Source organism: Lotus japonicus, chromosome 2 (assembly GCF_012489685.1).
Source record: "Lotus japonicus ecotype B-129 chromosome 2, LjGifu_v1.2".
Taxonomy (NCBI): Eukaryota; Viridiplantae; Streptophyta; class Magnoliopsida; order Fabales; family Fabaceae; genus Lotus; species Lotus japonicus.
The window spans coordinates 44,935,783-45,007,555 of record NC_080042.1 but is presented as its reverse complement, the minus strand read 5'-3'; the positions used below and the strand labels follow the sequence as shown (position 1 = coordinate 45,007,555).

At 36.7% G+C, this 71,773-nt stretch overlaps 5 protein-coding genes, 1 long non-coding RNA gene and 3 other non-coding genes across 9 annotated transcripts; 3 read left to right on the top strand and 6 right to left on the bottom strand.

Moving 5' to 3' along the window:
* Window positions 1-7,212: 7,212 nt before the first annotated feature.
* On the bottom strand, window positions 7,213-14,051 carry LOC130738091 (argininosuccinate synthase, chloroplastic-like). The gene is made up of 12 exons (XM_057589992.1): window positions 13,897-14,051; window positions 13,358-13,420; window positions 11,914-12,045; window positions 11,775-11,827; window positions 11,615-11,654; window positions 10,961-11,102; window positions 10,545-10,593; window positions 10,197-10,379; window positions 9,923-9,997; window positions 9,652-9,837; window positions 8,280-8,368; window positions 7,213-8,150 (listed from the first exon to the last, which is right to left on the bottom strand). Exons 3-12 carry the CDS (start codon window positions 11,978-11,980, stop codon window positions 7,598-7,600), a joined length of 1,437 nt encoding a protein of 478 aa, XP_057445975.1. The 5' UTR covers window positions 11,981-12,045; window positions 13,358-13,420; window positions 13,897-14,051; the 3' UTR covers window positions 7,213-7,597.
* An 8,557-nt stretch (window positions 14,052-22,608) lies between these two features.
* LOC130738090 (protein DETOXIFICATION 34-like) lies at window positions 22,609-24,127 on the bottom strand. Its single transcript, XM_057589991.1, has 2 exons — window positions 23,812-24,127; window positions 22,609-23,257 (listed from the first exon to the last, which is right to left on the bottom strand). The coding sequence occupies exon 2, from the start codon at window positions 23,249-23,251 to the stop codon at window positions 22,886-22,888; it is 366 nt and encodes a 121-aa protein (XP_057445974.1). The 5' UTR covers window positions 23,252-23,257; window positions 23,812-24,127; the 3' UTR covers window positions 22,609-22,885.
* A 1,711-nt stretch (window positions 24,128-25,838) lies between these two features.
* LOC130738089 (rRNA 2'-O-methyltransferase fibrillarin 2-like) lies at window positions 25,839-29,828 on the bottom strand. Its single transcript, XM_057589989.1, has 7 exons — window positions 29,671-29,828; window positions 29,147-29,439; window positions 28,551-28,646; window positions 28,372-28,449; window positions 28,120-28,296; window positions 26,468-26,536; window positions 25,839-26,222 (listed from the first exon to the last, which is right to left on the bottom strand). Exons 1-7 carry the CDS (start codon window positions 29,687-29,689, stop codon window positions 26,046-26,048), a joined length of 909 nt encoding a protein of 302 aa, XP_057445972.1. The 5' UTR covers window positions 29,690-29,828; the 3' UTR covers window positions 25,839-26,045.
* LOC130741648 (small nucleolar RNA snoR60) lies at window positions 26,915-26,985 on the bottom strand. The gene has a single exon (XR_009020534.1). It is a non-coding gene; the product is annotated as a small nucleolar RNA snoR60 (small nucleolar RNA).
* LOC130741647 (small nucleolar RNA snoR60) lies at window positions 27,207-27,277 on the bottom strand. Its single transcript, XR_009020533.1, has one exon. It is a non-coding gene; the product is annotated as a small nucleolar RNA snoR60 (small nucleolar RNA).
* LOC130741649 (small nucleolar RNA snoR60) lies at window positions 27,426-27,496 on the bottom strand. Its single transcript, XR_009020535.1, has one exon. It is a non-coding gene; the product is annotated as a small nucleolar RNA snoR60 (small nucleolar RNA).
* Window positions 29,829-35,509: 5,681 nt separating the features above from the next.
* Window positions 35,510-47,788, top strand: LOC130736488 (protein FAR1-RELATED SEQUENCE 6-like). Its single transcript, XM_057588315.1, has 8 exons — window positions 35,510-35,749; window positions 35,820-36,222; window positions 44,815-46,868; window positions 47,031-47,165; window positions 47,243-47,335; window positions 47,416-47,499; window positions 47,591-47,647; window positions 47,735-47,788. Exons 1-8 carry the CDS (start codon window positions 35,510-35,512, stop codon window positions 47,786-47,788), a joined length of 3,120 nt encoding a protein of 1,039 aa, XP_057444298.1.
* A 10,022-nt stretch (window positions 47,789-57,810) lies between these two features.
* LOC130738088 (protein SRC2) lies at window positions 57,811-59,302 on the top strand. Its single transcript, XM_057589988.1, has one exon. The coding sequence runs from the start codon at window positions 58,053-58,055 to the stop codon at window positions 58,965-58,967; it is 915 nt and encodes a 304-aa protein (XP_057445971.1). The 5' UTR covers window positions 57,811-58,052; the 3' UTR covers window positions 58,968-59,302.
* Window positions 59,303-68,142: 8,840 nt separating this feature from the next.
* LOC130735409 (uncharacterized) lies at window positions 68,143-71,667 on the top strand. The gene is made up of 3 exons (XR_009018438.1): window positions 68,143-68,639; window positions 69,302-69,420; window positions 70,895-71,667. It is a non-coding gene; the product is annotated as an uncharacterized LOC130735409 (long non-coding RNA).
* The last annotated feature ends 106 nt before the right edge of the window (window positions 71,668-71,773 follow it).

Below are 71,773 nucleotides of genomic sequence, written 5' to 3'. Positions count from 1 at the left end.
AGCACCTTTAAACTTGCAGTTTATTCACTTATTGGGTTTACCCTTGGCACGTGGGTGTCGAGATTTCTAAGTTTCACACACAACACTTTGGCAAGACGTTTTCCCAAAAGAACCCTTAATTCGCAAAATTCTGAATTTCTTAAACTTTTTCCAATCGAATTTGGAGAATGTTTGTTTACTAAATATCACTGTAAACAACAGGACAATAATGTTCTATGTGTTGTGTTTGGTAACTCCAAGTCAATAGAACAGAACCATGATTTTAATTACATATATAACCCTGCATGTTTAATATTTGATTGAGGAAAACAAACTGAACTCAATTGAACATTTTGCATAGAAACCGTTTGTTATTTCTTACTTCATGAAATAATCACTTATTTCTTTAAAATAATCACTTATATATTGTTTATGTTGTTTCAGTATGCTATTGAAAAAAGCAGAAACCTAATTATCTATTTAAGCTATTTTAAGTGCGTTTATTTAGATTAAAAATATTGATTTTTAACTATAATTTTTTAAGAGATTTTGAGAAAGGTATAAGTTGATTCGTGTTCGACTACTCTAATTAAAATCACTTTTTTTTATCTTCCCTCATCAATCATCATAGATTTTCATTATAAGCTAAAGTAACTGTTTCAAATAATTTATTTTCAGCTTCAGATGAAACAAACACAAAAAGTGATTTTTTCAAAATAAGTTGAATTAAAAGCATTTTAATTGGCTCGTTTATCATTGCTGACAAAAACTGATTTTACTTTTGAAAAAATAATTGATTTTATTTTAATTAAGTTGATTCGTGTTTGATTACTCTAATTAAAATCACTTTTTTTATCTCCTCTCATCTATCATCATAGGTTTTCATGATAAGCTAAAGAACTGTTTCAAATAATTTGTTTTCAGCTTCAGCTAAAACAAACACAAAAAGTGATTTTTTTGATTAAAAAGTGATTTTTCCAAAATAAGTTGAATCAAACGCACTCTAATTGGCTCGTTTTTCATTGCTTACAAAAAGTGATTTTACTTTGGAAAAAAATAATTGATTTTATTTTAAGTGATTTTTTTGAAAAAGTAGATTTTTATAATTCAATTTTATAAGTGATTTTAAACTGTTTAGATACATAAAATTTCAAATATAAATTAGAGGTATTTTTGAAGTTGCAAAAGTTTTAAGAGAGTGTTCTGTTCCGTTCCACCCTTTTCCAGGGAACCAAAGTGTCACGTTCCTGGAGCCTTTTGTCCCGTTCCGTTCCATTTTAAAAACACGACAAACACAGAACGGAACTCATGTGTCATGTTCCGTTCTCTTCCCACCTGTCTACCAAACGCTACCTTAGGCTTAAGGCAATGGGTGTGTGTGATCTTTATTATATATGCACTTGTGCACTTGTTAATCTTGGCAATGTGGGACTTCTTTGAGTCACCACTTTTTTATCTCTATTACCCCCCTCAATTGCGACTCCATTTTTTTTTTGCTTGTGCCTTGCACTCCAGCGGGAACATCAGTGGTCGTCGGACTTGTGCTCCTTCGTCTGAGTCTGCCTTTTGACTTTCTTTGTCTGGGCTAGTACTCTAGCGAGAACATCGGAGTTCCTTGTGTGCTCCTATACCATATTAGAACTTGGGAGGCCTATACTCAACCACAAAAGCTAGCTCAAGAGTTGATGTTTGCACTAGTCTTTATAAAGGCTATCTGTGCTCTATCTCTAGCCAATGTGAGACTTCTAACACACTCTCTCACGTCCAGGACTAAACAACCTGGAACGTGGGATCAACAACAACGGGTGCCCCAATTATGGAGGTCTCCACAACAAGCAACAAATGGATCTAGGATAGGCTCTGATACCATATTTGAAAAAAAAATTTCTCAGATTTTTTTTTTCTTTTTTTTTTGGAAAGCGGAAGTCATGGCTTGGATCAAACAAACTCTGATACCATGTTAGAAATCCTAAGTTAGAACCACACAACACCACAAAACCTTAGGCTTAAGACAATGAGTGTGTGTGTTCTTTATTATATATGCACTTGTGCACTTGCTAATCTTGACAATGTGGGACTTCTTTGAGTCACCACTTTATTATCTCTATTACTAGGGGAGATGATCAAGGTGAATTTTGATGCGTCATTTGTGGATGGTGGGACAGCGGGATACGAAATGGTGGTTAGAAATCATGTTGGGGAAGTCATGGCAGCCGCCTTTCTTTATCCAGTGGCTTTTCTTTCTCCATTGCTAGATGAGGCGGGATGCTTTCGGTGGGCTTTGCTTTTGGCGATAGACTTGGGATTTTGACGTGTGGTTTTTGAGACCTTCAGCTGTTCAATTGATGGAAGAAACGTTTGGAGGGCTTCTCTTTTTTAGCTACTGTTGTTAGGGATTGTCGTAGTTTAATTCTTGCTTTTGATGTTTTTGATTTGCCTTTTGTTAGACGTACTGGTAATGTTTTAGCTGACTCTCTGGCTAGGAACACGCTTCTACCTACCTGGATGCGGTGTGGGTAGAGGAGGTTCCAGATTTTGCTCTTCATTTGGTTGCCCAGGATGTTTTGGCTTCTAGGCCTCTTGTGACCCGATCTATTGAATTTTCACCTTTCAAACAAAAATATATATTTCGACCCACATTGTTTTCCGACCTGTGGAACTAATCAAGCCAAGTTTTAAAGAACTACCACATGATTTCCCTTTTAAAAACATAGAAGGGTACCATTTAGCACCAGTAAAGCAACCTTCGAGAAACACATGGTAAATTTCCTTTAGTACCATTAGTACTACTCAGCCATATTAATTTGGCATGTGAAATTTTGGTATTAACAGAGGCCCTCAAAATGTTGTTTCTGAAGAAAGTGAGAGGAATAACATTTTTTTATTGCAACACCAAAATTGAACAAACACTTCATGACCTTCAATGATCATTTAGCCATTTCTCATTTGAATATTTTTTGCTTCACTTTCATTGCTAACTGCAATTTTCCTTCTTGCTTCCTGACTTTGAGTCGAAGTAAGGGCCTAAATATCTCTTGAAGCTGTGTCGAAATATTGATCCAATATCTTTGCTGTTTGGAACTTCAAATATCAAACTTGAAAAATTTATATAATTCCAACTTTGATACTTTATGTCCTCAACTGACAAAACCTTGGTCGAAAATAGAAATTAGACAACCATGTAGAAATTGAATAGAGAGATGCCACACACACAAATGCCAAATCTGATTAATTGATCTTTTGGCATTTTTTGTGGTTTCAAAACCATATCTTTTTTGGTTTCAAAAACCATTAATTTCGGTCACAAAGACCAAAATTGAATTTAGGTGATCAAAATTGCTTCATCCAATTCCTTTTCGTGGAAGTGATACCGGATGTATCATGTATGGAATTATCAGACTTGTAATTCCAAAACTTGAAGCAGTATTATCCATAAAAACCAAAATTTTCCAACGCACAAGAATTGCATCAAACTTGAAAGGCCCTCCTTGTAGCGCCAATTTGTTTCCACCGATTTTTGGTAAAATCATAAGTAAATTCAAGAATCAATCTAGGAACTAGATTTGAATCCAATTTTATGGGTTCTTCAAGTTCGATGACTTATAAGCAATTTATGTGTGTTTTCAAGAAATTAAATGCAATGAGGTGCGAATTTAACAAAAAATAAAAACACAAAGGGACGAGTTTGGGTTGATCCAAAAGACAAATTGAATATTAATTTCAAATCTCATTAAAGAATAATAAATACTTTGCATTATTTTAAAAACTAATTTCTATTTTAAGAAAACTAATTTCATATCATATTAATGAATTATAAAAGGGTTAATCGCCTACTTGGTCCCTGTCTTTGTCTCGCTATCTGAAGTAAGCCCCTCCCCGGAAAATTTACAAATCCGAGTCCTCTTGTTTGCAATTTATTTGGAGTAGGTCCTCGCCGGAGCCCGGAGCTCCGGCGAGTGATGAAGTGGCACGCTGAGTGGATCAATAATGCCTACATGGATTTTAAAAAATAAAATAAACATTACACATCAGAAATTAAAATCAAATTAAGAAAATTAAATTAAATTAAAAACACAAATTACCCCAAATTAATTAATTAAAATTATACTTATTAATTAAAAATTAAAAATCACAAAAGAAAATTCTGAATAACAAATTTTCTACCATGTTCTACCCTGTTCATCATCATCATCATCTGGGTCTTCAACCATCTTCTTCCCCATCAACGCTTCTTCACCAAAATCACCATCAATACCCTCTGGCCTCTGGCATTCCAGACCCACCCCACTCCCACTCCCATTTCCTCTACTTTAACCCTTCAAATCATACAAGTGATAAGATGCAAAAATCCCCCTCCATCGCACGGTGCCCCCCCCCCCCCCATCGCACCACCCTCAACCACCAAAACCTTAGTGAACCTTCCTCCCCAGCCAAACCCCTCAAGTCATGTCCCGATTTTCTGAGGTGAAAGGAGATCTGGGTGCGGAGGCCACAATCAGAGCAGATCAATGGATTCAGAGCAGATTGATGGAGATTGATAGAGCAGATCGATGGATTCAGAGCCTTCTCGGCCTCCATCGCAAGCTTTTTTTCTCAGATTTTTCTTCTTGCCTGCAATGAAGATGGAGGAGTGGGAGAGGGGGGTTGGGTTTCTGTGGTCGGTTGCGGGTGAGGGTGGGGTGGGTTGCGACTGGGTGTGGGTTGCGATTGGGTGGGTTGCGACTGGGGGGGTTGCGGGTGTTGGCCACCACCGCCATTGACGACTTGGCCACCGCCTCTATTGCTGAATTTCTTCTTCCATGGTTTCTCTAATTGGGGTTGCTATGGTGGGGATTTGGGTTTTTTTTGGGTTTTTGGGTGGTGGAGGTTGATGAAGATGAACAGGGTTTGGTTTTGATGAAGATGATTTTGGGTTAATTTAGGGAAATTTGTTTTTGTTAATTAATTAGATTAGTGTTAGTAAGTTAATTAGAATTAGTTAGTTTTTAGGGTTAATTAAGGACTGTTAATTAAATAAAACTTTTTTTCTTGACACGTCAGCATCATTTATCCAGTCAGCATGTCTATTCATCACTCGTCGGTGCCCGGAGCTCCGGCGAGGACCTGCTCCAGACTTATTGTAAACGAGAGGACTTAGATTTGCAAATTTTCCGGGGAGAGACTTACTTCAGACGGCGAGACAAAGACAGGGACCAAGTAGACGATTAACCCATTATAAAAAAACATACACAATTATTCGTCGATTTGTACTAAATTTTGCATAACACAGGATTTTAATCTAACTATACAACCAAATGTATTTCTAACTATGAATATTTTACCATAAGTAAGCGGAAAATGTTTCTTTCACACCTCTACGAGAGGTGAAAATAGGTGAAATGAGGAGAGAGATAGAGAGAAAAGAAAATGTAAGAGAGAGAAAATATGATATGTGATAGATGATAAGAGAAGAGAGATAGAAACAAAAATAGGTGAAAATTGAGTGTTTAAAAATGAGGTGTGTATATAACATTACTGCTTTTTTAAAAAGCGATCCAGGTATTAAATATACAAACTCTTTATTATTATACGTTAGTCATGACATTAATCTCTTTGAGCCTTAGATTGTATTAAGTGAGTAGATTTCTCCCAGAAAATTTTTCTTATACACATGGCACATGGATTGAAGACCAGACTAACATGCTAGAGTCTAGGGGTGAACATGGGCCGGGTAAATGCAATGAACCCGCCCAACCCAATCCGATCCAATAGAAAAAATGCGGGTTGGATTGAGCAATCGGATTAGTCGGATGGATTTTACTACAACCCAACCAAGGTCGGATCGGATTTCGGATTCAGTTCAAATCCATCCAACCCAACCCAGAATCCATACATATAATAATATTTTTTATAATTTTACTCATACTTGGAGTGCTAGTGTCGGAGTGATGACTTTTTGAAACTTTGAGACTTAAGTATTTGTAGTTATTTGTCATATTTGAACTTAGAGTATTTGTTCGTAGTTATTTGTTACATGTTTATATATAGTTATTTGGCATGTTGGAGAAATCTAAGTTCTAAGTGTCATGGCATGACATTTAGTGTTGTTTTTCACTTTTTAGATACACTATTTATATTAGATTGTTTCATGTCTGTGTTTTCATGATATTTGGCTATATGTCATTTATGTGGTATTATTTCTATAACTTTTTGTGTCTTTTTCATGTTATTTAGTATTATAACATATTTAGTATTTTTTATAACTTTTTCTGAATTTATAATAATTTTTGCAAGATTTTTTAATATTTCAGATATATTATTATTTTAATATAGTGACCCAATAAATTCATCCAACCCAATCTAAACTTCGTCAGGTTTGTTCGAATTGGGATCGAAGAAGAAATTCGTGAAATCCAACCCAACCCAGATAATTTTGATCGGTTTGGATTTTATTTTGACCAAAATCCATCCAACTCAACCCATGTGCACCCCTATGCTAGACCTTGTTAGAAAAAATCAATCAATATTTGTGTAAACGGATGACGCAAAAACATTTAATCAATATCAAATTTTATTTTTCACATTTACTATATAATTGTATTTAAATATTAATGCATTATAAATTAATATTTTAATTTTAAATACTCTAAAATTAGTTTTCCTGTATTGATACTAGTTTATATAAAATCACCACCCCAAAGGCAGCATCTTCCGGATCTGTACATGGTAAAAGGTTTCCTTTTATGTGAACAACAAGCAAGGACTCCAAAGAGAAACCGGTTCGCATTACAAGGCAATCTCAATCATAATATAAATCTCACTCACAATCACAAACTACATGAGAAGATAGTAAGGAGTAAAGAGGTAACAATAATTCAAAGCCTTTGTTCCATTTGCATTAATTGTGTTTTTACATTTGTTTTGTAATTTGATCACATTTTGACATAATTGAAAGAGGATTTATTTGATTTATCATCTTCCAAGTTTCTTCCTCCAGTTGGTAAACATTCAATGAATTTTTCTTCTCCTTCAACATTAGTGAACTCATTTGCTCCATTTGCCCCCTGATTTTCTATTCTATGCCTCTTTTATTGATTATTCTCTTGCAATTTCAATTATTCATTATCCTTATTGATCTTGATGATCCATAAATTTTGGTCACGTTTAGGCCAAGAATAATCATGCAGGATGCTAGCAGGGAACATAAACAGAAGAGAGCAAAAGCTAACAATGAAAAAGACTACAAAGAAGATCTTATCAACCAATTACCAGATGGAATTCCTGGAGCAATTTTATCCAAATTGCCAATAAATGAAGCTGCAAAGACTAGCATCCTCTCAAGGAAATGGAGATACATGTGGACCTTTTATTCAGGAACCTTAAAATTTGATGGTTCACCAGTTATGAAAGACATGAAAAAAAACCATAAGAGGGTTAGAGGAAGGCACTTACAAATGGCAATGGAGACCATGTTTGATGCTGAGAGGCAGACATACATAAATTTTATTAAGGCGTAGCTGATCCACTAACAATCCAGGGTACTCTCTAGCTACACTCTACCTTTGTTCTAGACAAGCAAATTTGTGTAGTGCAACAAAGCAAGTCCTATTTTCCCAAATAGTTTGAAATGAAATCAACCTTAGATACCCTGTTCAAGCATTGCTCGAACCCTCATGGGAAGACCATAAAGCCGAATAAAGCCCGCAGCATCAGCTTGATCATATATCTCCCCGCTCTCGAATGATGAAATGTCTTGCCTATACAGGCTAAAGGGGCTCTGCCTACTGGTTACACCAACCGAACCTTTGAACAGTTTCAAAGTCACAGAACCTGTTGTGGTCGCTGTGATTTCCTCCATAAACGCATCCAAGGACTCGCGAAGCGGATCAAACCACCTGCCAGCATACACTAACTCTGCATAGGTAAGGGCTAGCGAATCTTTGACTTGCATTGCTTTTTGGTCAAGCGTCAGAAGCTCTAGCTCCCTTGCTGCAGCGAACAGGATGGTTCCGCCAGGAGTTTCGTAAACTCCGCGGCTCTTCATACCTACGAGCCGATTCTCAACCATGTCAATCCGGCCAATTCCATGCCTTCCGCCAATCTCATTGAGCTCTGCTAGTAATGACGCTGGCGAAAGCCTCTTCCCATTGACTGAAACAGGAAGCCCTGCCTCTATCCCAATTTCGACATATCTGCATAGCATCACGCATGCTTTCATAAATTTAAAATACAAAATCCAAAAATATGTAAAATACAACATTTTTAGCCGCAACTTGGACGTTATATATAAAGAAAAATCACAAGTTCTGAAGGAAGCTTACTCTGGTTTGTCTGGGGCATCCTCAGGATCTACAGACATCATGTACATATCCTTTTGGGGCTCATTAGCAGGGTCTTCCAAAATATCACCCTTCAGTATCATAGATTGCATATATATCAGAGAAAAAGCAATAGGTAATTTCCAAAATATAGTTTTTAGAGCACATAAAGCATTACCCTAGATCAAACTAAAGATTAGCAACTTCCAACATTACAGCAAAGAAGTGATCTTGTGCGTCCAATGAGGGTTGACACAGCCTAGAGACTAGTAACAAATTATAGGATTCACCACTCAATTCCACCTCTGCCGGAGACTGCGGAGAGAGATATAGGAATAGAAGAGAGAGAAGTGGCAGATATAATAGGTGACATGATAGGAAAAGAAGAAAGAGATGAAGAAAAACTCAGCAGAAATGAGATGGAAGAGAAACTGGGTGTGAATGAATCAAAACTGTTTTCAAGAATCTTTGTCATGCTTTTAAAAAAGAAATTGCAGTAAACCCCAATTTTTGTTCTTAAAAGATTCAAGTGTCATCATTTTAGTTCTTGGAAGATTTTACCAATTTAGTTGTACATAACAAATTTAAAATATCCCCATTTTGGTCCTTCTGTTACTTTAAAATAGAATTTAAGTTAGAAGGCCCTCCAATGACCACAAACATATGGCAAGTAGGTAACAGCCCATGTATGTCATCCAAACAAGCAGATAACGGGCTATGTCAGCATCCGTTAGACAACCTCAAACAGAGGATAATAAAAGGACCCAAACGATGACATTTCGAATTATTGAGGAACTAAATTGACAACTAATTGATAACAAGGCCGAAACCCCCGACCTGACATTCATTGGTTTAGAGAATCTTTCATGGACTAAAGTGATAGTCCTAGTATCTCTGAAGAATAAAAATGAGGGTTTTCTCATGAAAAAGGTACATAGAATAGGCAGACATGTATCAATGACAGTAATATCCAGCCTTGTGACGAATATGGCTGTGGGTTTGTGGGTGTTCTTATAGTAGTGAACCATGCACTGATAAATCATCTTAATCAAAAGGAATATAGGGTCTTAATTCCAGATGCTGACATGACACCCCTCAGTTATCAACATTTAGTAAATTGCTGAGTGTAAAAGTTGTATCATCGCATGTTACATGACTACCATGCCACGACAGGAGCTTTTAGCTCTATCACCCCTCTTGGTGGTATGTAACATAAGAGGATCCAAATTAATGACTTTCAAAAGATTATCAAACTTTTGACCTTAAATTCAATGTTGGCTAAAACCCCCACAAGAAAAGAAAAAGAGAAATCATTAGACATGGCTAACTTCAACAGTATAACTAGAGCTAGAGTGAGGATAACCACTCTGCGTACCTCATGGCTAAGGTGCCACAGGTTTCTATCCCTGCTATATATGGATTTCTTTGTCACTGGGACAGGAATATTATGCTTTTTAGCATACTCAATAGCATCTTCTCTCCCTGTAATATCCCACTCCCTCCATGGAGCCACGACATTTAGCTTGGGGTTTAGAGCAAAGAATGTCAGCTCAAATCGAACCTAAATGTTCATACATAAATAAATGTGTCAGAATAGAATAACCGACATGATTTTGTTTTGTGAGCATAATAATAGTAAGACATGCCTGATCATTTCCTTTCCCGGTGCACCCATGGGAGACAGCGTCAGCTCCGACTTCTTTGGCAACATCAACCATGGCCTATCCATCAGCAGGTATGAATCAAAACATGTTTATACAAGGGGTGAATATATAACTAAGTTCCATAATCATTGAATAATGATTTTTTACAATATATCAAGAGAAAAAGAAAAGTGAATACAGCCCTCAAAGAGCTAACAGAGTAATAGAAAAAATGGTTTTACCAAGTGAGATGACATAGAACACTTCAAGAAGTTACCTTTGCAATTACAGGGCGAGCCATCGCGGTCCCAAGCAAATACTTCCTCTCATAAGTGGCACCAGCACGCAGGCAAGGGAATATGTAATCTTTAACAAATTCCTCCTGCAGGTCCTTAACCACTAATTGAGAGGCTCCACTGGCTTTGGCTTTCTCCTCTAAACCTTCTAACTCTTTTAGTCCCTGTGCAATTTAGTTTTGTTGCCAAACATGCAGAACATAAACAAACTGAGTAGAGAAAATTCCCCGAACCAGAAGTTCACAATCTTAAAACACCTTTTCAAGTAACCAAGTTTACACAGCAATAACTTCGATCAAAGAAATTAAATTCTAAAAGGCATAACATACTTGGCCAACATCAGCAGTGAAGCAAACGACTTCACAACCGTAATTTTCTCTGCAATGCCAAAATCACTAAATAAGATATTATAATAAGGACACAATTATACAACAAAAGGTAACTCCACGGATATCTACTGCTGAATATCCCCTATCATAACCAGAAAAAAAATTCAGAATTGTCTATTTTTGCTGCCATGCTTCTCTACAAAATTTGGATTTTTCGGGTTTAAAACTCATCAAGTCATGTATAAAATCTCTAAATGGTTTGTAACCTCTATTTACACATTCTACATAAAAAATTTACATCTTTAACATTGAAATATTTGCCATAAAAAATATATATGGGATAGGAAAAATCTGATATATTGAACTTGTGATGGAAGTCTAGCAGAAAACCGAAAAGAACAAGACACCGTCTATACCTCAGCCATGGTACGATGACGGATGTGTCTAAGCCACCACTGTAAGCAAGAACAACCTTATTCAATTTGCCTCGTAGCCCACTACCTTTCTTGGTCTCAGAAATTTCTACATCTGTATCACTGCATAGCACTGCTTTTATAGCTGCATGTCATGCGAATTTCAATAGCATTACAGACCTTAAACTTAAAATCAAACAGCATCAAATCAATATAGCAAGCGGTGAACACAAGCACCTCTAAGAAACTCATTTGTTTCCAACATAAAACCATCCATGACCTAAGAAGCTACAAACAAAAACCCTTCTAAAATTTATTTGCCAATTGCAATCATGATATAATTGTGTTAAGGAATGTTCATTTTCAAAATGATAAGTCAATTCTGACAGATGAAAAACACAAAAAGAAACACTTAACGCCACATGTTAACAGCTAGTTAGTTTTTAATTAAAAGATTCAACTCTTTAAAGAGCAACTAAGAAACATCACATGTTAATGACTAATGTTGCTCTCATAATTTAAAGATGCACCATTTTTCAAAATGTGTTAACCCCAGGTGGAACGGGAAACAAAAAATTGATAATGCAACTGCATTGTGTAAATGTTTCTTAAATTCAAAAAAAAAAAAAAAGTAAGCCTGAGACAGCAAAATCTCACCTTGAAGTTTACCAGCACCAACACAAGCTCTTGGTCCAAACTACAAACAGCACAAAAGTCCCACATAAGACCAACATGTAACCACCAAAACAAACAAATAGGCTCAGACATGTGTTTGTGAACTTTAAGGAATAAAATTTTGATTTTTTTAAAAGATCACCTGTTTGAATGATGATGGCTTTGCCTTCCAAAACTGATGATGCAGAAGGTGAACTGCAAAAATTGAGAGAAGTTGAAAATGCCAATGAAAATCTCTAACAAAAAGTGAAAGGAAATGAAAATGGAAATGGAAATGGAACCTGTTGAATGCAGGGAAGGAGGAGTAGCAGAGGATGGATATGCAGGGAGTGCTTTCAACTGCGCCATTCGTGCGTCGAGTATGTGAAGTGGTAGCAGTTGATGGAAGAGGAAGATTGTGGAAGAAACGTGAACTGTGAAATAGGAATTAGGGGAAAAGGTTATATATAGAGGGTGAAATGACTGGTGGGTAGATTAGTGAGGTTAGGGGTTTTGTCCGTGGTACAAAGCCCGTGTATGACTCGTGATGCTGCACTAGTGAAATCGGTGCGTAGGGGTGTGCATGGTTTGGTTTTTAACCAAACCAAACTATAACCAATTAAATTTCACTTATATGGATTGGTTTTAAGAACTGGACCGTTTTTATTTCGTACAACCGGTTCAAAACCGGTTTATGTTTAACCCAGAATAAAAACCGGTTTTTTTGTTTAAAACCGGATAAAAATCGGTTTATTTTAAAACCGCATTTAAAACCGGTTCTAAAACCAAAACCACATTTAATCCAATTTAAAAACCGGTTTTTGAACCATATCCAATTAAAAATCCGGTTTTACATAAAATCCAGTTTTAAAACTGGTTTGAACTTGTTTTTTTCAGGAAAATCCACTTTAAACTTGTTTTCGTTTTTATCTAAAACAAGTTTAATTTCAAAACTGGTTTTAACTTCTAAATTATTGCATTGAGGAGACAACTAAAAATCTCATGTATTTCACATCAAGATAGATTCCCACCAAACAGAAACGTCCAGGAATCTTGACAAAGTCATTAGAGAATAGTAAAATAAGCAGAATTTTCTTATAGAGACTGAGACTAAAAGAACACAACTAGACAAGTATATATCTTCAGCTTATAAAAAATGCAAGCAAAGAGATAGATAAATATTCATACAGTACCAAAGTTTCCTCATACATTCAAAGTAAAAATGAAGGTAACAAATTAATTATGAGTAAAAAAGGTTAAAAATTCACCATCATCAAAGTTATTATAAAATGGCAATATTCACTTCATATATCATCATCAGGAGCATCGACAAAAATATGATTCAAAAAGACCTCACAATCACATGCTTATCACATCTAATAAGAAAATGAAAGGTCATGGCAAAACCTGCAATAATTACAACCAAACTGTAAACTGATTCGAGAGATTGCATCATTACTCTTTCAAAACAAAATAAAAGGGTTACCCAATCCATCTATAAGTTAAACACTGTAATGCAACCCAATAAGGTGATTGAGATTTTAAACTCTCTACCAAATTCATGTGGCCTTATCATGGATGGTTTCAAGTTTATACTTTCCATGTAAATGAATGTAGTCTAGTCTCAGATAACTAAAAGATAGTTTTTACACAAGCAATATGATATATTCCCAATTCATCAAGACTGTACTATCAACCTTCACATTCTCAGACAGTAATTCACTTCATAAGCAACAGACAAGATACCTCTTCCTGGTGTTCTCTTGACTGGCAACAGCACCACTTGGAAAGTCGGCTTCCGCGATCACACTGGAAAAATAAAGAAAAAAAAACTTTCAGGTGGATTCTGAAATAGCAATTGAAAAAACAAAGGCAAACATCCAATAGCAAGCAAAGTCGTATGCCCATGTATTAGGACTAGGGAGGCCTAACTCAACCCAAAAGCTAGCTCAAGAGTTGATGTTTGCACTACCCTTATAAAGGCTATCTATGCTTTATCTCTAGCCAATGTGGGACTTCTAACACCATGAAACTACTATTAACAAAACTATGAACACCTCTCAGCCATTTGTCTTAAATCAATCAAAATTCTTAACAAAATTATAACCACATTCCTCTCGGCCACTCTTTTCTCTCAAACATATTATTCATGATGCAATAATGGAAAAGAAAATAGCCATCAAAACATGTGGGTCTGAACTACATGGCTAACAGAAAATGCAAGGAAATTAGTGAAAAGTTGAATGGGATTTGCGTGATTGTTAGGGATACGAATGATTGATTACCAGAGAAGAAAGAGGATTGGTCTCTGTGACTCGCCGCCGTCACTAGGTCTCGCTCAGTCTCTTCTTCGTGGTCTCTGCGACTCTGCCAAAGTCTTTTCTTTTTGAAGGGAATATGCATTTTATATTTTATTTTATTTAAAAAACCGGTTTTTCAATGCATGGGTGTTTAATTCTTGTTTATTTTATTTTATTTTTAGGTTTAAATATGTTGGAGATCCCTGTAATATCCAAACCATAGCTTAAGGGTAGTCGAGTGTAATTTACTCTGAAAAAATGAAAAAATAAATTTCATCAATTAATTACTCTTTAAAATCATTCACTTATATAGAAAAATAATGTTTTAAAAAATATTATTCACTTTTTATTCCGAAGGCAATGTCATCGATCACTTTTTCATTATTTATACTATATCATATCATTATCTAGTTCACTTCAAACTCAAGATACAACAAAGGTCTATCCTCTTTTCAAAAAAAAAACAAAGGTCTATCCTTAAATACAGCTCTTTTAACCTATCATTTCTCATTATATTCTGAACCCAAATGAGCTGTATATAGAGATATACTCCATAACCCTCTAACTCTAATATCCAAAGTGAGTATGTGCATGACCAGAACCATGAAACAAAGTGCCAAATTAAAGGGGCATATATGTGAACATCTTCTGTAAAGGCTCATTTGTAGGCTACAGCTAAGAATTTCTATCTTCATCCTTGCAAAATGGTTTTTCACGTAACATTTTCTATGATATCCTTTTGGAGGGTGCTAGAGCTCCATATTCGCATGCGATGTTTGCTCCACCTGAAATCACATTCATCATAAAATAAAACAAAAATGAGGAAGGAAATGCTAACAAACAGTTAAACATTGTACGTAATTACTTGAGTGATTAGTGAGCACTAAACGGCAAAATTCTTTTTTTTTTTTCAGAAAAAAGTTATGCTCATCTCAAATTGGTGAAACATCATACACCGGCTGAAAGGGTGTAGGGTATCCGAAAGGTCCACAAACTTGATAGCATTTTGAATTACATGGAAACCAAACAACGTTTAATTCCCATCGCTTCATAAGTTACAAGTTGTACTTGTACTCAACTAATGATATTTTAGTATAAGTCACCATTTTGAAAGAGTTATTTGGAGTTTATCCATATCTTAAATGTTTATGTAAGAGGTTATATAAATAATTTAATTATGACTTATCAATAAGTTGCTTTGAATGTTTTATCAAAAAAAAATAAGTTGCTTTGAATGTATTTTCATAAACTAGAGTTGTTCAAATTAAGCCTTGTTTTGAAGAGCTTATTTGAGCTTATTTGATAGCATAAGCACTTGTATAAGTGTTTGGGAGAGCTTATGCTACCATAAGCTGTTTTGAGCTTTTTTCATAAGCAACCCATGATAGCTTATGAAAAATAGCTTATGCTTATATATAACTTATTTTCAATTTATTTCAATAAATTTTTTAAATTAGCTTATGAATAAACGCTTATGTCATAAGTGAATAAGCGCTTATGGTAGCTAATGACTATAAGCGCTTTATTAAACTGTTTTCCCAAGCGGGACCTTAGTTTATAAATAAGAGCTTATATGTTTACCTATAACATATTTCCAGCATATGTCAATAATTTCTCAAATTAACTTATAATTTATGAATAAACACCCACTTATCACATAAGTGTTTATTGCCGTAAGCGTTTAATTAAGTAGTTTAAGCAAACGCACCCTATATCCATATTGTGCTATAAATAGTCATGTATATCTTTTATGGTTTTCAGATTTTAGCAGGAGGTAGTGGTGGATTTGCTCTGTTTACCCTGTCTTGTTCTGGCAAAAATCACATGTTGCTTCATGATGCATTTTGAAAAGAAAATTAGTAGCTTAATAACATGATAGCTAGTACTGTTAGCACCAAATGATATATTGCAAGGATTGGCGTGCAAATTAATCATACTTGGACTAGCTAGGTTGACACAAAATAGTTACTTATTGAGTGAATAGTTTAATCATCTTTGAGAGTGTATGCATTCGGCAAGTTAGTCATAGAAGAATGAAATACTCACGTAATTTTTGAATGTGTAAATCATTAGTCAAGTTAGTCCATTATGGCCAGATAAATTTCTCATCACGTTAGTCTCCATCCTACAAAGACTAATTTACTGACATTTGACACAACTAGAGACTTTTGAATGTATTTTCTTCTTTTAGGGACTAATCTGGTGACACACAATCTTATAGGGATGAACTTTGTGATTCACTCATAGAATATCCTAGTAGGTTACCTCCTTGGTCCAGCTGGTCTTCCAAATGATAAGTAGGAGGACAAAAATCTGAAGAATACTACCGCACATTGTGCCACCCCAAAGACCCTATGCCACAAAATCATTTAGGACTAAACTTGTAAGAAAGGTAAATAATAATAGGTAAGTTACATAGATGAAGAAAATGACATTTCCCAGAGCATGAAGATTCTGACCTTGACCCCTAAATGCTCCTTGAAACCTAGAAAAATTCCAATAGGGAGTCCAACAATGTAATAGGCCAAGTTGATGTAACTAACCATAACTTGCCATCCACTTCCAATGGCCACACCTTAACAAGTATTCAAAAAACAAATGTCACTAAAATAGCAGTAGACTCTCATGAGATTGAAGCAAATAATTACCTGTTATCACCAGGGAAGCACTATTAAGAACCATGGTTAGTCCAAGAAGGTATGCTAAATCACCCACTACTGCGTGTATCATTTCCTCACTCTTGGTAAAGATGATGGCAAAGTCTTGTTTACTCAAGAATATAACGATCATGGAACAGAAACCAAGTAGGATAGACTGAAACATTGTCACCAAGAAAGAGTACTTGGCTGCTCTTGGTTGCGACATGCCAAGCAAGATAAACAAATGTATAAAATGGCTTAATTATTCATATTACAGATTGTGTTTATATACACACATAGTAGTACAATTCTGACCCTATAATTAAGCTAGGAGTAATTACAATAGACCTATATATGGAAGGAATTGGTGCTGATAGTTACACACAGCAGGGACCAAATTAGTGGCATAATATCAGTGACAGTTATTGACATAATATCAGACATTTTGGTCAACATCTAATTATTAGGATCATAACTTTCTCTAACTCCCCCTCTCAAACTGATGGTGACATAGTCACCCCAAGTTTGTCTCTCAAAATGTTGAACCTTGTGTGTGAGAGAGGTTTGGTTAGGCAATCTGCAATCTGATCTGCTGTGGGCACATAGGCTATTGTGACTTGATTTTGAAGCACTTGATCACGTATGTAGTGGACATCTATCTCAATATGTTTGGATCGAGCATGCATCACTGGATTGGATGCCAGTGCCTTGGCACTCAAGTTATCACACCACAAAACTGGCTTCCTGGGCATAGGGAGTTTCAGCTCACCTAGGAGTGATCTGATCCAAGTTACTTCTGCTGCTAGGTCAGCCAAAGCTCTGTATTCTGACTCAGTACTTGACCGTGACACCACTCTCTGTTTTCTTGAGGCCCACGAGATTAAAGTCTCCCCAAGGAACACACACTGCCCTGCCATGGATTTCCTGTCATCTATACTAGTGGCCCAATCTGCATCGGAGAATCCAGCAATATCAAGATCAGTTGAGGGTTTGATATGAAGGCATAAATCTTTTGTGCCATGGAGATATCTCAGTATTCTTTTTATTCCTTGCCAGTGATCTGTGGTTGGGGAACTCATATATTGGCTGAGTTTGTTGACAGAGAATGCTATGTCAGGCCGAGTGTTGGTTAGATATTGTAATGCACCAATAGCTTGTCTATATAGTGTAGGGTTAGCAATAGGTTCTCCTTCAGCTGTGAATTGTTTCCCTGTTACCATTGGTGTGGGGCAGGATGAAGCTTTTTCCATATTAAACTTCTTGAGCAGATCTCTAATGTACTTTGTTTGTTTCAAGTACATACCCCCAGTATCTATGTGTACTTCAATTCCCAGGAAGTAGTGTAGAAGGCCTAAGTCTTTAAGAGAGAAAGCAATGTTTAGTTGAGTGATGAAGGTCTCTAAAAACTTGTTGTTGCTCCCTGTTACTATTATGTCATCAACATATATGAGGAGAAGAGTGATATGATCAGTTCCTCTAAGGACAAACAGTGATGAATCACTCTTGGTGTTTTGAAACCCCCATTCTAGTAGAGTGTCCTTCAACCTGTCATACCAAGCCCTTGGGGCTTGCTTCAGGCCGTAGATTGCCTTGGTTAATTTGCATATGTGATCAGGCTTGCTTGAATCTATATATCCTTCTGGTTGATGCATAAACACAGTTTCTTTGAGGTAGCCATTCAAGAATGCATTGTTTATGTCTAATTGTCTAACTTCCCAATTTAAATGTACTGCAATGGATAGGACAATTCTTACAGTGCTGGATTTGATCACTGGGCTGAAGGTCTCATCATAGTCCAGACCTGCAGTTTGTTGAAAACCTTTGGCAACCAATCTTGCTTTTCTTCTCTCAATTGAGCCATCTGCCTTGTACTTGGTTTTAAAGACCCACTTTGAGTCTATGATATTATTCTGCCCTTGAAATGGTACCAATGTCCAAGTGTGATTTTTTGCTAGAGCTTTAAATTCGGCATCCATGGCTTCTTTCCATCTCGGGCTGGCTAGTGCTTCATTGACATTTTCCGGTTCCTTGTCCTCTTTGTGAGTCTCTGTCAACCCTATATAAGGCAGTTTTGGCTTGGAGATCCCTGCCTTGCTTCTGGTTCGCATCCAGTGCGTGTTGTCCTGCTGGACCTGTTGGTTGTTTTCTTCTGGTGTGGCAATCGGTGTGTCCTCTGTTGGGCCTTCTGCAATGGGTGCTTCATTTGCATATGAGGTCGCCTCATCTGCATTGATAGAGATATCACTGTGAGCTGGTTGATCTTCATTAGCAGCGAAGTCACCTTCGTGATGGTTCACCTCATTGTTAGTTGGTTCAATTGTGTGACTTGTGGTGGTACCTGCAGGACAAGAGGAAAGAACAATAGGTACAGTTTCAGTTAGAGTTTTTAATGGATTTCTTGTGTCAAGAAAGCCATCATGAAATGGAAAGTCGTTCTCATTGAAGACCACATGTCTTGAGACAAAAATTCTTCCATGAGAGTTGAGGCACTTATATCCCTTGTGAGAGTTGCTGTATCCCAAAAACACACACCGTGTAGTGTGGAATTGAAGTTTGTGTTGATTGTATGGTTTGAGGCAAGGATAACAGGCACAACCGAAAGGCTTTAAGGCATCATAGTCAGGGTCCTTTCCAAACAATAATGAATATGGACTTTCATTTGGATTAACTGATGAAGGCAATCTATTGATGAGATAAACAGAGGTGGAGAAAGCTTCCCACCAGTAGTGTAAAGGCATTTTGGCCTGTGCTAATAGTGTGAGCCCTAGTTCAGCCACATGTCTATGTTTTCTTTCTGCTCTACCATTCTGCTGAGAGGTATATGGACAAGACATTCTAAATTGGATTCCTGACTCGATGGCTATTTTCTGGATAGGTTTATACTCACCTCCCCCATCACATTGGAGGGCTTTTATTTTCTTGTTGAACTGGTTTTCAACCATGCTTTTGAATTGAGTGAAAACATGTACTGTTTCTGATTTTTGTTTTAAAGGGAAAATCCAAGTGAACCTGCTGAAATCATCAATAAAGTGAACGTAGTACTTAAAATTAGATGGAGACAAAATTGGGGCTGGACCCCATACATCACTGTGAATCAAGTCTAAAGGTTCCTTTGCATGAGAGGAAGAGGATTTAAATGGTAACAAGTGAAGTTTTCCAAATTGACAAGCTTCACAGAATGAAAATTGATCACTTGGTGAAGTCTTCACATTGCAATTCTTCAACACCTTTTCCAGAACTTTATTGTTGGGGTGTCCAAGCTTTCTATGCCAATTCTCCTTGACTGACATGTAGGTACATGGGTCTTTATTGACTTGAGGATTGACACTTGAAAGTTGGTATAATCCATCTCTAAGTTTCCCTTTTAGTAGTGCCTTCCCTGTCAGTTTGTCCTTCACATAACAACAGTTTGCATCAAATTCAACAAGAGCATTATTGTCTGCAGTTAGTTTAGATACACTCAACAGGTTTTTGGTTATTTCTGGAACATATAGGACATTATGCAGATTGAGGTCATTTAATTTAGTAGAGCCTGAGGCCAATATTCTCAATCTTTCACCATTGCCAACTAACAGAGAATTCTTACCATTGCTTTCACTGAGATCTTGGAGTTTCTCATTTTGATGAGTCACATGATTGCTAGCTCCACTATCAAAGTACCATTCATAGCCCTGGTCGTGGTAGGGGGAGGCTATGAAAGCACTGTGATTTTCTTGCTTGCTATTCTCAGCATAGTGATTTGAGCCTGTATATGACTTGTCATAGCGATAAAAACATTGCACTGCAGTGTGACCAATCTTGTTACATACCTGACATGTTGGTTTAGATCTACCTCTTCCTCTACCTCTGCCTCCTCTAAAGTTAGAGCCTCTCCAGTTGCCTTGTGTCCCAGGTTTGTTGCCTCTGAAATCAGCTTTGCTTGCAAGGTTTGCTGAAGCATTCATTGAGAGATTACTGAAATTGTTCAGTTGTTCTATTCTGCTTTCAAATGCCAACAGTTGGGCTTGTAGGTCAACCCAACTAAGGTTGATTTGATCAGATAATTTGACCACCATAGGATTGTAATCAGCATCCAGGCCATTCAGTGTTTGGATCATCAGATCTGAGTTGGAGATTGGTGATCCTGCCAGCTTTAATTTGTCAGCAAGGTTCTTCATTTTGAGAAGATACTGGTCCATCTTCATTTCTCCTTTGCGAGTGTTGTGAAATTCTGACTTAAGGTAGATTGTCCTTGATTTTGTGTGTGCACCTGCTAGGTTTTGGGCTTCATCCCAAAGTTCCTTAGAGGTTTCACAGTGCAGCAACTGTGTTGCAATGTCAATGGCCATTGAATTTCTTAGCCACCCTAGGAGAGCTTGGTCATGTGCAACCCACTCTTCATAGTCAGGATTGCTTTTCTTAGTTTTGTCACTTGTAGTGACAAACTGTTCTGGACATTCTTTTGTTCCTTGTATGTAGCAATCAAGTTTGCAACCTCTAATCAATGGAAGAACTAGTGACTTCCATAGGAGATAGTTATCTCTATCCAGCTTGACAGAGACAGTTGTAGGTAGGTCATTTTTCTGATTTGTGTTGGCTGCGGAAGACATGATTGGATCGAGAGCCTTCAAGCTTAAGTGCTCTGATACCAAGATAAACAAATGTATAAAATGGCTTAATTATTCATATTACAGATTGTGTTTATATACACACATAGTAGTACAATTCTGACCCTATAATTAAGCTAGGAGTAATTACAATAGACCTATATATGGAAGGAATTGGTGCTGATAGCTACACACAGCAGGGACCAAATTAGTGGCATAATATCATGTTAGAATATAATATAAAACCATTAAAGTGACCCTTACCCAACAGCTTAAGCTTTTGGGATTAAGTGGTTATTTTGACATGGTATCAGAGCCTCTATGGCCGAGAGGTCTAGAGTTCGATCCTTGCTCCCCTCACTTTCTAATTAAAAGTGAGATTTAATTAAGCACATGGTAGGCGGGCCTGTGCATTTATCCACTCTTCAAGCCCAAAGGGCTCTTGCGTGAGGGGGCGTGTTAGAATATAATATAAAACCATTAAAGTGACCCTTACCCAACAGCTTAAGCTTTTGGGATTAAGTGGTTATTTGACAAAGCAGGTTAGAGACACGAACACTTGGAGGGCATAAAATCAATAATCAGTGTAAGAAATGAAAAAGTACATAACAAATATAAAATGTCTGTTTTTTTTTTGCAGTTTTCAAAAGTGTTATCATTTTCAGTTTTTAAAACTAAAAAAACAAAACAACTAAAATATGTTTTCAGTTTTTGTTTTTAGATATCAATTTTCTAAATGTTAGAAAACATGTCATTCAAACTGTTTTCTTCTTCTGAAAACTGTTTTTAAAAATTATTTTTAAAAGTTATTTTAAAAACTGAAAACTAAACTGCAATTAAACAGGTCCATAGTCATTTAATCAACTTCTTAGATAATTTCTTATGTAACAAATAGTAGTTATATTTATATGCACATAATCTTGCACAATATTTCAATTAGATTTTATGCATGTTTGGGCACACGGTAAAAAATGACGGTAAATTTAAAACCACAATTTATAAAAGTCAATTTCCCCTTAAATTTTATAGGTGTCCACTGTGATTTAGTTTTGCTGTGATTTTTCATCGTGTAACTATATACACTTCATTTACTTAAACCAACTTATGTAATGTGTTAGTTTAGTGTCACTCACCTTATTGCAGTACTTATTCCTAGGAGCAGCATGGAGTACCAACTTAGAATATTGAAGCTAAAAATATAAAAGTAAATACATGAGAAAACTTGAGAGGTAAAGAGTTAGGGTTTATTAAGTGATTATATATGAAAATTCGATTGTCATTTCACATTCAATGAACATACACTTAAAATGCCATAAACATTAGTGATGATTAAAAACTGTCACTAAAATACGTATGGATTGAATGTCAATGATTACCGGATATCGATTGGAGTAACATTTTTGAAAAGTATCATTACACTATGAAAATAATAGAAAAAATGGGCATTCTAACCAATCTGAATAGCTGCAAAATGAGTGCAGGGTGGACCATCTTACCAAATAGAGTATGAACCAACAGCAATAACAGGATTCTCTAGTTGACCAGCAAAGAGCATAATACAAGTAACATACCATTGCCCTAAGCAAGCCATCACAGATGAGGCAAGACTTAGCTTAGTAAATGGCCATAACTCCCTAAATGCAATCCAAGACAACCCAGTCCACCCTTCCTTGCACCAACCAATGACATAGATAACCATAGCCACAGACATTCCTACCCCAGTGATATTATTTCCAATGGCTAAACCATTTATGCCCCAACCAAACACATAGGTGAAATGTAAAGCATCCCATTTTGTATGAGCAAAGTCACAAATGATATGCACACAATAACATTAACCTTGCTCTGGGCATGAAGAAATCTCACGGTGGGAAAACCAATAGCATAGGAAAACATGTAAGGAATGACTTTAATAGAGTATTTGCCTGCAAGGTCAGCTATTTCTTCTTCTTGGCCAAGAAGCTTTAGGATTGGAGTGGCAAACACATAAATAGGCAACAGGATTACACAAGTGGCAATTTGTATAATCCATGACCTTTGGAGATAAATGCCAGCATGTTGAAATTTCCCTGCTCCAAAAGCTTGACCACAAAGTGTCACCAATGCATTTGACATGCCAGACTGCAATTTTATTTATAACGGAAAATTAAAACAGAGAAAGAAAAAAAAAAAGCAAATATGGTACCATAAAGCTCCCGCAATGCATGAGGTTCAAGGGTTTAGAGAGGGTGTGTCGGACTCATTTTATGGATCTAATGTAGGCAATCTTACCTTGCGGGTTTTGCAAGAGGCTGATATTGGGGGTCGAACATGTGACCGCAAAGTGACATGACAGCAGCCTTAACTTGCATTCTTTCAAGAGGTTGATTCTCATCTTAAATCTATGACCACAAAGTCACATGGCATCAACCCTAACTTTACACTGTTACATAGGCTGATTCCACAACTCGAACATGTGACCGCAAAGTCATATAGTGGCAGTCTTGCATTTTTGCAATAGGCTAATTCCATGGCTCAAACTGTGACTGCAAAGTCACATGGAAGCAGCCTTAACTTGCATTTTTGCAAGACCTCAGAGTTACATGACACCAACCTTACCGTTGTTCCGAAACTCGCTCTAAAGAAAATTAGAACCAACAATTAAAAAAAAAAGTTCAGATGAGCCAGGTGCTAACCAGCAAGTCAAAATAGATGGAAGCTATGACACCATGGTAAACAGAGATGGAAGAAAGCTCAAGGTCTCCAAGATGGCCAGCATAGATGGAAATTATGGAGAGAGTGAGGTACTGGAATAGCGATGACAATGCAAGAGGGAATGCAATTCTCCATATCTTCACTGTCTCTGTGCAGAAAACAAATTTGGCATCCTTCAAGCTCTTCACCGGCAAGTAGTCTTGTTCTGAACTAGACTTTTTATCACTAATGGCGCTTCCATCCTTGCAGCTCCTAACACTCAGTTTCTCATGCTGAAATTTGTTAATAAAAACTTCCAATCATTCCTTCCAGTCACTGTCTTATTTTCTTTTACTCACTCCAAAAGTCCTCACAACTTTACCAAACGTGCCTTCCAGAGTTTTGGCAGATTCTAAGTGACAGAGCATGGAATAATGATTCATAGACATAGGAATAGTAGAAACACCCCAAACACCTCTTTTTCCTGTGGATTTGGCCAAATAATACACTGAACTAACCACCTAAATACACATGACTAACCATAAAGCACATAACCGTGTAAACTCAGTTGAAATTCCCAAATTCAATTTTACACGATTCTGTGCTTTATGGTTAGTCATGTGTATTTAGGTGGTTAGTTCAGTATATTATTTGGCCAAATCCCTAATTTAGGAATTTCAACTTTACACGGTTCTGTGCTTTATGGTTAGTCATGTGTATTTAGGTGGTTAGTTCAGTGTATTATTTGGTCAAATCCCTAATTTAGGAATTTCAACTTTACACGGTTATGTGCTTTATGGTTAGTCATGTGTATTTAGGTGGTTAGTTCAATGTATTATTTGGCCAAATCCGCAGGAAAAAGGGGTGTTTGGGGTGTTTCTACTATTCCTATGTCTATGAATCATTATTCCAGGACATGATAAATCATTATCTTTCTTTCTTTTCTTTGGTTTATTCAGCTTTTGGTCCCAGGTGTCAACCAGAATTGTTCCAACAGAACTGGTAATTAACTTGTATTTCGTCTTAATTAATGTGGAAACGTGAAATGCATTGGGGGCACTTGAAAATATCTAGCACGGAAGGGCAGAGAGCCAGAAATTAAGATAATGGTGGATAAAATAGCATATGATTACTATCTGTTGGGACCTACGATGCATATTGCCAATTTTTTTCCGGATAAAGGGTATGAGGATATCGAATCATCAGTTTTAAGATTATGGAAAATACTTGTTGGCACCTAAAAATTACAACGGCAACTTTGGATAGTCGAAGCGACAAGCTAATAGTAGATTATGAACTAGCCACCCCCTTCACTTTCTCCTCATCCTTCTTCCCTTCTACCAAGACAAAAAAATGTAGAATAAAAAAAACTCCTCCATAGCTTCTTCAAGACAAGCAAAATTCAAGAAACCCAGAATCTCAAAAGATCACAACACCAACCCAGAGAGGGGGTAAATGTACACAAAAAGCCCAACCATCCAAACCCAGCCAACTCAGAAACTCCATCAATCAACAAATCAAAAAAAGATACACATAAAAAAACTCACTTCCAGATGCACCCAAGCCTATGCAGATGACGAAACTCCAAAAAACAAGCCTCAACCAATCAAACCCATGACAGATGTGTGGACCCAAGATCTTGATCTCATGCTTCCAACGACAAAATCGAGCTTTATCCCATACAATTAAAAGACATATTTGTAAGAATCAAGCCTCTACAAATTAAATACATGACAATTTACAAACCCGAGGCTTCGATCTCCATCTAGTGACGAAATTTACCTTAGAATCAAAAGATGAGATGGCTATAATACACAACGAAAACAAAGGGCTATCTCACTAAGAAATCAAGCAGTGACTCCAACAAGAGTTGTGAGCAATGTTCTAAAAAAAAAGTTATTGGCACAGATTTGAGTTTCCTCCGTGGACTCTCCAAGTAGTGAAGCTTACCACTAGGCTAGCCTTAGTGGATTCGCACCCCTATGCCTAGGAATATGATTTTGTGAAAATACTGCAATACACCAAGCACTACCATTAAAATACCAATTACAATTTAAATATAAGATGTTAAAGATCCAAGACATTAACAATCCTCTACAGAAAATTGGAGTAAGTTCGATAATCCCAGCATTTTGAAGACAAAAAATTATCACGATGAAATCTCTGGTACTGAAAAAAACATCACAGCATGGTATATAGCTTGAAATACACGAATGCATGCCTTCTCTAAAGCAATCTACTCAGCATCTTTCTTCTTCTTGGACACTCTGTACCCACCAACCACACAAGCATGGTCCCGCTCAAACGGTTCAAGGGTGACTTGCTCAGCAGGCTTAAATTGATCTACCTTCAGCTTGTTGACTTCATTAACAAAAACAGTCTCCGCAGGCACTGTTGAATCTATGCAGTTTGCCTAAGATACAAACAAGTTGAGTGGATTTAGCAAATGAACAGCAGATAAATAGATTCAAGGCACGACCTTAACATACAAGAACCAAAAGATACATTTACACTGATAACAAAATTGACCTTTTTGCAATGTTCTTAATTAAAATTACTGAGTACAAGTTTCATATAAAAATTCATAATACTCGCAACTTCTTAGTGTGATAGAAGTCCCAAGATGCAAGTGAAAGTGAGATGGATGTCATAACAAACCTTGATTGAAATGACAAAATGGCCTCCAGTTTTGAGAAAATATGAAGCATTCAGCCCTAAAATTCTTGCCTGCAATGGTCACAAAAATAGCATTAAAAATCTAAGTTTTAGACTACCCGAAGTTTTAAAATGTTAGTTGACACTCGACAGTGAAAAAAACACTTTTTAGAGTTTCCCTTCAAGCAAAGATAAAACACTAAAAAACACAACCAACCAACAATAACAAAAGTCTTTTCCCATTAAAGAAAAGATATTAAAAACAAAAACTTAAAAGGACACAAATAGAACAGTGCATAGGGTAAAAAAGTAGGAATTTACTGAAACACAATATTTACTGAAAAAATAAATTAAAACAACTGATCAGGCAAATCATTATTTTGCACCAACACTTCCATCCATTGAAAAATAACATGACAAAACAATGCAGGAGAAAAAAAGAAATTGATGCGCATCAGAAACTCGGGTTGGCATCATTCATGATGTCTTGAAGGGGAATCCGAGTAACTCATCATATGCACAGATAACACACATGAACTGTGTATACAGAGAAATAAGAGAACATGATTGAAAAGAAATGTGTGAAACAGAGTAGTTTATAGATGACAGGACTGAAAATACAAACTGAGACAAAGTAGATAAAGAGGAGTAGAATTTGGACAACTGACAAGGAAACTCATAATTTCATCAATTTTAAGTAAGCACAACAAAATAATACAGGAAAAAACAAAAGCAATTAACGTGCATCAGAAACTCGGGTTAGCATCATCCAAGATGTCTTGAAGGGGAATCCGAGTAACTCATCATATGCACAGATATCAGACAAGAAATATTTGAAAATACAAATAGAGACAAAGTAGATAATGAGTAAAATTTAGAAAATTAATCAGGCAACTCATTATTTCATCAACTTTAAGTCAGCACAACAAAATAATACAGGAAAAAACAAAAGAAATTAACAGGCATCGGAAACTCGGGTCACCATCATCCATGATGTCTTGAAGGGGAACCCGAGTAACTCTTCATATGCACAATATCCCACATGGATGTCGTATATAGATAAAAAAAGGATTGAAAAATACAAATTCAGTGACACAGTAGTGTGTGTGTGTGTGTGCATGTGTGTATTAAGTAAAAGACAGTTGAAAAATAAAGATTTTGGAAGACAAGTGGGTAAAGAGCAGCAAAGTTTAGAAGATTGATTGATAGACAAATGCAAGAGTCCAGGAAGGGAAAAGAAAATAGAATAATCTGATAGTGGCATAGAAAGACCAACCCCAATATTGCAATAGCAGGATAGCAAGTGGGGGGTGGCAGCTTCTATGGATTGTAAGATATGTTAAAAAATATATGACACTACATATAACTGCCTCGGTACAAAATTACATAATTACATATTCATGGTTGATAATAAGAAGATACACTATACACAAGCTATAGCATAACAGATAGCTGGCCGGATATTGAATGCCAAAAAAACAGAAGGAGTGCATGATGATCAAGTGAACAATACCAGTGCAAATTAAAATTAGTATACAATTCCATTACAGAAAAATATCCCATATGGGCTTTAGGGACATGAGGCAGGTACCATCCTTGAGAGGTATCATGTAGAGTTAGTTCTTTTAAGGTATATCAGTCAGAAATTACCACACCTGATCAGGCTGAGCAACATCAGAAAATACCACATCTACCATTCCAACCAACATCCTGTACTTGGCTGGATGTCTAGCATCTTCAATAATGGGTATAACATTAGTACGCTTTTTTGCCATATTGACCAAGTCACGCCCGCTTCTATGAGAAAATTCTACTGCATAGACAACTCCTGTCTATATAGAAAGAACATGTTCAGATCAGCTATTAACAAATATGTAAAGATTATGCATCTCTGAATTAGTACTTACTGGACCAACAATGTCAGACACATGAGAAACAGTTGTTCCAGAAGCAGCTCCTAGGTAAAGAACTTTGGCTCCAGGTTTCTTTATTAAATCAAAGTAACAAACAAAAAAAAAGTCAAAAGACTGATAATTGTAGCACAATGCAAGTACAGGACATGTTATAAGGCAGAGAAGCTTCTTACAATCCATATGTTGTCAACCCCACCAAGAATGGCAGCAGCCAACTTGGAGCGAAAAGGGTTCCAAACCCTATACTCCTCTTTTGTACCGTCCTCTTTCTGCAGAATGTAACTACAGGTGTTAACAGATAAATATAGAATACAATACATACTATGTAAAAAAACTAAAATTTAAGGAATCAATTCTGAAAAAAAAAATCCCAGCTTCCCAGAGAATTTACCTGACATTACCATCAAAATAAATGGATATATTTAATTTCACAAACCAAAGAATAAACAGAAAAACCCTTAAGACACCTTGGGAGTGACATTATTGTCATAATAACCAAGTGTGAAGAATTGAAAATCCAGGCAATTAGCAAACAAACATATTTAAACAAAGGAGAAAACATTAAGGCATAGCCCAACATATAGTATACAACTCAAATGAGGAGGTACCAAACCCCACCAAAGAAGAAGCTTCACAAACATAAAGGTAACCAAAAACCTACTGAGGAATCAACAAAACCCTCCTAATGAAATGCTATTTACATGCATGTTAAAGTAAATATGATGTTAAATTATCTCATTATACACGGAATAAATGAGAAAGAAATAACCTGCACAGTAACCCTTTTCTCATTGTAAACAGCTTCACCCGGAACCAGATTCTTAGTAACAAGGGCATCTTCTTTACCACCCTTGGCAATGAAAATACCCTCATGCCTGTGAGGCTCAACCACAACCCTGCTCCCTCCTTTCATTCCTCCACCTCTGCCACCTCTACCTCCTCCGCGGCCTCCCCTGCCTCCTCCTCTACCACCACCTCGTGCCTTAAAAGGGGTACCTCTACCTCCTCCTCTTCCTCCATCACCTCTCCCTCTACCTCTGAACCAACCACTGCCACCGCGACCTACAAAAATTCAAACACCATTATTAAAAAAAAGGGCGCTAGGTCACACTACATTCTTCTACCAATAAGAGCAAAAAAAATTCCAAGCACTACAAAGCTAGTAAAAATCATTCCTTTGAGCATATCAGGGTTTACAAATTAGAAGAAATATTTCAGTAACCATTATGATGAAATAAAAAGGGTAGGGGGAATGGAGGAAAATCAGACAATTTTTCAGGTTAATTCTGATACCTCGAGGAGGAGGAACCATTGTTCTGAGCTTGCAAAGAGATGATTCGAACGAAATTGCAGAATTACAGACAAGGCAACGTCACATAGTAGGGTTCAGAAACGAGGGTTTTATAGCTCAAAGTTAGGGTTTAACATTAGGGTTTTGTGTTATGGGTCTGTCAACTTAGAAGCCCAAAGTAAAAGCCCAAGACACAGTCGAGAGCTCTTTAGCTGACCTAAGTAAGTAATACTAGTAAAAGTAAGTAATAGTATGTAGAGGCACTGTGGAAATGGCTGAAATTGTTAGGCCTTGTACTCTTGTTTTGGGCAAGGCCCACTTCATCTAATAAATTCACCTTCTTTGACAAAAAAAACCAACAAAAAAAAAGTAGTAATAGTATTAGTCAATTATATTATTGACTAATATTTGCATTATTATTGATGAATAATTAAGTAACAGTTGAATTGGCTTCCTTAGTTTGTTAGTGATCAAATTGATGCAATTGTGCGTCGGTTTGTTTTGGAAATGTCAATGACAATGTTATTCCTTTGGTGCCTTGAGAGACTATTACGAAGTCAAAGAGGCATGATGGGCTTGGTATTAGCAGTGCTCGTATGAATAATGTGGCTTTGTTGGGTAAGCATTTGTGGAGGTTTTGTTTCCCTCGATACAGACGACAGCTCTATAGGTAATTCAAGTCCCTCTAGGTTCGGTGGTGTTGTGTGCTCACGTCAAGGTACTTGGATTTTTTGTTTTGTTGGGTTTGCGGGTATTGGTGATAGCTTTCGTGCGGAGCTTTTGGCAATCCTTCGGGGCTTGAATCTGTGTTGGGAGCATGGATGTAGAAGCGTTGAGTTATTCACGGATTTTATGCTTGCTTTCGGGCTTTTGATTTATGATCATCCTTCGTTTCATCAGAATGCTTGTATAATTAGTAGCATTAAGAGTCTTATTCGTCAGAGTTGGGTAGTCCACTGTCACCACTTGCTTCGCGAAGGAAATGATGTTGCTAATTACTTGGCCAAGCTTGGAGAGTCTAATACAAGCTCGACTTGTTTTTGGGATTCTCCTTTTGCTGGTGTCACAACTCTACTGCACACTGATACCCTTGGTGTTGCCTTCTTGAGGCAGTAGTTTCTTCTTCTGTTTTGTTTTTTCTTTTGCTTCTTTTATGAAAAAAAAAACAAAATAGCTTCTTGAAAATATAGTTAATTATATTAGTTTTAAAGCTCCTAAAATGTGTACTTTATCTATTAATAACTCAATTTTTGAATTTTAAGTAAACGGTGAGCCAAACAGATTTTATGAATTTTTGTAAAAAGTCGCGGCTTATTATTGTTATTGTCTCGCCCAATATCCCTACTTAGAGTTTCCTCAATCATGCCCTAAACAGGTAGACGCTGCTCTTTTGCTCGTCTCTCCCAAATTTATTTTTCTTTCCCCTCCTCCTTCCTGCTTTCATGATCGTTTGTTTTTTCTTTCCTTTTTCACCTTCCTGCTTCCATGTCCCATTTTGCTTCATCTATTTTTTTTTAAAACGAAATATTTATTAAGATTGATAAAAGCTTGAGACCATCCCTCTCAAGTAGGAAATAGAACCTGCTATGTAGCAAAACAAAAACTACAAGAGGCTCCAAATCGGTTGGGATCTACCACAACCCTCCGTCGCTAGATGATCCGCTAGGTCATTAGCTTCCCTATAAACATGACATATACCCAAGCAATCGATCTCATTACACAAAATGTCAATCCTCTTTAGATCAGGGAGCATTTTTATAGGTCTATTTGATTTTCAGCTCACCCAACCTACCGCGAGCAGTGAATCACTCCCAATAATAACAGGCTGGAGAGAGAACTGTTTACAGAAATTCAAAGCCATGAGGATAGCTCTGACCTCAGCTTCATAGGCCCAAGCATGACCAATGTCCAAGGAGAAAATTCCCACGAACTCCTTGTCATGGTTTCGGGCAATCCCGCCGACACCACTACAACCTGGGGTTCCCTTTTGATGATCCATCAATGTTGAATTTGAGGATACCCGCTGGCGGTCGTACCCATTCGCAGACTCTCACCTTTTGCAGTCTAGGTTTTATACAAATATCCCCAAAGTGTTGCTCCAAATCATAGGCCGAGAAAGGACATTCCTTCCACCAGCCTTTCACCCACCCTGTAATTCTGGAAAGATGAAGATCCCACACTGATTCAGCCACGAAAGTTTCGTTTTTGAAGATGACATCGTTACGAGCCTTCCACAGGGACAAGTATGACTGCAAATTATTTTTCGTTGAGAACTGGGATGAGTTTCATCAAAACGTAAAAGCAAAGAGTAATCATGAAATGGAGGACCAACACATTCATAATTACTTTCACCGTTCACCGTGCTTTGTTCTGTTTTAAGGGGGAAATGGATTTTTCACCAAAAATTTTCATGTGAAGACTACGTGTGAATTGGAAGGGTAGTTGAATGAATTTTCATTCTCTATTACCAAACTTTAGATTATATTTATCTCTGCTCTGACTTCCACACAACTTATGGCTCCCATAACAACTTCAGTAGATTTTAACACTTTATTGTGCTTTTTGATTTCTTCAAGCTTTCCTCACTTTACTGGTTGCATATTCTAATATATTGTGCCAGAAGTTTCGTAACATCCCCTTATTAAACCAGCCTTATGTACTAGCAGATTCAGCCTTGTTTTTAACTATTTGAATTTGGTCATAATCTTGTTGAGCTCTAGGTTTTTTAGCTTTTACACTTTGTTAAAAAACTGATTCGAGTTCTTGCAACACTTTCATTTCATATAGTAAATCATTTAGAATAAATAAACCTGATGTACCCGTTGCAAAATAATTTTTGAATTTTGAAAAATTTTAAAAATATATAATTTTCTATCATCATTAAAGTAATTTAATCTATGTCATATTTATTTTAAAATACTTCTTTTAAATAAAACTAGTAAGTAGCCTGTGCAATGCACAAATTATTTTTAAATAAAAATAATTTTTATTTATTTTAAATATTATATTTTTTGGAGAAACCAAATATTATATAAATAAGGATGGCAAAAGCCAGAGTACAGTAGAGAAAAAACAAAGAAGTAGCAAGTAAGTAAATAACATAAGAACAAAGCAAATAAACAAAAGCCAAAGAGGGTGAGCACGACCAGGGAGCAGCTGCAACAACGGAACCGAAGACGCAGCCGCCGCAACACAACGCGAGGAACAGGACAAGCAACTGCAAGGAGAAGAACAGGTACAGAGGTCTTGAACAGCAGCAACAAAGTTTCAAAACTGGAACGCACCAGAGCAGCACAGAGAACAGGCACCATCATCCAAAATAAAGAGTGATTTTAACAAAATAAAATAAATAGTTGAAATATAACATAATATTTAGGCATATGGAATATATAATGACATATCGAAGTAAACTATAAGTCTATAAACCAATGTTAGCAGAACCAGACCGGTCGAGGCATCAGTTCAAGGTTCATTGGTTGGACCGAGGTCAAACCAATGATAATTAAATAATATTTTTTAAATATATAACATATATTTAATAATACATAAAATGAAAAATACAAACAATATAAACATTTTCAACCTTCAAATTACACAAATTCCCACAAATAGGTTTTTCTGAAGTGCATTATCAAATCATAAAACAACACATACCTCAAAAAAAATATTCATAACTAAGTAGAAAGTACGTTACCAATTATGTCCAACAAAGCAAAATATATAGGTTCGTACTGTTTACATTGTCATATAAAAAATCACAAAACATAACAAACCATTATTTATCAATAAGTATAATTAGTACTAAAGACAACATCATTCCCAAGTCCTAACTAATCATCATAAGTGTCAAAGTCATTAAGGTTGAATTTCAATCCTCCAAATGACGATGTGCTAGGATTTGCACCACTTCCACCAACAATATCATTCCCAAGACCAAGATCATTTGAATCCAAGATAGGTGAAACGTTAATTTCTTCATCACCTAATTAAATAGCATGAAAGGGAAAAGTAAAATTTCAACTCTAGAGTGATACTTTAAAATTTGAAACTAAATCAATAAGAAAAATATTAACCCACAACATTACTTGATTCACCTACTATCGGGATTGCATTTTCTTCTTAAATAGAATTCTCGTTGTCAAGTTCATTAGCATCAAACTTAGGAGGTTCTTCTTCCCTAACTACCCAAAAATCAACCTTATCAATGCTTTCATAATCAATGGGATCATATGGTCTCTACTTCAAGTCCCTTCTAAAATAAAACGTTAAAAAGAAAATATCAAGTTAGCACGATAGCTAAGCTAAAAAAACAAGTGAAGAATAATATTTTGACATAAATAAACCTATATACCTTTTCTTCAAATGCAAGTTACAAGTAATATAAACATGATCACTTAGCCTTTAATGTTCAAGTCTATTTCTTTTCTTAGTATGGATGCGCTCAAAGAAACTCCAATTTCTTTCACACCCTGAAGATGATGAAGTTTGGCTAAGAAGACTGAGGGTTATCTTTTGCAATATTGAAGCATTATTCCCATAATACATCCACCATTGATCTACAAAACATATAAATATTTATCAATCTCTTCCATAAACAAAAAGATCCAAATATTTACAGCAAAATAAGTTTAAACTTTAAATTCAAATTTACCCGGACGTATTTGTGTGATCGCTTTCAAAGAACTTTCTCGAGCAAAAGAACGAGCCCGAGCACGATACATTTGCATCTCTTCAAGGGCTTTGGGCAAGTCAAGACAAATACCTTTTATGTCAAACAAATCAAGAAGTCCTTGAACAACACTCCCCTTTTCACGAAAATTAGCACCATAAAAGAATGATGGATTCTAAAAATAAGGAACTGCTTGAAGAGTACGCTTCAAGTGTTTATTCGATCGAGCCTTATTAAAATTTGTGTAGGGCTTATACAAATGGCTCTTATTATTGAACATCACCCTTATTGCACTCTTTGCCCTTTGCATGTCATCATAAACATATCCCATAGAAGGTTTTTCATCCCCATCTACAGTTCTTAATAATTGAATAATGGGAGCTACAATTTTTGACACAATAAAACAATCATTCCATAATTTTTGATCTAAAATTATACTTTTAACAGTTTTTCCAGCTACAGTCTTTGCTAATGCTAGATTAACAAAGTGTTTATCCACAACTAGAGCTTCCAAATGGTTCTGCTGATCATGAATATTTTTTCAGTGTAATAAAAGTGGTTGCTTAACCTAGTCACTCCCGGGCCATCAATTTCTCTCCAACCATCTCTTTTCCTAAGCCAAGACAAGAACACCATATGATTGTAGACAAATTTAATTACCTTTGAAGCTTTTGAGGCAACATCTACAATATGAGGTAGGCTACCAATTTTCTTCAAAAGGAGATTCAAGCACTGAGCATCACATGAAGAGTAGAAGATGGTGCTATACTTTCATAAAGTAATCTACCATAAACTACATAATTGGCAGCATCATCTGTCACTATATGAACCAAGTTCCCAGGCCCAACCCATTCAATAACTTAGAAAATAGGTTGCACAACGTCGGAGCATCTTTCACAACATCAGATGCATCAAAATATTTCACAAATGATATACTTGCACCACAATAAACAAGTAATTTATGAAATGAGAAATAATACTAGAGACTAATGAATCTAAACACAACATCAAAGCACCAAAAAAATTGATCAAAGTTCTTAGCCTTTGATCACTCCACCCATCAACCATGATTCGACAACCAGTCCGAGCCCAATTAGCTTGTTGACTTTCGTAGAGTAATTGCCATTCTTTTTTGCAATCCTTCAACAAGTTAATTCTTAATTCTTGATAACATGGGCCCCTTGAAATCAGAACCAATGGCAGCACTAAATGTCAAAGTAGGAGAGGAGGCAAATGATGAACATTGGTTTTCGTTACCAGAAATGGGAGTTGTTGCTGCTACAACCTTTCAGCTGATCTTGATCACGCTTTCGGTTGATGGTTCATCTACATTTGTACCCATTGCTGGAGCACCACCCACTGAACCGCTTTGCATAGTACTTGGACATGTTGACAAGATCCACTGGGTGCAGGTATTATTGTATATTGCTCTAATCTCTAGTTTGTTTTGATGTTATATTGCTTCTAACCTTTTCTATTTAGGTGAAATTGGCAGAAGGTCACCTATTCCCAAAAATTGTTCCCCTATGGGATAGGAACTGTGAGTCAGAAGCAAGTGAGTGGAAAGAGTTTTTGAAGGACCGAATGCCAATTGTAAACCCACCGGCTGCAGAACCATCAATGGTACATCTTAAGGACACCCCCATTAACGATCTCAGTTCAGTGGCGGAGATAGAAGTAGACAACTGGAAAGAGGGTACAGCGGACCAAATGCCAATTGCAAATTCAACGGTTGCAGAACCACCACTGGTAGATCTTAATGACACCTCCATTAAGGATCTCAGTTCAGTGTTCGCGGAGATAGAAACAGACAACTGGAAAGAGGGTACAGCGGACCAAATGCCAATTGCAAATTGCAAATTCAACGGTTGCAGAACCACCAGTGGTAGATCTTAATGACACCTCCATTAAGGATCTCAGTTCGTATAACAGGTTGAAAATATGACGATTGTATAACATTAAATGGAATGCAAGCATCAAAGCACCATCTTGCAATAGTCATATTAGCTTTTTGTACGGCTTCCTTGCTAGATATGACACTTCTTAGAGTTGGTTGGGACCCAAGAGTTGTTGTTGGAGTAAAAATACTACAAACTTCGACATTAGCTTTCCTTTTTCCTCCAATTAGAGTATATGTTGGTGTTTTAGTTGGGATATCGTTAGTTTGTTTGCCTTCATCAAGAATCTTATCACCAAATGCTTCATCAAGGTCTCCATTATTTTTCTAATCTTTGATACTTTTCAGTGCCTCTTTCATTTGATGGAAAACATATGGAGGAACTTTCTTACAAGAGCTTATTTTGCTCATATGTACGCAAGATGATGCTTCATCCTATTTATGCCCCCTCCTTTACAAGGCCAATGTATACATTAGTTCTTCCTTCTTCCTTCTTTTAGAAATGCAAAATTCTCCCAAGTTGGATTCATTTTCCCACGAGAGTTAACAAAAGCTCCAACGATTTCTTGTGCATTATTATTAGCATCTGGAGAAAGATTAACTTAGGGATTATTGCTTCATGGTTCCTACAATTAAATTAAAACAAGCTCACATAACTCATTAGGACAACAACATAAACTTACAACAGTAGGGGAAATCAAATACGGAAAAAGGAAAATATGGATAGTATCATAAATTCATTAAACATCAACCATAACAAATAAGTCAAATTCAAACATCAACCATTGAACTTAGTAAGGAAAATATGGTCACAACTCACAAACAAATAAGTCACTGCAAAATTTTACCTCTGAACCATTCTATTAGAAAAGACAAGGATGCATTTTTTCAGAAACAAAATTGAGAAATTCATGGCTCTTGACAAGTTGAATGGTCACCAAGTGTGAGAAGTGGTTCGTGAATTTCCCAAGAGCACTGAAGTGATAGAGTGCAATGTTCCAGGCCACGGAGTTTCCCATAATTGGGTCAAAAGAAGTTTATTATGGGATTTGTCATGTTAGAGACACAACCGTTTGAGGCATAACCTAGATCTTATGCATATAAAAAAAATGTATTTGAGAATGTATTTCACATAGTTATGAACAATAGGAGAATACTAAAGACAAAGAAAATGCAAGATGAATCAGATGTAAATATCGTGGCATTTTCTGAATCTAGGACTGTGATTCAGATGAATCTAGGACTGTTCTTTTTTACTTGAGTTTATAAATATCGTGGCATTTTCTGAATTAGACATTTATATCTTCACTTTCGGGATAATTGCATAAATGCTTGCAGCAACTCAGTTAAGACTAATATTGAAGACATGACTTTATTTTAGCTGTCCATTTTCTGATGAATCAGTTATATAGTGGCAGATTGTCATTGCTTTGTTGGCATTATCTTACTATTTCAACGACCTCCTTAATTTTGTTGTTCTAAACCTCTTCAGATATCTATGAAGTCAATTAAAAAGGGGAAACAAAAGAAGTGTGCACGAATTACAACATGCACTTCTAATAAGTCACAAATACACATACCATTGATAATTCCATAAGATAACCCTCAGATTTAGGCTTAATTGCACATTTAGTCCCTCACTTATACCTTTTCACGATTCTGGTCCCCAATAAAAATCAATTGCATTACACATCCCCAACGAATAAGACCGTTTGCAAAATTGGTTTTCCGTCCAAATTTTAACTGTTTCTGGATAAAATAAATAAAACCCCAAAAAATCATCATCTTTATTTTTTTCTTTCATCATTCATGATGTTCATCTTCCCATTTCAGAAAAATCCCAGAAAAACCCAAGTTGAACAAACCATGCCCAAAAAATAATCACATAAAAATCGCCCAACAAATCTCAATTCTCCTTCGTTTAAATCTCAGAACCGTTCCCAAAATAGAAAAAAATGAATCTAAGCATTAAATTGACACTTGTTGTCATGTATCCAAGAAAAATAATCGAACAATGAATAAGGACTGCATTTATGTTATTCACCCTTAAACAAACAACGAAGAACACTGCCACATAGTTTTCCAAGAATCCAAGCTTTCATGTCAACATGGCATCTCATGTAATTGAAATAGGTATCCACACTCACTGGGTGTCCAAACCAGATCCATGTGCCCATCTTCAACCCGAGCCGCAAAAATGAGAAAAAAGAAGAAACCTTTAGGGTTCGATTGGTGAAAATGATGAAATCACGGTGGACCTTTGTCAACCATGGAACCCAGAAACCTCTCTTCTTCAACCCAACATCCTTCTTCTATCCCTGAGTTGCTAAATCGAAGCCCTCATCATATCAACTCACTGAGAAGCAAGCCCAACAAATCTGGTGTATTGTCTAAACGAGGATCAGAGGGAGACAGGTTTGTGTGTTTAGGGTTGATTACAAATTGGATCTGATGCTTGATATTGAGAGGAATTATAATGGTGGTATTTGGGTGTTCATGGCAAAGAAGAAAATAAATGGTAGAATGGAGATGAAATTCGTCAATTTGAGGGAATGAGGAATAGGTTTTGAAGGTTCAGTGATGTGGGGTTTGAGTGTTTACAAAAGGCTCTTTCTAGCTATTGAGAAAGACGAGAGGGAATGGAGATGAGCTACCTAGAGACAAGGACGTGAATGTTAAAATTATTTGAGAGGTTGGACATTGATTAAAACTTTGCTCATATGTGCTTTGATTGTTAGGTCTGAGGAGGATATTGAAATTTTTATTTTCTGTATTTTTTTATGGAGAAGATGAACATTCATATGATTCTAATTTTTTGTTTATTTATTTATTTATTTACCCAGAAACTATTAAAATTTGGACGAAATTGGACGGAAAACCAATTCTGCAAACGGTGGTATTCGTCGGGGACGTGTGATGCAATTGATTTTTGTTAGAGACCAGAATCGTGAAAAGGGTATAAGTGGGTGATCAAATGTGCAATTAAGCCTCAAATTTGCCACCAACCCACTCTACCTCAACCTAGTCTCCCTCAATATATTATACCTTAGTCTCACCATCAAAACGCTCTTCCTCAACCTAATCACCCTCAAACCACTCCTCCTCAACCTAGGAAACCTAAATATACTCTACCTCATTCTCACCCACAAACCACTCTTCCTCAACCTAGGAAACCTCAATATACTCTATCTCAATCTCACCCTAAAACCACTCTTCCTCAACCTAGTCAACATTAATCCACTCTTTCTTAACCTAGGAAACCTCAATATACTCAACCTCAATCGAACGTAACCCTCCAACCACTCCTTCTCAACCTAGTCAACCTCAACCAATTCGAGCTCAATCTCACCCTCAAGTAACTTTACCTCAACCTCAAGCGTCATCTACTTCTTCTAGTCATGTTAGTGGAGGAAATGATGATAGGAGAATTGTGATACTCCAAGAAGATGATGGGTGAGTTATTTGATTGTCTCAAGTCTTAAAACTTGTTATACGTTTTTAATGTTATGATTTTTTTACTGTTTCATTTATTGTTTTGTTGTACATAGGTTTGATAGGTACTAGTTGGTAGTTGGGGCTTTAACTTCAATTATACGTAGTAAGTTTGAAGAAGCTCAGCCATCATGGAAGAAGCTACAACCGATCGAGATATGTTGTTTGATTTATTTAAGGTAATCAGATCTCAAGATTTGATAAAAAAGTATAAATAATATTTTATGTTGTTTTGGAAATAAATCTAATGGAGTCACACTTTTTCCTTTCTTTTCAAATTCATTGCAGGCAATGTTTACATGGCCTCCTCAGTATGAAGACTTGGTGTGATGTAATTTTGAGAAACGAGGTGCAGCCAAATGTCACAAATAATGCAGGAAGTTCAACAAAAGTTAGATAGGAAACCAGATTGGATTGGGAAGCAAGTATGGGCAGAATAGAAGGCACATTGAGAATCTCCTCATTTCATAGTAAAGTCTAAAATAAGTAAAAGAAATTGTAGGTCAATGGCAGGTGCATCTATTCACAACGGTGGATCAATAACTCATCGGTTGCATTAGAAGAGAATGGTATTGTTAATGCCCCACTATTTTTATAATTTACTTAACAATATTAGTAATACAAAATATCATTTATCAATTATAGAGGGAAGAAAGTGGAGCAGATCCACCCTTGACTAATTTTTATTTTTGCACTCATCGAAGAAAGGATCAAAGGTTGGTGGGTCCTCATGCAAAATTTGCTTTTGTAAGTATCATCTAAAATCTTTCTTCTTTTTAATGGTTTAGTTGTGTATGCTTTACAAGTAGTTCTTATAGTACTAGTTTAGCATGTAAATTTTTTTCCAGAGACTCATCATTTCTCTTTCCATATTCTGATCTAGTTTGAGGGTTGAGGTTCTTCAACTTTGGTAGGGGTAGGAGAGTTCAAGGTTTGTCTTGTTTTTATTTGAGTAGAAAAATCTAGTGCAAACTGGTCATGGCTTCAAGATGAAAGGTTTTGAGTTTCTGTTGCACTAGAATATTGTGTTGGCATGAACTGATCATGAATTCTAGAAGAAGGGTGTTGGGGTTTCGGTTCAGCTGGTAACTCTGGTACATAAAATTTCTAGTAAAGTTCTGGTCATAAATATTTGTAAAACTTATTACACAACATTGTATTGTTTGTTTAATTAGAGATAGCTATGGTATTCCTATTTTATTATTGCAGTATAGTGTCCAACACTATTTTGCTTCCTTTATCATATATGTCTTCTTTCAAACTGCTCTATTTCTCAAATTTATTAAAACTTATGCAGGAAAAGTTTGAAAAGAAAAAGTTAGAGATATCTACACAAAACACATCATCAATGGACTTTGAAAATGAAGAGAGTAGTCAACAATCAATTATGCCATCAGATGTAGATATATGGATAGATTCATTTGGAAAGAAGTAAGGGAGGATATTTGGATTTGGTGGATCTTTAAGCATCTTCAAGTTTCACGACAAATCGTTATACTACTACAGAGGATGTTGATGTAATTAGAAATCAAGTTCAAGCCTTAAATGAATCATTACTACAAGAGCAAAGTTAGAGATGAGAAAGGAGAATGTGAAAATGAGATCGAGAAAAGTTAAATGAGACTAAAAAGCATCTAGTCTCATTAATGAAGCACTTAGGATATGATGCGTCTTGATGACCCGGGATTTAAGGCTATTTTTCCTAGTTTATTTGCATGCATTTTACTATAATATTTAAGATATTTTAGTCATTTTAGGACACTTTAGGCTTATTTCATGCATTTTAATATTTTTATTTAGTTTTAGTATTTTTCTACATTTTATATTATTTTTCTAGATTTTATTAGGATTTAAATTAGCTTTATATTCTATTTAATTATTATTAGGATTTATTTACTTTAATTTAGGATTAGATAAGTTAATTTTAAGATGTTATCTTATTTTTATCTCTTATCTATTTTTATTTGCTTTATTTTAGGAGAAGATTTGGAGAAAAAAATAAGAAATTATTGAAAATTCGGAATTAAAAAAGAATTCTGGAGGCTGGAATCATGCGCAGCACAAGTGCACAAGCTTATCATGCACCTGCGCCTTGATCGTGACACGTGGAGAACTCTGGAAATGAAAGCCCAGGATCGCGCGAGTGCACAGCTATACAATGGGCGCGTCCGCACTGAATCATTTTCTGCGCCAGAAAAGACAAAATAGGCACAGAACACGAAAAAGCACTATAAAATCAGTTTTAAACCTATTTTTTTGGGATCTTTTTCATCTTTCTTTTCTCCTAAACCAAATAAAAAAACCTTTGGGAGACTTGGAAGCAATTTTTTGGTGGAGAGGAAGGCTAGGCCCTTGAGGGCCGGTGTCAGGGCCATGGAGGAGGTGACAGCTTCTCCGGATGTCCATGGCTCCGTTCTATTTTGGGTTTTGCTTTTCTTTTTACCTATTTTATTGTTTTGACTCTCTTTTAGTATTTGGGATGACTTTATTTGATTTTCTTTCTTGTTCAATATACTTTTATGCAATTATAAGTATGTGTTTCCATTATTTGGCGTTTCTCTCTATGCTTAGTGCTTCTATTGGTCGATTGATAATTTTAAGGGTTTATATTAATTCGTAAATAAATTGAGAAATTGATATGAGTTAATGTAGCTTAGTTCATAAGAAGAGGAAAAACACCTATGTCTTAGGTTTAATAATTCTCTTTGCGCGTTCATTTATCTTTTACCAATTTGATGCTTTTTAGGATTTACATGACAATTGAGAAGTTGGTGTAAATTTAGTTTATGAGAGGAACCACCCTTGCATCAGTCATCTTAAGAAAGACATGTCTTAGGTAGGGTTAAGGTTTTCTAGGTGACAATAGGAGACATTAACTCTTAGGTATGAATATCATGAGTTGGAAAAGAGATCTATACCGAGTGACTAGTCGGGATACTCACCTCTCTAGGATATGATTATCTAGTATCCCGACTAGTCACTCGGTATAGATCTCTTTTCCAACTCATGATATTCATACCTAAGAGTTAATGTCTCCTATTGTCACCTAGAAAACCTTAACCCTACCTAAGACATGTCTTTCTTAAGATGACTGATGCAAGGGTGGTTCCTCTCATAAACTAAAATTACACCAACTTCTCAATTGTCATCCAAATCCTAAACAACATCAAATTGGTAAAAGATACATGAACGCGCAAAGAGAATTATTAAACCTAAGACATAGGTGTTTTTCCTCTTCTTATGAACTAAGCTACATTAACTCATATCAATTTCTCAATTTATTTACGAATTAATATAAACCCTTAAAATTATCAATCGACCAATAGAAGCACTAAGCATAGAGAGAAACGCCAAATAATGGAAACACATACTTATAATTGCATAAAAGTATATTGAACAAGAAAGAAAATCAAATAAAGTCATCCCAAATACTAAAAGAGAGTCAAAACAATAAAATAGGTAAAAAGAAAAGCAAAACCCAAAATAGAACGGAGCCATGGACATCCGGAGAAGCTGTCACCTCCTCCATGGCCCTGACACCGGCCCTCAAGGGCCTAGCCTTCCTCTCCACCAAGAAATTGCTTCCAAGTCTCCCAAAGGTTTTTTTATTTGGTTTAGGAGAAAAGAAAGATGAAAAAGATCCCAAAAAAATAGGTTTAAAACTGATTTTATAGTGCTTTTTCGTGTTCTGTGCCTATTTTGTCTTTTCTGGCGCAGAAAATGATTCAGTGCGGACGCGCCCATTGTATAGCTGTGCACTCGCGCGATCCTGGGCTTTCATTTGCAGAGTTCTCCACGTGTCACGATCAAGGCGCAGGTGCATGATAAGCTTGTGCACTTGTGCTCCGCATGATTCCAGCCTCCAGAATTCTTTTTTAATTCCGAATTTTCAATGATTTCTTATTTTTTTCTCCAAATCTTCTCCTAAAATAAAGCAAATAAAAATAGATAAGAGATAAAAATAAGATAACATCTTAAAATTAACTTATCTAATCCTAAATTAAAGTAAATAAATCCTAATAATAATTAAATCGAATATAAAGCTAATTTAAATCCTAATAAAATCTAGAAAAATAATATAAAATGTAGAAAAATACTAAAACTAAATAAAAATATTAAAATGCATGAAATAAGCCTAAAGTGTCCTAAAATGACTAAAATATCTTAAATATTATAGTAAAATGCATGCAAATAAACTAGGAAAAATAGCCTTAAATCCTGGGTCATCACACCACTATACCCAACGACAGCTTGTCCTCAAGCGTAAACTTAAGGTTGCTTGTCCTCAAGCTCAAGAAAATAGTTCAAAGTAAGATGCTAATATACATATTTTCACAAAAGATACATGGGACGAGTTCCTCAAAATAGTTCATGCAAAGAATAAAGCTTTAAAAACCGAGTAACCTTTAGTAAGTGCAAACAAGTATTATAGAAAATACCAAGATGTGGGGTTTCACATTTTATTCCTAATTCCCCAACCCCATATTGAGAATCCACTAATGATGGCCAACAGTCTTATTTTAGTATGAGCACACACATGTTCTTTCCTTTTCAACTTAGCTTTGTCTCAACCCTTCACATGATAGAAGACACGAGACCTGGAGCACGAGCGTGTACGACCACGTCAGCCCATGTTTTATAATTTTTTTATTTAAAAAGTGAAAAATTACAAACTCCACAGTCCACACTCAAAGTAAACCCTCCAAAATTTCTGATTTAGAAACTGTAGTGTTGGCGCCAAATCTTCTATTTCCGCCCAAATCCAAATCTTCTGTTTTCGCCCAAATTCATCTGTTCCAGAAGAGTTGATGAGAAGAGTTGTGCCGTCGTGGCGTTGAAGAGAGCTGCTTCACTGTCTTGTTCTTGCGCCCAAAACCTTGTGCTTTAGAATTTGTTGTCGCCGTCATCCCGTGGGAAGAGTTCATCCCTCCACCTTGTTGACTCTGCACTTGGTGGCTTCTTCATTTTTTCCGCTTCACAATATAAGTATGATTTTGTGTTCATATATCTTAACAATTGATAGTTGTCTAATGTCTAGTTTGTTTGTTTGATTAATTCACTAGTTTTTTTGAAAAATTCTTGCAACAGTGGAAGACAATGTTTCCTCACGTGAAGAAGCAGAAATGACTACTGAAGTTAATGAAAAAGATCATGATGATCATGATGAATTAGAAGCATCTCATGAGGATGAAGAACCTAAAGTTGGGATGACATTTAACTCTGAAGATGAAGCTAACAGGTATTACAAGAATTATGCTCGACTTATGGGTTTTGGAGTTTGTAAAATAAATTCTAAAAATGGAGATGATGGGAAAAAATATATTACTATAGGATGTAGTAGAGCAAGGAAGTATAAGAATAATTCGAAGAATCTTTTGAAGCCAAATCCTACTACAAAAACAGAATGTAAGGCTAGATTGAGTGCATGTGTTAGTTCTGATGGAACAGTTGTGGTTTCAAGAGTTAATCTTGGGCATAATCATGATCTAAGCCCAACAAAAGCACGATTTCTTAGGTGTAACAAGAATTTGGAGCCTCGTATAAAAAGGAGATTGGAACTTAATGATCAAGTTGGGATTAATGTGAGTAGGAACTTTAGAGCCTTTGTTGTTGAAGCAAATGGGTATGACAATCTTACATTTGGAGAAAAAGATTGTAGAAACTATATTGACAAGGTAAGACGCTTGCGGCTTGGGACAGGAGATGCCCAAGCAATTCAAAACTATTTTGTTAGAAAACAGAAACAAAATAGTCAATTTTATTATGTCATGGATGTGGATGATGACAGCCATTTACGAAATGTATTTTGGGCAGATGCGAGATCTAGGATTGCGTATGAATATTTTGGTGAAGTTATCACATTTGATACCACTTATTTGACAAATAAGTATGACATGCCCTTCGCTCCTTTTGTTGGAGTAAATCATCATGGCCATTCTATGTTGCTTGGTTGTGCTCTGCTATCAAATGAGGATACTCAAACTTTTACTTGGTTGTTCTCAAGATGGTTAGAATGTATGCATGGACGTGCTCCCAATGCTATAATTACTGATCAAGATAGAGCAATGAAAAATGCAATTGAGGCTGTTTTTCCAAAGGCTCGTCATCGGTGGTGCTTGTGGCATATAATGAAAAAGGTTCCAGAGAAGTTGGGCAGACACTCTAATTATGAGTCCATCAAGAAGCTTCTGCATGGTGCTGTATACGATTCTTTTAGCAGGTCTGATTTCATGGAAAGATGGGAGAAAATGATTAAGGATTATGAGCTGCATGATAATGATTGGTTGAAAGGGTTGTTTGATGAGAGAGATCGTTGGGTTCCTGTGTTCTTGAGAGACACGTTTTGGGCTGGAATGTCAACAACACAGCGGAGTGAAAGTATGAACTCATTTTTTGATGGGTATGTAAACTCGAAGACCACACTGAAGCAGTTTGTTGAACAATATGACAATGCATTGAGAGATAAAATCGAGAAGGAAAGCTTGGCTGATTTTGGTTCATTTAATACAGAAATAGCTTGTGTGAGTATTTTTGGCTTTGAGTCTCAAATCCAAAAAGCATTTACCAATGCAAAATTCAAAGAATTTCAAGTAGAGATTGCTTCTATGATGTATTGCAATACTTGCTTTGAGAAAATGGATGGCTTGCAGTCAATATATTCTGTTACAGAAACCAAGAAAGTATTTGACAAAATGAAAGATATAGTGTTCAAGATATCTTTCAATGAGGAAGATTGTCAATTTCAATGCACGTGCCTCTTATTTGAGTTTAGAGGAATTTTATGCAGGCATATCCTTTCTGTGCTTAAGCTTACAGGCATAACAGATTCAGTTCCATCTTGTTATGTTTTGTCACGTTGGAGAAAGGATATAAAAAGGAAGCACACACTTGTCAAATGTGGTTTTGATAATTTAGCTGGAAATACTGAATTGCAACGACTTAACAAAGCATGTGACGCCTTTTATGAAGCTGCTTCTGTGGGGATAAATACTGATGATGATTTAGTAACAGTAATGAATTGGATCAATAGCTTAAAGAATGAGTTAAGCTGCAAAGAAACACCTCCCGAAATGAATACAACACCAATTACAGATCAAGACAACTCAATTCAGGAAGAAGGTACTAAGATTCTTGACCCTAAGGTAACTCGAGGTAAAGGGTGTCCTCGTTCAAAAGGGAAGGCTTCTAACAGCTTAAAGAATGAGTTAAGCTGCAAAGAAACACCTCCCGGAATGAATACAGCACCAATTACAGACCAAGACAACTCAATTCAGGAAGAAGGTACTAAGATTCTTGAACCTAAGGTAACTCGAGGTAGAGGGCGTCCTCCTTCAAAAAGGAAGGCTTCTAAAGTTGATCAAATTGTAAACAAGAAGATTGCAACAAAGAAAACGCAGGAAGGCAACCAAAAAAGCAAAAATGTTCAAAGTCAAAACAAGGTAATCTATTTTTTTTTAAATTCTGATTCTCTACTGAAATGTAAAAAGTATGTCTAATTGTAGCTATTTGATGACAGGGCTCAAGTACATCTAGTGTTCATGTAAATAAGAATGATGGATTTATAAGATCTCAAATTATCAATGAGATTGGAACACAAGAGAGCATTCAAGTAAATGAATTTTATTACTGTCATTCTCAGTTCTTGTTTAATTTATAAGAAATGACTGATTTGTACCTATATATTAATAGGATGGGCAAAGTTGCTTTTTGAGTGGCAATGGTATTATAAATCATTTAGCTCCCTTCAATCCAAATCAAAATCACATTGGTCAAGTAAATCAGGTGCAAACATTGAGTACTCTATATTTTTTATTTTCAATATTTATTCTTTGAAAGTAGCTGAAGTGATATATTCATTTTGCAGGTTCCATATTATGCTCAAATAGTAAACCGTGGTATTGGCTATTATGAACTTGTACAGGTATTGTTCTTTATTTTGTGTCAATATGATTCTTGAATACAAATTTATCAATTCATCAATTCCTTTGTCTGTTTGTGTTTTTGGTAGGCACAACATCATATAAATAATCAGCCATCATCATCAAGACATGATCAGCCATAATCATCAAGACATGAAGCATAAAAACATGAGATGAATGATTGACCATGACTTCTTTGGGACATGAAGCCAATGTTATTAGCTACTTTCAATTAGATATGTTGGTGTTATTGAAAGAATAACTTGCTTTTGCCACTGTTTTCTTTATTGGTATGACCTTAATATTTTTATTCTTACTGATTTTGTTCACTGATCTAATCAGATGATTAATTTATTGTCTACATTGAAATCTGTTTAGAATTGCTATACAGGTTCTGTTTTGGTTTCTTTTAGTACAATTTTGGTTATCAACTTAACTAAGTAGTGGTGGTGCTGCTTCTACATAGAAAAATAAAGCTCAGGTTATGCTTCATTAAGTGGTTGCTTCTATATAGGAAAAAATATGACAAGCACAGCTCAAATTATGCTTGATTAAGTAACTGGTACCAAGATAAGAACCATATGGCAGATATGCTGATTCTTTATTTAAAATTCATATCTGAACTGGAACTGGTTGACAAAATAATTGAGTCTAAAACTGGTACCATTTTACAGTTTACTCCATTAGCTTTCTTACAAAAAAAAAACAGCACTCAAATATGCCAAGCACATCTCAAGTTAGAAGAACAGCCCAACAAAATTAAAATATCTGTTGTGGAATGTGAATGATCAATCCAAATAATGTAGTCGTAAATGACATCCTTAATAATTTACAAGAAACAAAATTTTTAGCTGTCTCTAAAAGAAACTATGCCTCAACATCAAGGAACTTTAATAAGTGTCAAGTAGGCAGGTTTGCTAAGCCTCTTCTGCAAGTTTGCAGGTTTGCTCAATTTCTCATCCTCTTCTGTTTTAGTCTAAACATGGCACCTCTTTGTAGCATTCTTTTTATTCTTCAATTTCTTGAGAACACAACCATGGATGAAAATCCCTTTAATTCATCTTTCACTTCTTCAACATTGCTTTCACTTTATGTGCTTTGATCCCTCCAGGGGTGCTATGCCCAAAAACAAGGAGGAAGAAAAGCAAATGTAACAAATACAATATCAAGGACAAGAGAAAAAATAAGGCACTAGTTCCCTGCCCAAGCAATAGCAACTGCTGCCTAACCAACTACTTCCAATATAACCGATTTCTTATGTCAAACACCACCAGCTCAAATCCAACTAATTGAGTAACCGTATGGATATAATGATAGCAGCACCACTAAGTTCCACACCAGCAGACAGTAACATAAAAGCTTGTACCCGTTGCAAACCACCCAGCAGACCAGAATTAGATCAACAACATACTGAAGATGGCCCCGATATAAGCTTGAGTAGTGCAATTCTAGCCCCACAACTTAACTGCAGCAACAAGGCAAAATTATGCAGATACCCAATCAGCAGAACGACCACGATTTTAATACCACCTCGACGAAACCAAATAAAAGCCAACAACCAACAGTCCAAATCATGACAGCAAATGGAGTTCTAGATCCTGATGTTTCCAATTCCAATTCCAACAACAGATTCAGGAGACGACAAGGCAGGAACAACCCAGGTCGATGTCTTTGATGCGGCGGCGAAATTCTTCAAGTGGGTTCGATCTATTGGAATTATTCAGGAGAAGAGGAGGAGGGAGGGTTTCAGTGTCATGTATCATTTCCCCACATCGAATAGAATAGATTTCAGGAAGAAGAGGAAACAGGAAATTAAAAAAGGAAGGAGCCACGTCACTCGTGCCTCATCGTGCCTCTCTCTCTCGTACCCGGTGCTAAAAAAGAAAAGCAAAACCCAAAATAGAACGGAGCCATGGACATCCGGAGAAGCTGTCACCTCCTCCATGGCCCTGACACCGGCCCTCAAGGGCCTAGCCTTCCTCTCCACCAAGAAATTGCTTCCAAGTCTCCCAAAGGTTTTTTTATTTGGTTTAGGAGAAAAGAAAGATGAAAAAGATCCCAAAAAAATAGGTTTAAAACTGATTTTATAGTGCTTTTTCGTGTTCTGTGCCTATTTTGTCTTTTCTGGCGCAGAAAATGATTCAGTGCGGACGCGCCCATTGTATAGCTGTGCACTCGCGCGATCCTGGGCTTTCATTTCCAGAGTTCTCCACGTGTCACGATCAAGGCGCAGGTGCATGATAAGCTTGTGCACTTGTGCTCCGCATGATTCCAGCCTCCAGAATTCTTTTTTAATTCCGAATTTTCAATGATTTCTTATTTTTTTCTCCAAATCTTCTCCTAAAATAAAGCAAATAAAAATAGATAAGAGATAAAAATAAGATAACATCTTAAAATTAACTTATCTAATCCTAAATTAAAGTAAATAAATCATAATAATAATTAAATAGAATATAAAGCTAATTTAAATCCTAATAAAATCTAGAAAAATAATATAAAATGTAGAAAAATACTAAAACTAAATAAAAATATTAAAATGCATGAAATAAGCCTAAAGTGTCCTAAAATGACTAAAATATCTTAAATATTATAGTAAAATGCATGCAAATAAACTAGGAAAAATAGCCTTAAATCCCGGGTCATCACACCACTATACCCAACGACAGCTTGTCCTCAAGCGTAAACTTAAGGTTGCTTGTCCTCAAGCTCAAGAAAATAGTTCAAAGTAAGATGCTAATATACATATTTTCACAAAAGATACATGGGACGAGTTCATCAAAATAGTTCATGCAAAGAATAAAGCTTTAAAAACCGAGTAACCTTTAGTAAGTGCAAACAAGTATTATAGAAAATACCAAGATGTGGGGTTTCACATTTTATTCCTAATTCCCCAACCCCATATTGAGAATCCACTAATGATGGCCAACAGTCTTATTTTAGTATGAGCACACACATGTTCTTTCCTTTTCAACTTAGCTTTGTCTCAACCCTTCACAGTTATTACCAACTCAGGGCGAAATTATTTTCTTTTATTTAACAATGTCAGAATATGATTGGGGGTATGCTCAGTGGTGCAAATACTTCTCATTCCCTTACTCACATTCTTTCACTATTTTTTTCATTTTTAGCACTTTAGCTTTACTCTCACATGTGTGCCCCTTTTTTAACCTTACAGCCAAAAAGAGTGTAGACTCAATATAAAGATTAAAAGGAAAACTACATATTTTATGCATTATTCCCACTAACTTGGAATCTTAATAATCTTACTGCACTTTCCCAAAACTCACTCAAGTCTCTATCACTTAACTCTCCCCATGTTCCACAAGTTTCACTCACACCCATGCATCAAACACTTTTTAGTATAACAACTTGCATCAAACTCAGAACATATATTAAAAATAACAACAAGCATTATTCAAGCACAAAAGTGTGAATACCAAGAATCCAAGGCATGTGCATACTAGTGTGTGCAATCTAAATAACTAATGCTAAATGCATGATCATGAAATTAAATGAGAAATGAGTGGTTCAGAAAAACTCCCTGTACTCAAATTGGGTGCAAACTTGAAAGCACCAGGACATGGTCAGTTGGGCCCTCTAACTCAGATTAATTCCTGTAAAATCACTTAGTCCTTGCAAAAACGAGTACACAAATTAAAACACCACAACATAACTCAAATAATTTAATGAGAGACTATGACTCAAAATCATATGCATCAAATCATAAATTCATGACTAATGAACTTAATTCTCATTAAATCCACTAGCTAATTCATTCTAAGTCAGGTTCACAGAATTCCAAACCTCATATCATGTTATAGTTGATCAGGCCACAACAAGCATTCAGCACAAGAACAAATCAATTGAATTGACATATAAGAAGCATAACATAAAAAAATGCATACTATGATAATGTTCTAAACAACACCCGACTAGCTTAACTAATAGAAGCGGAAGCACAATCCCCGGCAACGGCGCCATTTTGATGAAAGGATATTTAATGAAGAGGTTTTCCTCCACTTACTACTATCAAATCCCTTTCAAGACTCAATCGTAGTATAGTATCGGGTTTTGTCGTCTCCACAGGGATTGTGTTGCTACGTATTAATTTCACTAGCTAAACATTGTTTGAACAGTTTAAACATAATATGTGTTTTATTTAAATTGAGGAAAAACTATAATTAAAGCGATAAAAGAAGTTTCACGGAGGCAAACAAAGAAGAAAATGTATTTGGAAAATGAGTTCACTTGATTTACTACTTATTATCAACCAATATACTCTTATAAGATGAAATTAACATTTAAGATGCCGATAAGAGTTATTCACCTACTAATTTCTTAGCTAAGTGAATCTACCAATTAAGAACCTAGCCTTAATTCCTTAAGTCCTAGTGATCATAAAGGAGCATTATTGCACATACATACTCGATAAGACATTCCCAAGCTCTGTTCCTAACCTAAGAAGTTCATGTCCTAGTGGATAGAATCTCTGACTGTCACTCAAGAAATCCTAATAGTTCATACTAGATAATCATATCCTAGAGAGGTGAGTATCCCGACTAGTCACTCGGTATAGATCTCTTTTCCAACTCATGATATTCATACCTAAGAGTTAATGTCTCCTATTGTCACCTAGAAAACCTTAACCCTACCTAAGACATGTCTTTCTTAAGATGACTGATGCAAGGGTGGTTCCTCTCATAAACTAAATTTACACCAACTTCTCAATTGTCATCCAAATCCTAAACAACATCAAATTGGTAAAAGATAAATGAACGCGCAAAGAGAATTATTAAACCTAAGACATAGGTGTTTTTCCTCTTCTTATGAACTAAGCTACATTAACTCATATCAATTTCTCAATTTATTTACGAATTAATATAAACCCTTAAAATTATCAATCGACCAATAGAAGCACTAAGCATAGAGAGAAACGCCAAATAATGGAAACACATACTTATAATTGCATAAAAGTATATTGAACAAGAAAGAAAATCAAATAAAGTCATCCCAAATACTAAAAGAGAGTAAAACAATGAAATAGGTAAAAAGAAAAGCAAAACCCAAAATAGAACGGAGCCATGGACATCCGGAGAAGCTGTCACCTCCTCCATGGCCCTGACACCGGCCCTCAAGGGCCTAGCCTTCCTCTCCACCAAGAAATTGCTTCCAAGTCTCCCAAAGCTTTTTTTATTTGGTTTAGGAGAAAAGAAAGATGAAAAAGATCCCAAAAAAATAGGTTTAAAACTGATTTTATAGTGCTTTTTCGTGTTCTGTGCCTATTTTGTCTTTTCTGGCGCAGAAAATGATTCAGTGCGGACGCGCCCATTGTATAGCTGTGCACTTGCGCGATCCTGGGCTTTCATTTCCAGAGTTCTCCACGTGTCACGATCAGAGGCGCAGGTGCATGATAAGCTTGTGCACTTGTGCTCCGCATGATTCCAGCCTCCAGAATTCTTTTTTAATTCCGAATTTTCAATGATTTCTTATTTTTTTCTCCAAATCTTCTCCTAAAATAAAGCAAATAAAAATAGATAAGAGATAAAAATAAGATAACATCTTAAAATTAACTTATCTAATCCTAAATTAAAGTAAATAAATCATAATAATAATTAAATAGAATATAAAGCTAATTTAAATCTAATAAAATCTAGAAAAATAATATAAAATGTAGAAAAATACTAAAACTAAATAAAAATATTAAAATGCATGAAATAAGCCTAAAGTGTCCTAAAATGACTAAAATATCTTAAATATTATAGTAAAATGCATGCAAATAAACTAGGAAAAATAGCCTTAAATCCCGGGTCATCACGTCTTCTTCTCACTAAGCATCATGCCCTTGTTTTTCCTCTCCTTCTTCAAAATTCCAGTCCGTGTTTTGCAAATCTACAGTTAAATTTACAACGGTTGATTTGTAGCTTTGGTGAGGCAGGGCAGTTTCGTGGGGGTTCGTTGAACTTCGTTGGGTTTGAGACATTTGGTGTTCTGGGTTTTGATTAGTTTTGATGGTGCTCCTTTCTACTCTTTTGCTTCTAGTCAGGTGAGGCATGGTAGATTTTGACATTGTTGACTCTGATTTGCTGGGGGTTTTCGTTCCTGGGTTGTTTCTTGCTCGGCGTGCTTCTTGCTGGTCCTGATTTGTCACCCCTCCCCTTTGCCTCTACGCTCTTTGAAGCTAGCTACACTTTGGTTTGAATGTGTTCTCTTGGTTTTTTTAGCTGCTCCTACCACTCTGGATCATTCTTTGAAGATGGTTGTTGGATCCCGATTTGATCAATTTTGTCACCCTTAGGGTTTGTTTTAGACTGTTTTGTTAGGCGTTAAAGCATGTGTTAATGCTTCTGAGGTTTGCTTTGGATGTGTTTTGGGTTCTTATGTTTGGTTGGGTTTATGATGACTTTCTGTATAAAAAAAACCAAGCATCATCATCTCAAGATATATAAAGTTGAAGATTATGATGTTGAGAATGAATATTATAACAAAATGCTACTTAGCTTGGATCATAATTAGCTGGATTCTATTCATGACATTTGATACGCTTTACATGTTGAATTTGAATTTTGCATTGTGTTAAATTAAGTATAATGGCTTTCTATACAGTATATTGATTGTAATTATATTTTCTATTTCTTTCATGCATTTTTTAAAATTATTTCATGTAACATTTTGTATTAAAAGTTCCACTATGTTATTTTCTAATTTAAAATATTCTTTTGGAATAAATATTTATATATTTTTGGAGTTCTTAATAAATTAGATTAGAGAATGGATAAGCAGATCTAGCTGGGTTTTCCTATTTTTTTTGCCAAATTATCTATGAAAGTTTCCTATCGAATTAGCTCTACAAAATATCTATATATACACAAAACACAACTTTCATATTTTCAAAGAGTGAAAATGCTGTCAAATTTTATAAACCATAAATTTTTGAGTCTTATGTGATATTGTGCTTGAAAGTGATCGTGACAAGATTCTACTCCTACATTGAGTGTATCTTTTTAGCCATTGTAAAGTTCTTCTTCTTCTCTTAGAATCTAAGTGATTCTTTCTCCACCATAGAGTTTGGTGAAGATCATCATATAGTGTTTGGTGATTATGCAAAAAGTCCTTTGAATTGGGGTGATTCAGAGTCCACCATAGAGTTTGGTGTACGCAATGTAAACAAGGAAGTGGTTGCTTTCTTGAGGGTGTTCTTGAGGGTCTTGGTGTGAGGGTTGTACTGAACATTGCTTACATAGTGGAACAATCACTGAATTAGACAGAGGGACTTGGCATAGCCTTCGGTTGGTGAAGGTAAACCATGATACATCTGTTTGTGATCTTCTTATCCCTTAACTCTTTATTTTCAGCATTTCAATTTGTTATTATACTTGATTTCCTTCTAGTTTTCAATATACACTTCTGAGTTTGGGATTTTAATTTGATTATATTGCTGCGGATCAAATTCACATAATTCTTAGGTAGCTATTTAGTGTTTACATAATGTGCAACAAGAGAATTACCATTGGAAAACTTTACAAGAACATACTTTATCCTTTTTATAAGAAACAAAACTAGCTAAGCTACCAGAAATATAATATGTAGCTCCTGTATCTATAATCCATTGAAGAGGCAAGAAATTATCACTGTGTGTTGAGTTGAGCCACAACATAATTCTTGGTTACATGGGAAAAAATTGACCCTGGTTGTACGATTTGGATCCTGCTCCTGTGAGAGTGAAGTGAGAATTATCTCCATGATTTTGAGTCGGAATCTTCATTCGTAGCACTGAATTTAGAATCAGGACCCAAAGTCATGTTAGCATGCCTCGTCGGACCTTGAAATTTGTTATTCTTTTGCTTAAAACAATATGGATATCCATGTTTTGTGTAGAAAACATCCACAGTGTGTCCTGATCTCCCATAGAAATAACAAATTTGACGAGCTTGATTTCAATATCCATTTGCGCCATACCATTTTTCGCCATGTGAGTTGTAATTCATGTTGTTTCTAGAATTAGAAGCGCCCACTTCCAGAATTGAATTTACCTCCATTGTGATCCCCTTGGTATTGCTTTTGAGAATCTATAATTCCACTTGCATTGGTTATGAGAACTCAAGGAACATGTTCAATTGTAAATTGTATATCTTGTTGCACAGCTAATTAATTGAAACACACAATTTATGTTAGAGATTGGATCCATGAGCATGATCTGTGAGCTAATTCCAGAAAATTGTTCACTAAGGTCTCTAAACCTTATGACGTGATCAGAATTCAAATAATTCTACAACTAATTCTAATTGTGAAAGTCCTGTGTTATAGGACGTCTCAAGCACCAAAATTCTACCGTTGGGGTTTAGGAGGGGTGATTTTCTTTTGAATATTGTGTATGAGTGAGTGACTTTTATCAGTTTTATGTCTTAGAGGGGGTGATCGCGCAAATCAATTGAATTGAAGTCCCCACTGGTCTTATCTGACGATGCAATTCACGAAGGGCATCACCTCATGCTCCATGCTTTGATTAAGGTTGAGAATAATAAAATTGTTTTTTGAAGAATTAAAGAATATATTATTTTCTCCCCTTAGAGTGCGTGCCAACATCTCATAATTTTAAATATTAAAAGCTCAAGCCACAATAATGATACCTCATTTTCTAAACACTTCATTTCTACATATTTTTATTTCTATCTCTCTCCTCTCATTATCTATCACATCATCTCTTTAACTTTTTTTTTATCTCTCTTTTCATTTCACCTCTCTTAAAGGTATGAAAGTGACATTATTCCTCAAGCCATAGTTACTTAAAATTTAGCAAGTCAATTTAATTTAACAAACCTTGTATTGTATATTTACTCCTCAAAAGCTTATATGAGGGGTTTTAATTTCACACTTCTTTATATGTCTAGCTTTTGAGTTTTTTAAATGACCCATGATAAAGTTTGAGTTAAATAACCCACCATCCAATCACATTACAGATAAATGAGTTGGAAATAAATTAATAAATAAAATATAGAAATTTTAACTCACTTATCTTCAATGTGATTGGATGGTGGATTATTTAACCCAAACTTTATCATGAATCATTTATTCGACCTCTATTATTATAAGTTAATTTCATATATAATTAATTAACATAATTAGAATAAGAAATGTTCAGTTTAGTCAAACATGATAAGAGTTTCTAGAAAAGTCTTTTGATAAAGTGAATTATAGGCAGCTTCAATTCTTTGAAGCACCAACGACAACTATGACTTAATTCCAAAGCTACCACCTTCCTTATTTATTCCCTTCCCAAGATGTTATTTCCCCTGCTTTGCTACACTTGTAAGTTGTAACCAACAACCGGAACAACATTTTAGTTGACAAAACCACCCCTCACCGTGTACTCAGCGTGTGGTATTAAAATTAATTCATTATACTATGTTTTCTCTTTTTTTTTTCCTTGTCCAATCTGCTTTCTCCATTAAAATTGCTTTAACATCATCTGTTAATTTTTTTTTATAAACCTGATATTTTTTACACAATCACAATCTAATTAAAATTTATCAAGTTATCTCTTTTTTTTAATGGCAAAAAAAAATTATCAAGTTATCATATCATAATTAAATTTAAATTATCCCCGAATAATAGCTCAAGCGGTAAGAGCTAGGGGACATGTAGGTTAGGTGAGGGAGGTTCATTGATCAATCTCTGACGGATGCAATTTATCTTTCCGATGTAAAAAAAAAAATTTAAATTTAAAAAAATTTAAAATAAAAAATGAAGTGATGTTAATGCATGTATAAGACTCTTTATAGTATATACAAATTAATATTTTTTAGAATTCTAATTATCCCATAATTTATGATAGATTACATGTATGTAATGACAACTCTAACAATTAATTTTCTAAGTAAAAACACCACATTTATCATGATAGTGTCCCTGATTTTTGTTTAATTCCTTTTATGTTTGATAGCTGTAATATTCTTTATAGAAGGGAATAGCTTGGGCTTTTAGCCCCGTATGTTGCCAAAAAAATTACTATCATTTTTTAATTAACACATTAATTAAGTTTATCAAATATTTTCTTAATTAAGGTGGTAATTATTATTATTTTTTGGTAAAATAAATGTGATAATTATCTGTATTCTAAATGTAAAAAAAAAAACTTAATGTCTAAGTAAGAGTTAGAGAGTAATAAATGTGATAATTATTTGTAGTGTCAAGGACGTTCTTGCTTAGTTAGTTTGTTTAGTTGTTTCATTTCCATTTGCAACAAAAAAAAAAAAAAAAAAGAGTAATCAATGGCAATGCTGTAATTACCCCACAAAAGTGTGTGCTAAAGGAAACCAGTCTCCACCCTCACTCCACACCTATAAAACCCGTAACCAGCATCACCAACTACACATTCTCTCAAAAACCCCAAACCTCTTCTCTGAAACAATGGCATCACGCTACGAACTCGAAACGAAGCTATCATCAGCTCGCGGCTTGAAGAACGTGAACTGGCGCCACGGCCCAAACAAGCCATACGCCGTCGTGTGGGTCGACCCGAAGAACAAATTCTCGACCAGAGCCGACGAAAACGGCGACACCGAAGCCAATTGGGACCAGACCCTCACGATCCCTCTACCACCGGAGCCGCTTGAAGATCTCACGCTCTTCATCGACGTCGTCCACTTCGGCTCCGAGGAAGACACCAAGCCGCTCATCGGCTCGGCTAAGCTCAAGCTGAGGGAGATTCTCGATGAAGCCGGGATCGGCGATCGAGCCAGCCGCGCCCTCACGCTGAAACGCCCTTCCGGGAGGCCGCAAGGGAAGGTGGACGTGAAGGTGGCGATCAAAGAGTCCGGCTACCGTGCGCCGCCGCCGGGTGCGTATTACGCTGCATCTCCCTACGGCGTTCCTCCTGCTCAGTCGCGTGATTATTCCCATGCTCCGCCGGCGTATGGAGCACCGTACGGTGCTCCGCCGCAGGATCCGTATTACTCCGCCGCGCCGCCGTCGGGGTATCCTTACAATGCGCCGCCGCAGACGGCAGCGTATGGTGGTCAGGGGTATCCTGGTCAAACGGCGTCGTATGGACAGGGGTATCAGGGTCAAACGGCGTCGTATGGTGGACAGGGGTATTCGGGGCAAACGGCGTCGTATGGGTATACTGAGGAGAAGAAGAAGAGTAAGTTTGGGGGGATGGGGACAGGATTGGCTGTAGGCGCGGTGGCTGGGGTTCTAGGTGGAATCGCATTGGTGGAAGGTGCGGAGTATGTTGAGGATAAGATTGCTGACGATGCTGCGGAAAAAGTTGAAGATGATCTTGGCTTTGATGGAGACGATGGTTACGATGGTGACGATTTCTAAGTAGTCTTTGTACTTTCTGAGCCACCAAACCAGTAAAAAAAAGATAGAATATGCTATGCTAATTTCAAAACAGAAAAAGAATATGCTATGCTGCTTCAAGAAGAATCCAAGGCATTATTTGGAGTTGGACATTGGCATAGAATATTTGGGCAAGGGTAACATGGAAAAAGATGCTTTGATTCTCTCCTCTGTAATTTAGCTTTGTTTGGTTTTCTCTTTCTTGAAACATGGCAGCTAGTTTATTATTGAAATTTGTTGTGATAGGTGTTGGTGGTTGTCTTTCTTGCATCTGTGAACACCAATATTGCTTTGATACGAGTGTTTCATTGTTTGTATTTTGATTTTTCAGCTATTTCCCTTTTGGCAGCTGCTGTCACGTTTGGGCTAATGGGCTGAAATTTTCCTTTTGCAATGTAGCTAGATATCACTTTTCTATTGCAAAGGCCCAGGTGCATGTGGGTGGATTGTAAAACTGCATAGATATCTCTCTTACTTCTTGGGATTCTTTGGGTACCTAACCCCAATAAGATAGTCACTTATTAACTTCTTTTTTTCTTGAACTCCACTTATTAACTTCTTGGTTGGATAAGATGAGGCGCAATCATTAAATGTTAGTTATGATGTGTATAAACTGCACAATAATATGAAAGCAAAGTTATTAAACCCACTTACCATTTTAAGTGTTGTACTTGTATATGTAATTTTGAAAAACACTTTTTTTCTTGTAGTTGACTTGAGAAACACCTCCAACCATACCATCTTTAATCGTCAATAGATAGTCGCGAGACCCCTCACTCCTTGAACGATCTTCTTGAACCAACCTTATGATAGTTGGAAACCCGTTGGCCTGAACATCAGCCTCAATCTTTACCTTTTGATTTTAGGCACGATAATCATCCATGAGAGCCATGCAACCTAACCGCACCCATAAATGAACTCTGTGCCGCAGCCAACGAAGTTTATATTACTTCACATAATGTCCCATCAAAGGTCAGAGCACCTATGCCCGAAGTGCAATACGCAAAATCCTCATGGATCGTCCAAACCGAGCAATGGACAGGGAACCTAAGACCATCCACAATGGTTAAACAAAAAATGTTTTGTTTAACCCTTTTCTACCCCACTTTTTCTCTTCCCAACACTCCACATCATCTTCTCTCTCCAATTCAACAAACTTTCAACAATTACCCACTCCAATGGTTTTGTTTAACTCTCAACACCCTACCCCACCACTCACCACTCACCCTACCCCACCACTTTTTTATTTCACATTTTTATTTAATTTTATATTTTTGTTTTTATAATTACATAAAATTACAATTATCGATTTAAATTAAATTAAAACAATAAACACTTAACGATTTTATTTTTTTTAAATATAGACTTTTTTTTTAAAATATAGACTATAATTTTTTTTTCTTAACTTAAAACGCAAGACAACAAACTAAGCATACAAGAATTTATTTTATTTTCTTAAAATAAAATGCAAGACAACAAACTAAGCACACAATATCTTAAAATGCAAGACAAGGAAAAACTAAGCACACAACACACAAATAACGTAAATAGTACGATACAAATCATCTTCAATCCTGAGACATTCCAAACTTTGCCCAGATGTGCTTCACTAGATCTGCTTGCAGTTCATGATGAACATTTGAATCACGCAACTCGGATCTAGCACGCACATGATTTGCAAAAGCGGGTAAAACCTCGGTCGAGTATGGTTGCTGTGTACTAGATCCACCTTCCCCAGATTGCTCAAAATCGGTCCAACGTTGAGCATATGTATCTCGTTCATCCTCGACAATCATATTATGTAATATGATGCATGACCTCATAATGATACTCAAGTCATCTATGTCCCACAAGCGAGCTGGTTCACGGATGATTTTAAAACGAACTTGAAGAACTCCAAATGCACGTTCGATGTCCTTCCGACATCCCTCCTGAACTTTTGCAAATAACTTATCGGGTTCACTTTGAGGAAGTCTAATCGTTTTGACGAAAGTTGGATAAGAAGGATAGATACCATCGGCTAGATAGTATGCCATATTATAGGGACGTTGATTCACAACGAAATTCACAGCTGGAGTCTTTCCCTGTTCCACGTCATCAAACACTGGTGACCGATCTAGAACGTTTATGTCGTTCAACGTTCCAGGACATCCAAAAAAGGCATGCCAGATCCATAGGTCATAAGTTGCAACTGCTTCAAGAATAACTGTTGTGGTTCCCTTATCCCCTCTAGTAAATTGACCTTCCCATGCTTTAGGACAATTTTTCCACTCCCAGTGCATGCAGTCAATACTTCCGATCATGCCTCGGAACCCCCGCATGTCATTAGCATGTAATATCCTTTGCAGGTCTTCTTGGGTTGGTGCTCTCAGGTACTGTTGCTCATACAATCGTATGATTCCTTTACAGAATCTACGTAAACACTCCAATGCTGTAGTACCTCCAATTTTGATGTACTCATCGACCGCATCTGCTGCCACACCATATGCTAACATTCGCATTGCTGTGGTACATTTTGCTAAGGGTGATATACCTTGTTTATTGGCTGCATCAACGCGTTGGGTGAAGTAGTTATCACTACTTGAAAGGTCATCAACGATTCGAAGGAAAAGATGCTTTTGCATCCGGTACCGACGACGAAACATTGCATCGTCATATGTAGGCTCATTGGCAAAGTAGTCGCCAATTAGCATCTGGTTTGCCGCTGTATGATCTCTACCGAGATATTTTCTACTACGAGGTGCAGCATCTTCTCGAATTTTTCTTCGACGCTCTCTAAATCGGTTGAGTACATAAGCTTCTTCAATTTGACTATTTTGAATGTATGCTGCAAGATCAAAAGGACACTCAGATGGATCCATTTTTTGTGAAATTTGAAGTAGATTGGAAGAGATTTGGGATATTGGTACATCAATGGAGCTATGAGTCCATATAAGTAGGTACATTGAATGGTGGTTGAGTGCCGGATTTGAAATAAGTTATCAACCAGAGTTAATTATCGGAAAAGGACAAGATTCGAATTGAGTGGAACATATTCAAACACAGTTACCCGAGAATCATAAAAGGCAAACACTACTGACCTAACACCACGGGCAAATTATTAAAGCAAACACTACAGACTTGACACCACTGGTGGATTTGAAATAAGTTATCAACCAGAGTTAATTATTGGAAAAGGACAAGATTCGAATTGAGTGGCACATATTCAAACACAGTTACCCGAGAATCATAAAAGGCAAACACTACTGACCTAACACCACGGGCAAATTATTAAAGCAAACACTACAGACTTGACACCACTGGTGGATTTGAAATAAGTTATCAACCAGAGTTAATTATCGGAAAAGGACAAGATTCGAATTGAGTGGCACATATTCAAACACAGTTACCCGAGAATCATAAAAGCCAAACACTACTGACCTAACACCACGGGCAAATTATTAAAGCAGACACTACAGACTTGACACCACTGGTGGATTTGAAATAAGTTATCGGAAAAGGACAAGATTCGAATTGAATGGTACATATTCAAACACAGTTACCCATACATTAAAGCAAACATTACATAGCTGTCACCACTTGAAAATTATTAAAGCAAACATTAAAGCAAACATTAAAGCAAACACTACAGACTTCACACCACTGACAAGTTTGACCGATTACAGACAAAGACTCGCTTGAAATTAATTTCCAAATAGCTCTTTGGACAACTGCTCTAACAACTCTTTCTTACGGTCACTGAGATGCTCTTCCGAAGTTAGCTTTAGATACATACTAACTTTCTTAGCATTAGTCTTCTCTTTCATCGCATTAGTCTTCTCTTTCATCAATTCGTTAGTCTCTGCTTGCACCGATGCTATCTTTTCCAATTTTTCAAGCTCTTTCTCCTTGAAATGGATATAAGAATCCCACTCTTTGTCCACCACCTCGTCAGCATCTTCTCTAATTTTCTTTTTACTCTTTTTTTTAGCTGCCTCCCTACCCATTGGACGAGGAATTGATCCTATAGAGTTTGAGCCACTTGCATCACTGTCGTGTGATCTCTTAGATCCACTACTTCTCGAGCCACTATTTCCTCCTACCTGACTACAAAAACGTGGTTGATCACGGAGAACGCGCCATTCTTCCATCAAAGTAAATTGACCAATCTTCCCACTTGCGTATAATTCCTGCGCTCTTGCGATAACATCATCCTCCGACCAACCGCTTCGATGCTCACGCTTAGCGCTATCATAAGCGCCAATCCATTTACCCAGTCTTGTGTTCATATAATTCCAACGGTTTCGGCAGGCAACCCAATCGCGCGGAGGATCGAATGAGCAATGCTCATTACAATACTCAGCAATATCTCTCCAAAATGTTTCTCCTTTCTGGTTTCTTCCGACAACACTGTTTGTTCCGCAATTAATCCACCCACTAATTAGCACTAGATTTTGTGCAGTGTTCCATGCGGGTAAATGGGCTTTTTTGCTCTTAGGAGTGATTTCATTGACTTCATTATCAGCTGACCCGCCACCAATATTGACTTGTGTTGAAAATTCCAGAAATTCCGCTACATCAACACTCGGAACATTTTCAGGAACCACTGGCATATAACCACTAGACTGAGGTGTTTGAGATGAATATCTCACAGATCCATAAGATGGATGAGAGTTTGGAACAATTGATGACTGGTTAAAATTTTGTATGTTTTGAGGAGGTTGGTACGAATATTGATTCGGATCTGGATAATAGTTTGGATTTCGAGGACGTTGGTTGGAGAATTGATGGGGGACTTGATAATAGTTTGGATTTTGAGGACGTTGGTTGAACAATTGATGTGGGACTTGATAATTGGTGGGATTTTGAGGATGTTGGTAAGAAGTTTGATTTGGATCTTCATAGTTGTTGTGGTTTTGGTTGTAAAATGGGTTGTTTGAAGAATTCTGGGTGTTGAAATGGGGATTGTTGGGATCCATTTCAATACAAATGCTAATAGATAGATAAATAAGATGGTGAGAGAGATAATAAGAGAGTGAAAAAACTTGGTTTTTTTTTCTGTGTCCAAATCAAACGAACCAAGTCTCTATTTATAGAGAAAAAAAAATCATGAATTTTGGTATAATTTTTTTTTTCAGAAAATATTTTTTTGATGAAATAATTGAGTTCAAAAGATAAGGAAAAACGAAATCCGGACTGACCAACCACAGGCTGCCACGTGGCAGGGGCAGAAAAAGCCGTCTTCTCTCTCCTGCAGACAAGGCGCGTCACGCGCCTTGTCTGCGCGTGCTGTACACGCGCCTGCGGTGGCCACTGGCCTCGCGCCACGTGGCACACCGCAGGCTCCTTTTTTTTGTTGAATATCTTCAACATTTTCTCCCTCTCTCTCCTCTTTCAACTAAATCCAACAATCATTAAAACACTTCAACAAACTTCAACACACTTCAACAAACAATTAAACCATCCATTGTGGATGGTCTAATGACTCACAATTAAACTTGTACCATGCACTCATTTGTACTGTGATATCCCCTTATTCATCCTCATATAAAAGGTAAGTCTTCAAAAATCTACAGGTAGAAACTATTCACTATATATATATGGGGAATGCTAACTTACTCCCACTTGATTTTGTGAAGGAGTAAGTTAGCACCCAACACCTTTTCTTTTAGACAAAATGTGCCCCTCACTTTTTTCTTTTTTAAATAGTTGAGTAATGGTTTTTGTGTAATTTTGTACCCAAACTTTATTTAATGCTTATACTTTTTCTCTCTCCTTATTAACTCCTTCCCTTTCTTTGAGATCTTTCCTTCTCTAATGGCTTCTCTGATGGCTTCCATGTTCACAACGATGAAGTTGCCAGCAGCGTGGCCGAGGCGGTGGTGGGCGACAGGGACGGTACCGGCGGCGGGATGGTGAACTGAAGGTGGGTGTATCATGAATTGGGGAAAACGACAGAGAGAAAAATAAGAAATTTGAAACCGAAATTCTAGAAACCAAATTTGTATTTGCAGAAACAAAAATGAGCAGAGGAAGCGGGTACTGTTACTTGTTGCTAATAAATAAAAATGGGTTTGGTTCTTGGAGGTAGAAATTTGAAAACAGGCAATGAGTTGTTGCAGAGAAGTGGCAGCAAAAGTTGAAGATAGAGAAAGGTTGAAGAAGGTGATAAATGAAGAGAGAGAAAAATTGTGTTTAAAATTAAATAAGTTTGATAAGTTTGATAAGGCAAGAGATGCAGTGGCGCCGGGTTTCCGACCTCGGTTGGGAACTGGAGGATCCTCGTTATGGTTCAGTAACTGGCTGGGAACAGGTTTGCTTGCTCAGCGTATCCCGTTTGTCCATATAACAGACACTAACTTGTGTGTCTCAGATTTGTGGCATGATACTAGCTGGAATTTTGATTGCCTCTTTACTTTGTTACCTGATGAGATTAAACAGGAGATTATGCGTGTTGTTATTCCACAACAACCAGAGGGTGCAGATCAGCTTCTGTGGTCTGGGGAGAATGATGGGTGCTACACAGCAAAGTCAGCATACTCCATGTTAACGGCAAACAATCATCCCACATCCCAGCTTTGGCGCATGATTTGGAAAAGCCGAGCCCCTGAGAAGGTTAGGTTTTTCCTTTGGTTGGAAGCAAGAGGTTCGTTGCCCACGAACCAGCGAAGGAAACGATGTCACCTTGCGGATGATGAATCGTGCCCTCAGTGCGGAGCGCCAGTGGAGGATGTTGAGCATCTTCTCAGACGTTGTTCCGTGGCCCAACAAGTTTGGAACCATTTCAGGTCACTCTTGCCCAGGCTACCTCACACACTGTCATTTCGCCATTGGCTCGTAGGCCATCTCCAGCACGCAGACCATGCATTCTCGTGTGCGGTCATGTGGACATTATGGACCTGGCGGAATAACAGAGTTTTTGAATCACAACCGTGGCCACTGGATGTTGTGTTGAGGAAAATTCAAGTTGCTGTGGTTGAGTTTCAACGATGGGGACGTCTGCGTTGTGTCTCAGGTTCCGTTCTCCACGAGAATGAGGGGTTGGATGCTGATACTGTGGAGATGTGCACTGATGGCAGTATGGTACCGGACTTGCAAGTGATTGGAGGTGGGGGTGTATTGAGGGATAAGGATGGTCGATGGGTGACCGAGTTTGCTGTGTTTTGGGGCACTGGTGATGTCTTGACAGCAGAGTTACGCGCTTTTTATGAAGGATTAAAACTGGTTTGGGATCTCGGTTATCGCAAATTGGTTTGTCGCTCTGACTGCATGGAGCTGGTCGAAGTGGTTCTCGGTTCTGAGTCAGTGGACCAGTATTGACAACGTGATGATATTCGGAGAGTGCGTGATTTCCTTCGTCGTGGTTGGCAAGTTACAGTTCGCTATCTACCTCGGGAACGGAATACGGTTGCTGATGCGTTGGCTAAACTAGCTACGAGAGTGCGTTGTCAATGGACGGTTTGGAAGAACCCACCTGCGGCTATTGTTCCCCTGCTTTGTCAGGATGTTCTTGCTTAGTTTTGTTTAATTTTCCGTATGTAACCAAAAAAAATAAGTTTGATAAGAAAAATTACGTAAATAACCCCACTTTAATTGTCCTAAGAAAAGAGAGTTAGAGTTTTTGGTCCAAAAGAAAAGGTGTTGGATGCTAACTTACTCCTTCACAAAATCAAGTGGGAGTAAGTTTGCATTCCCACATATATATATATATATATATATATATATATATATTTCTTCTTGTTTTAGGTACTCATTTCCTTGACCTGGGCGTTGTAGTGTCAACGCAAGTCCCCTCGAGAAGCTGCTCATGACGGAGACCCTCGCCACCACCTCTAGCCACAATCACTCACCAAAAGTTCATCCCGTCGATTGGTGTTGTTCGCGCGAGACTAAGCCCTCACGACAAACAACAAGTTTTTCACATGATATTTACTCTAACTAAGAAATACACAAAAAAAAAAATTACACTTCTCTAAAAAGAGAACAACAAAAGCAGTAATCATTAATGATTTGAGATCATTAGTAGTATAATAAATTGACAAAGAACTTCTCAAATATCAATCAATCAATATCTAGTGAGATGATGGTTTTTTAGGTGAGAGTGAGAGGAACAATTTATGACCCTTGAGTTTAATTCAATTGTTGAGATTAAAACATTATTAAAAAGCCCCAGGGGCCTCGTGAAAAGAGAAGTATTTGTCTAACAACCCCACATTCCATGCTCTCTCTTCTTCACGAATCAAAGTCGATACTTTTGCTTCCACGGAGATCTCCATAACATGGTGTAATTATCAAGCCATTTCCAGTACCCAGAAGCCAAGCATCATCCTAGATATCTATAGCGGACCCATCCCTAACTTTCCACTTTAATCCATCTTTAACTATCCCAATGGCACCCCAAGCGCTCCTCCATGCATAGCTCGGTTGGTAACCAACTCCATCATCAAGTAAATCCTTTAGAGGGAAATACTTGGCTTTTCATACCTTGGACAATAAAGAATTTTTAGCAAACATCAACCGCCCCTGATTTGATAGGAGAGCCTGATTGAAATCCACTTGGTCCTTGAATCTGTAAGACCCAGAAAAATTAAGCGTTTAACTAACTAATTATTTATCGGCTTAAGAGCGATAAGGGTTGTTAAGCTTAAGTTGATGTGGTTATTGTACTTTGCGTGTTTAATGTTTACATAAAATGATTGTATTATTATTAAGATAATCATTATTATTAGTTTCTTAAATAAATTAAAGAAATGTGAAAGAAAATAATAGTCACGTTAGTGACTAAGAGATGAATATGATTTTAAATAATATATAGACTATAATTTAAATTAATACTTGTTTCTTGATCACTTAAACTTGTTCAAAGTGATCTTAAATTATATCATAGAGTCCCTAATAATTTTTAGGATAATAATTCTTCGTCCTAGTATTTTTGTTTTATAGCTCTATAAATTAAATCCTACACTACCAAAATTCATATATATCTTCTTTTCTTTCTTTCCATTTCTGTTTTCGTTACTCCTAGTACATGTTCTGAAACAAATAAAATAAGGTTCTGCAAGTGAAAGTCGGTTCATGACTTTCTTCATGGTGAAGAAACTTCAGCAACTTGTACTTAATTACTGTCTACAAATACATGAAGGATTTGGCAGAAGATAAGGATGGGGAGAATTGAATGGGTATGAGTGAGCTTTGGGAAAAAAAATATTAAACGAAGAAAGAGAATAGAGGTGCTGCACATGATGGTCAGAAAACAGGTTTTGGGACACTAAGCGATGATTTTAGAGCTTGCTTAGGGGACTTTACAACCGGTGGTTGCAGAGCATGACTCACCATCTTTTAGCAGCTTATTCATTGCTTTTAATCACTATAAAAAGGAAATGGAGGCTGTGAATTATCACCACCACCAACATCAAGCCGCTTCACTCTCTTTGCCCTCTTCATTCTCTACTCTTTTTCTTTTCTCCATCACCATCCTTGCATCTTTCTTCTCTGAACCTGTTTTGTGAGCTCCATGAGCATAGTTTGGAGCACCACCATGGGAAGGAGGAAGTGACAGCCGCGAGCTCTCTCCCTCTCCCCTGTTTTCCGATTACCTTTCCCGCCGCAAGAACCGTCGTGAACTTCATCTTCGCCGGCGACTCTTCGCCGAAAAATTTCCAGAACTTGATTTTGGTAAGCTCTCGACTTTCTATACTTGTTTCTAGCCTCATATCACTAAGGTTCTGAAGAAAATAATGTCCATTCTTATCTCTTGGCTGAACCTTCCATTTAACTACGTGAACTTTGGGAGTTAGGGGCAGCTTGAAGTTTTTTCTGGAACCTTGTGGTTATCACAATTTTAGACAAGGGCATGGGTTAAAATAATTGTTTTAGTGAAGCTTAAGGTGGAATCTTGCACTGTGGAATAGAAGAATGAATTTATTTCCTCCTAATTGCACCTAGTTAGAACTTTATTTGGGAATTTGGTACCAACTTGGAATTCATTTCAGGATTCTAAGTGCCGATTTCTTAGCAGGAAAATGGGGTCAATGTTTTCTTGTTAATGGGTTTAGAAATTTGGGGACTTATTTATGATTAAGTTATTTTTGGGAGCTGAAAAGGTTTTATTAAAAGTTTGGGGATTTATTTTTTAAAATGTGTTTTTAAAGATGAAAGTTATAGCGATTGGATGTTGGTGGACTTGTTTGCAAAACGTGTTTTCTTAGGGGGACCAAAATTGAATTTCAAAGAAAAGCTTTATTCTGAGTGCATGATGCTTGATTGTTAAGGTGTACCTTAGACCATAAGTTATGGAGTTAACTTAAGTAGTGACTAAGTCGAGTGTAATTATGAAGGATGCAAAGTGCAAGAATGCGTTCGTGTCGGAGCTAAAGATTTGGCAGAAAGCGAGCTGGTACGAGGAGCGAGGACATGATCAGATCAGATTCGCAGCTTAGAAAGGGAAGTGGCTAAGGTGAGGGCACTTCGCTTCGGCTAGTACATTGTTTGAAAATATGTGCTATATAATTGTCGTAAGGGCAACTCACCTAGCTACCTAACTATAGGCTAAACATCGACTTGTCGGCGATGCTAATTGATTGATGATTGATTTATGATATAATATGTTTTCTGAACATGATAATTGTGACGTTGATATGACTTAATTATGGAGATAAAATACATTTATATGCTATGATCGTTGAGCATATGTTGTGACTCGTTAATATGGACTATGATCGGAGCGATGTGATAAGCGTTGAGATAATTAGACAGAGGGTCTGAACTACTGTTGCTGATACGGATCGAGCCCATGGTTACCTTGGGGTGATAGGGATCTTTTGGAAATGATAGACTTTTGGAAAATAACATAAGATTTAAATTTCAAAGAAAGACTTCATAATGCATCTAAGTCAAAGCGATAACACTTTCATAATCTAAAGAGAACCTTTTGTATGAACAGAATTAGGATGCAGGATAGGGTTTTGGAAATGGGAGCGGTCGGCGATCCAAGAATTGTTAAGAATTTGATTCTGAAATACGGACATCCGGTAGGATGGACCGTCGTGACTGGTGGGTCACGAATGTGAAAATGGCACTTGTTGCTCATGAGAGTAACTGAATCATGATTCCTATGTGTGTGGTTAGAGACTGAGACTGTTAGTTAGAGACTTATCGTGGGAGGACGATTCATTGTTTGACTAATCATAATTCATCCATGCATTCATAGTTGAAAGAAGTGCGGAGTGTACTTCAAGGCATAGCAAGCAGAAATGGTTAAACCAGCAGGGTTAGGACCGTCTTGACTATGGCCAAGGAGAGTAAGCGACACCCGAGCAGAAATGGTTAAACACGAGGCCTGTGTTAGGGCCGCTCGAGGTGCCCAGCCTAAGTGGCAAAACAACATGCGACAGAGTGTTGGCCAACCCAAATTGTGGAGCTGAGTGCAGCAGTGCGTTGACAGTGGGTCAACCCCAATCGGGGAGTCGCGTTTTGTCCCGTCAATCCCGAGTGGATTTGGCGTTTTCCAGATGTGTCACATGCATTGCACGAGCACACCATGCATTGACTTACACCTCTTTGTGATGATAAAGATTAGTAATAATATGATGTGTTATAGGACAAGATATGATTTATACAACAATAAATTATTATTCACATGTTCTATATATATATATATCGTTTTGATGTCATATGATTTGGGATATGGCCTTATGTGAACTAGTTGATTTGTTATGAGTGTTGAGAGGGTTGTCATGGGTGACCCACCCTCATAGTTTACGTAAGCCACGTGATCGATAGATCTACGTGAGTAAGCGTGAAACGTATAAATATGTGATGGTGTGTATATTGTGTGACCTACTATTATGTATATATACCTATATTCTGGAAGTTGACCCTCGCACGCCATTGTATGTATTGTTTGTGTTTGGGTGGCCGGCGACTGCCAGGTGATGGACGACGGCAAGTTCAAGTACCATGCTTTTGGGGAAGTCTTAGTGGTGTTGCTGATGAGGAGGATCCATGATGACGTGACAAGGTGTCATGCCTTTGTATCAGCTCGGTGAAGTGCATCGTAAGTCGTTCGTGGGATTGACTACATGTCTGTTGACGCCATAACCATGTTGCAGATCTTATTAGAGATCGGTCTTTCGACCGTCGAGGAGGATCCTTCAGAGGATGAGTAGAGTCTTGTGTAAGGCTTGAGCCTTTTGGGTAGAAAGCTTACCATTGTTGGTTGAAGCTTGTAGAATGATCACATGAGTTTGAATTCTTTTGGGTTTTAGAGGAAGGGTAGGTTCCGATATTTTGCTATTTCGTGTTCTACCCAGTGCGGAGATCACAAGGAGCTTGTCGGGCATAAGAAGTCTTTCAATTTTTCTTTTGCAAACTTATTTGTATGCATATTTATGGATATAATGATATCTATTATTGGGTAATTACTATGCATTATCTAGAGCATGTTTTGAAAAAAAATATACTTGCATTTTTGGAACCTTGAAAGTTTAGTCGGCATATTTAGTTTTTGAAAAGGTTACTAAAGTGACCCTCGAGAAATCGGGGTGTTACAGAATCCAACTCATCCAATGGATCTTCATCTCCTTCTCCTTTTGTCACACCAAAAATTTGCCATAGATCCATTTCGTTACATATGCCTCCAGGAATCAAAGCAACTCATCACATAGTTTGGTATGGCTTGTGCCACCGAGTTTAGAAGAATATATTTTCTAGTTTCTGAGACGGGTTTCCCCTTCCAATCCTGAAACTTCCTCCATACTCTCTCTTGCATTTTGCCAAAAATGACTTTCTTTGAACGACCAATAATAATA

Excerpts from the sequence above, each read along its gene's own strand:
- LOC130738089 (XM_057589989.1), bottom strand. Across the intron at positions 28,647-29,146 it reads AGAAAAGGGTTACTGTGCAG|AAAGAGGACGGTACAAAAGA; the intron begins GTTATTTCTTTC and ends TACATTCTGCAG. Across the intron at positions 28,450-28,550 it reads GGGTTGACAACATATGGATT|AAACCTGGAGCCAAAGTTCT; the intron begins GTAAGAAGCTTC and ends GATTTAATAAAG.
- LOC130738088 (XM_057589988.1), top strand. The coding sequence starts at position 58,053 with ATGGCATCACGCTACGAACTCGAAACGAAGCTATCATCAGCTCGCGGC.
- LOC130738090 (XM_057589991.1), bottom strand. The coding sequence starts at position 23,251 with ATGTCAAATGCATTGGTGACACTTTGTGGTCAAGCTTTTGGAGCAGGG.
- LOC130738091 (XM_057589992.1), bottom strand. The coding sequence starts at position 11,980 with ATGGCGCAGTTGAAAGCACTCCCTGCATATCCATCCTCTGCTACTCCT. Across the intron at positions 11,103-11,614 it reads TGGTGCTGGTAAACTTCAAG|CTATAAAAGCAGTGCTATGC; the intron begins GTGAGATTTTGC and ends CATGACATGCAG. Across the intron at positions 9,998-10,196 it reads CTCGCCCTGTAATTGCAAAG|GCCATGGTTGATGTTGCCAA; the intron begins GTAACTTCTTGA and ends GCTGATGGATAG.
- LOC130736488 (XM_057588315.1), top strand. The coding sequence starts at position 35,510 with ATGGGCCCCTTGAAATCAGAACCAATGGCAGCACTAAATGTCAAAGTA. Across the intron at positions 46,869-47,030 it reads CTAAGATTCTTGACCCTAAG|GTAACTCGAGGTAGAGGGCG; the intron begins GTAACTCGAGGT and ends CTTGAACCTAAG. Across the intron at positions 47,500-47,590 it reads ATCAAAATCACATTGGTCAA|GTTCCATATTATGCTCAAAT; the intron begins GTAAATCAGGTG and ends TTCATTTTGCAG.